General features: G+C 35.6%; 2 protein-coding genes across 2 annotated transcripts; one reads left to right on the top strand and one right to left on the bottom strand.

Moving 5' to 3' along the window:
- The first annotated feature begins 47,918 nt into the window (after positions 1-47,918).
- On the top strand, positions 47,919-50,849 carry LOC127075650 (WAT1-related protein At5g07050). The gene is made up of 7 exons (XM_051017103.1): positions 47,919-48,207; positions 48,308-48,370; positions 48,478-48,594; positions 48,932-49,184; positions 49,276-49,437; positions 49,944-50,095; positions 50,275-50,849. Exons 1-7 carry the CDS (start codon positions 48,011-48,013, stop codon positions 50,537-50,539), a joined length of 1,209 nt encoding a protein of 402 aa, XP_050873060.1. The 5' UTR covers positions 47,919-48,010; the 3' UTR covers positions 50,540-50,849.
- A 540-nt stretch (positions 50,850-51,389) lies between these two features.
- On the bottom strand, positions 51,390-64,894 carry LOC127075649 (65-kDa microtubule-associated protein 5). The gene is made up of 11 exons (XM_051017102.1): positions 64,615-64,894; positions 63,080-63,283; positions 62,117-62,362; positions 61,799-62,014; positions 60,889-61,044; positions 60,648-60,807; positions 60,297-60,448; positions 58,987-59,074; positions 57,794-57,867; positions 57,641-57,715; positions 51,390-52,119 (listed from the first exon to the last, which is right to left on the bottom strand). The coding sequence occupies exons 1-11, from the start codon at positions 64,681-64,683 to the stop codon at positions 51,856-51,858; spliced, it is 1,704 nt and encodes a 567-aa protein (XP_050873059.1). The 5' UTR covers positions 64,684-64,894; the 3' UTR covers positions 51,390-51,855.
- Positions 64,895-72,089: the final 7,195 nt, after the last annotated feature.

The raw sequence follows: 72,089 nt of genomic DNA, 5'->3' as shown, positions 1-72,089 counted from the left end.
ATTGCACAATACGCAGCGGATAGAGATCAAATCAATCATGTAAACCATGTAATCACATTACATGTAAAACTGTTCAACAACCACAATGAGAACAAAGTAAAACATCCCGTCCCGATGTTACATCTACCAGAGCATGACCCACTAAGGAACTACACTAGACTCCAAGCACTAGCTTCTACTCAATCACTTCTCGTTACCTGAAACATAGTTGTAAGGGTGAGTTCCTCAATCGATATAATAAGCATTATAAAATATCATGTAATGCTAAGTAATTTAACACATTTCATCACCCAAATCAGATCACACATTCAGTAACGGCAACATCAACTCAAAATCATAATCATACTCAACCCAACACAAAACACACGTATAATATTGGAATACATCCATTCATATTATACGCCATACATACATTATGCAATGAGACTCCATGCATGCGGTACCGACTATTCGTGAACACATAGTTCAACCTCACCGATCAAATCCAGATACGGCTACCAAGCTCACTAGTCCCACTCATTTGAGACCTAGTGACTCACTCACTAATTCCTCACCATGGGAATTAGCTACCACCCCAAGGGCTATGCTATGCACGCTAAATCACCTAGCATGCAAACATCAACAACAATCCACAATAACTCACTCACTAATTCCTCACCATGGGAATTAGCTACCACCATAAAGGCCATACTATACACGCTAAATCACCTAGCATGCAACCATCAACAACAATCCACAATGGACATATGCTCACACTCTAAGCCATAAACAGTCCATTCACAATTGCATACATAACAGATACATTCACAGTATTATGCATACCATCATACATCATCAGCATATTTATCACAGAATCATATTCATATCATGCCAAATAATAAATCACAGTATTAGCACACTCTACTAATACCCATACTGCTCAAAACAACGGGAAATGATCCCTACTATATCATACACCAATATAGGCCAATCATCAAATGTGTCCACAACATTTAAATATCAATTTTTCACTTTTCCAACAGTGTTAACCGGTTAACGCCCTGGGTTAACCGGTTAACGCAACACAGAACACGCTTCCTGGCACATTTTAACAGTGTTAACCGGTTAACGCCCTGGGTTAACCGGTTAACGCAAGACAGACAGCAATTTCTCATAATTCATAACAGTGTTAACCGGTTAACACCCTGGGTTAACCGGTTAACGCAAGACAGAAAGTTGTTCCTGCGCTAACACGAACAGAATGCAGAATTACCCGCATTTTTCGCCGTCGGAGGACTTCCGGACCTCCGATTTCGATTTCGTAAACGGCTACACGTCCAGAAAATCACAACACATCCAATTATAGATTTAATCACAGTTTTTAACGTAATTTGGTCATCACAATTTGCAACATTCATCATCCAAATTAGGGTCAATTCAATGGCTTATTACTACCCATTACATGTTAACCCATAATACCCATTAAACGACATAAACCCCCCTTACCTGAGTTAATCCGGCAAATCCTTTAGCTTCAAGCTTTTCCCTTGTTCAACCCTTGTTCTCTTGCTCTTCCTCCTTTCCCTTTTCTCACTTTCTGTCGCTTCTCTGGTTTTCACGTGAAAAACCCTTTTTACCAAATGGAACTCTTTATATATATTCCAACTTATTATTCCAATGATAATAATTCCAAATAATATTCCAATTATTTAATTAAATTAATAAATATACTATTAACTTAATTTAAATAATTATCATATTTTATCGGGGTGTTACAATGCTCACTACAGATCTGGTCGTAGGCAATGGAGCCTCTTGACCATCTTTCAACATCGTCGCATTGTACTGATACGGAACAGCCTTATCGGATGAATACAGGACTGGACCCGCTAACCGTATGACCAACGGCAATATCGATCTTTAACTATTTCTGTTACTATTACTGTTGTCATACTGAATGGCTACTCTTTCCAGATTCTTGAAAATGGGCGCTATGACATTCACATCGTCATCTACATGACGGGATTGAACAATTTGGATCATGCCTTCATCCATCAACCGTTGGATGTCCCTTTTCACTACCACACAACCCCTCGGGTTGACACTGCAGATAACACAATCGTCATGGTCATGCTCACAATCACTCACCATAAAAATGTCCTTATGCATTGCCACTAAGGACCTCCGGATGAAACGAACATAAAAAACTTTAAACTCTCCGGGACAACCATCCACCATGTTAACAGAAGAATTCCCATGAGCAGGCAGTGGATTTGCTTTCACATTTGGCGCGCGGTCTTCAAAGGACACCATTCCACTCTTTATCAGCTTCTGAACTTCGTACTTTAGCGGATAGCAGTTCTCAATGTCATGTCCGGGTGCCCCTTGATGAAAAGCACAACGGAGTTCAGGTTTGTACCACCATGGAAATGGTTCTGGAATTTGTGGCAGGTTTCTCGGTTGGAGTAGGTTCTTGAGAACCAAAGATGGATAGAGTTCTGCATAAGTCATAGGAATCGGGTCAAAAGAGACCTTCTTCCTCTCGAAATTTTGCTGATGATGATTGTTGGTATTGTTGTTATTGTAGGTGTTTGTTTGTTGTTGTGGTTGTTGTTGTTGACGTTGTTGTTGTTGTTGAATTGGTGTTGATTGACTGTTCGAAAATACTGGAATTACTGAGGATACTTGATGATGGTGTTGACGAGATGGTTGACTCTTTCTGATCTGAGGCCTCCTCTGCCTCCCACTGGAGATTGCATTAGCTTCGCTGTCTTTCTTCTTCCCAAAACTGTTGCCATATCTCTTACTTGATGATGTTTCCTCTCTTGACAATCGTCCTTCACGGACACCTTCGTCAAGCCTCATCCCCATGTTTACCATTTCGGTAAAGTCATTGGGGGCACTGGCAATCATGCGTTCATAGTAAAATGAACTTAGGGTCTTCAAAAAGATCTTGGTCATCTCCTTCTCCTCTAAAGGAGGGGTGATCTGAGCAACTAATTCTCTCCACCTCTGCGCATACTCTTTGAACGTCTCCTTATCCTTCTGAGACATAGACCTCAATTGGTCTCTATCAGGCGCCATATCCATATTATACTTACACTGCTTGACAAAAGCTTCTCCCAAATCGTTGAAAGTGCGGATGCTTGCACTGTCCAACCCCATATACCATCTGAGCGCAGCACCGCTCAGACTGTCTTAGAAGTAGTGGATTAACATCTGGTCGTTATGTGTTTGGGTAGACATCTTGCGGGCATACATCACTAAATGACTGAGCGGACATGTGTTCCCTCTGTATTTTTCAAAGTCAGGCACTTTGAATTTCACCTGGATCTTCACATTTGGCACCAGACATAACTCAGCAGCACTTTTCCCAAACAGGTCCTTACCTCTCAACATCTTCAATTCCTTGCGCAGCTCAAGAAATTGATCCTTTATTTCGTCCATTTTCTCATAGACATACGGGCCCTCAGATGGCTCGGAATGGTAAATGGTGCCCTCCACACGAGGTAAGGTGTGCACAACGGGAGGTGGCACAGACATGATCGGGCTAGATGTTGGCATGGAAGCAAAAGTAGGCGCAAAGCCTTCAGGCATGAAGTTTGGCGGCATTCCCCACAAGAATTCAGAGGGCATGGTAGGCGCAAAATAAGCGGTAGCAGCAGGCATGGTAGAGGTAGCCACCTCTGAAATAACAGTCCTTTGAGGAGGAGGAGTTGCGGGTGTTGGAGACGACTGGCTCTGAGTAGCTAACAATGACTCCATCATGGCAGTCAGGCGGGTGATCTCGTCCTTCAGCTCTCTATTCTCTTGCTCGAGATGTTCCATGATTCTCAGATGATTGGCGCGAGTGTTGTACCGATGATTCAGCTTGGCTGAAGCACAGAAGAAACACCAATGAGACATCTTGTGAAAGAGAAACCTGCTTATGTAAATGATACATGGAATGCAATGCTTGTTTATTTATTTTTATTTTTTCAAGGAACTTACTATATTATTTGCAAATATATACATATTTAACAACAATTGCAACAATTTGATATGACCAAAAATCTCTTTTTATTTATATAATTTGAAGGATTACACTGAGTACAATTTCAGAAACCAAATAAAAATACAAGAGAAAAGGAGACTAGTCATCCTAAGGATCCCTAACAACAATATCAGAAGGTCTGGCTGTAGGCGTGTACTTCCTTTGAATACGTCGAATCTCGGTCTCAAAAGAAGCCTTCATCTGAGTCTTCTCGAGGACAAGTTGATCAACAATCTTCTTCCAAGCAACGGAAGGCTGAGGCATGCTAGAGGAAGATGAAACCTCCGGCTCTCTCTGTCTCTTTGTCACTCGGTCGTCAAGTAGCTCGATAAGTGCATCTTTGTCCTTAGATTCCAACTGCAACTCTTCATGCTTCTTGCTCAAAGCACAGAAACGCTCTTCCCACATATCTTTCTCTTGCTTCATCTTGGCGAGTGCGTCTTCCAACTCCTCTACATCTTGGTTAGGGAGAGTTAATGGATATACCACAACCATAGATATAGGTCTCTCACAAGCATAAGGCATCTTCAACTCCAAAGCTCTCTTCTTCACCAAGAGTGTAAGCTTCCAAACCTACACAATTGCACGGACCAAGCTCGGATCTTCCTTTCCTATGCATATTATGCCAAGCATGCACAATCTTTTACTTCAAATGTTGGGGATCTTTACCCTCTTGATAGAAAAGACCTTCTAACAAAGTGTTATTAGATTTGTCTCTCAAGGGGAACCCAAGTTGACGACGAGCCAAAGCAGGGTTGTAGTTAATTCCTCCTTGTGTACCAATGAGAGGCACATTATAGAATTCACCACAATAATCGATAATCTCCAAACTGCTCAAAGAAGGATCATACCAAACTATATCATCATTAGTGAGATACATAAGTCTCTGAGACCACCGTAGACATTGTTTGTTCTCCACAAAAGTAGGTGTCTGAGGTAAGTGCGAAATAAACCACTTGTACAGAAGAGGAATGCAACAGACAATAGTTCCACCACCCTTAGAATTCCTTAAATGCAGAGAGAAGTACATGTCTCCTAACAGAGTAGGCACAAGATTCTCAATCAAGAAAATTCTAATGGCGTTAACATCAACAAAACCGCCAATGTTAGGGAACAAGGCTACTACATAAATGAGAAACACAAAGATAGCTTCAAAAGCATCCACACTACCGGCTTGAGCAAAGGCAGTAGCTTCCTTGACGAGGAAATCAGATGGCAACTCAAACAATCCTCCTTTCTTTGCCCAATGAGCCTTTATCTCAGATTTCTTCAAATGAAGAGCTTCAGCAATAAGATGAGATCTGGGAATCTCCTCCAATCCACTAAAAGGCGCTCTACTATAAACGGGTATCCCTAAGAGATGGGCATACTCCTCCAATGTAGGAACAAGCTGATAATCTGGGAAAGTGAAGCAACGGTAGAGAGGATCATAGAACTGCACTAGCACACTCAGGAGTCCTTCAACCACATCAGCATACAAGATAGATAGAATCTTCCCATGGCGTTGTTTGAAGTCCAAGGGATCTAATACAAAAGATGTTAGCTTCCTTAACTCTTTCAAGTCGGGACATCTGACACTGTACTTCTTAGTGTTCCTTCGTCCATAATCCATGGTCTGAAAATATTTGCAAATAATACCTCAGTTCCTTGATATAATCTTGATCTGATTATATCCAAAAAATCCATCAATAAATGAAAAGACTTTGAATTTAGCAGTATTGTCTACCAAAATATCAATGTGTGGCAGAGGGAAATCATCTTTCAGACTGGCTTTATTCAAATATCTATAATCGACACACATGCATACTTTTCCGTCTTTCTTCGGCACAGGCACAATATTGGCCATCCATCACGGATATTCAGCGGTCACAAGGAAACCGGCGACGATCTGCTTCTGCACTTCCTCTTTAATCTTCACAGCCATATCAGGATGTGTTCTTCTCAACTTCTACTTGATTGGCGGGCTTTCTGGCTTTAACGGCAATCTATGTTCCACAATCTCATAATCCAAACTAGGCATGTCTTGATAGGACCAAGCAAACACATCTAAATACTCTCGAAGAAGATCAACCAACCCCTTCTTCGCATCTGAACACAGTCGAGACCCAATCTTCACTTCCTTCACATCATCCTCGGAACCCAAGTTGACTAACTCAATCTGCTCTTCGAAAGGCTGAATGGCCTTTTCATCATGCTCGAGAAGACGAGACAATTCATCACTCACTTCTTTATCACTTTCCTCCTTAGCCTCAAACACAGGGAATTCAAAATTTGGAGAAGGAGAATGATCAATGTATTCAATGGGGTTAGAAACTAACCTGCATAATGATTTGATATTTTGATTTTAGAGAAGTGAATTTGTGACCAAATATTATGCAGATGGACAATTATATTGTTTATTTATGTTTTTTGTGATTACCATTTTCAGAATAAAGCAAAAAGTAAAAATAAAATATCATAGATGTGGATGAATAGAATTAATTTTATTGATGATCAAATTTGAAATGCCTAACAATGTTCACTTCCCCCTTACGCATAGGAGAAGGATTTTTAAAACATATAAAAGCAATTACTTAGACCAATGTAAAATAATAGGAATGTCAACAGCAGTCCAATTGTTGCAAGCCTTCCATGCGTCACAAAATTGGTGCAGTCTTCCTCTTCGTCATCTTCTAGCACAGCAACTAAGTGTTGTTCATTGCCATGAACAAACCCTCCGCTACGGAAGCTAAGTTGTATATCCTATGATCTAGCAGTAGACAATCCTTGCTGAAAACCCAGACCGGTTCTACCTTTGTTGTCGGAGACCTCTACCATGCGCCCCCACTGATCAACATTGCCTTCTTCAACAATCTTCCTGGCATCCTTCAATGAGGACATAGGTGCCCCAACCCTCTTTTCAGCAGCGATAGATAAGGCTTGGAATGGAGTTCCAACCTCATCCTCAGCTTCAACATAAGAGAAAGATGGCAGGTGGCTAACCAACAACGCCTTTTCCCCGCCAACGATAACAAGCTTCCCATTATTCACAAATTTGAGCTTCTGATGCAATATGGAGGTAATAGCTCCCGTCTCGTGGATCCATGGCCTTCCCAACAGACAACTGTAGGCCGGGTGGATATCCATTACTTGAAAAATAATCTGAAAATCACACGGACCTATCTTCACTGGAAGGTCCACTTCACCTATCACTGTTTTGTGTGAACCATCAAAATCTTTGACGATTACACCACTATACCTCATAGGCGCTCCTTGATATGACAGCTTTGAAAGAGTTGACTTCGGCAGTACATTCAATGAAGACCCGGTGTCAACTAATACATTGGATAAAGCGTCATCTTTGTAATTCATGGAAATATGCAAAGCCAGATTATGATTCCTACCCTCCTCAGGGAGTTCCTCATCACAAAAACTAAGGTTATTACAAGAAGTGATGTTAGCTACTATATGATCAAACTGATCCACTGTAACATCATGTTCCACAAACTCTTGCTCTAGAACTCTTTGTAGTGCCTCTCTGTGCGCTTCTGAATTCATTAGCAGAGACAACACTGAAATCTTTGAGGGGGTTTGGAGCAGCTGCTCCACCACATTAAACTCACTCTTCTTTATTAGATGAAGTACCTCATTATCAGCATTAGCCTTCAAATTGCTGGATTCACCAGACTGACATTTTGAAGCACTAACCAGATCTACAGCAGGCACTTCCACCTTCTTATTGACAATTGATTCTTCCTTATCTTTTGGGAACACCGACCCAAACACTCGACCGCTGCGGGTCACCTTAGTAATATCAGCAATGCTCACTACAGTTCTGGTCGTAGGCAATGGAGCCTCTTGACCATCTTTCAACATCGTCGCATTGTACTGATACGGAACAGCCTTATCGGATGAATACAGGACTGGACCCGCTAACCGTATGACCAACGGTAATATCGATCTTTAACTATTTCTGTTACTATTACTGTTGTCATACTGAATGGCTACTCTTTCCAGATTCTTGAAAATGGGCGCTATGACATTCACATCGTCATCTACATGACGGGATTGAACAATTTGGATCATGCCTTCATCCATCAACCGTTGGATGTCCCTTTTCACTACCACACAACCCCTCGGGTTGACACTGCAGATAACACAATCGTCATGGTCATGCTCACAATCACTCACCATAAAAATGTCCTTATGCATTGCCACTAAGGACCTCCGGATGAAACGAACATAAAAAACTTTAAACTCTCCGGGACAACCATCCACCATGTTAACAGAAGAATTCCCATGAGCAGGCAGTGGATTTGCTTTCACATTTGGCGCGCGGTCTTCAAAGGACACCATTCCACTCTTTATCAGCTTCTGAACTTCGTACTTTAGCGGATAGCAGTTCTCAATGTCATGTCCGGGTGCCCCTTGATGAAAAGCACAACGGAGTTCAGGTTTGTACCACCATGGAAATGGTTCTGGAATTTGTGGCAGGTTTCTCGGTTGGAGTAGGTTCTTGAGAACCAAAGATGGATAGAGTTCTGCATAAGTCATAGGAATCGGGTCAAAAGAGACCTTCTTCCTCTCGAAATTTTGCTGATGATGATTGTTGGTATTGTTGTTATTGTAGGTGTTTGTTTGTTGTTGTGGTTGTTGTTGTTGACGTTGTTGTTGTTGTTGAATTGGTGTTGATTGACTGTTCGAAAATATTGGAATTACTGAGGATACTTGATGATGGTGTTGACGAGATGGTTGACTCTTTCTGATCTGAGGCCTCCTCTGCCTCCCACTGGAGATTGCATTAGCTTCGCTGTCTTTCTTCTTCCCAAAACTGTTGCCATATCTCTTACTTGATGATGTTTCCTCTCTTGACAATCGTCCTTCACGGACACCTTCGTCAAGCCTCATCCCCATGTTTACCATTTCGGTAAAGTCATTGGGGGCACTGGCAATCATGCGTTCATAGTAAAATGAACTTAGGGTCTTCAAAAAGATCTTGGTCATCTCCTTCTCCTCTAAAGGAGGGGTGATCTGAGCAACTAATTCTCTCCACCTCTGCGCATACTCTTTGAACGTCTCCTTATCCTTCTGAGACATAGACCTCAATTGGTCTCTATCAGGCGCCATATCCATATTATACTTACACTGCTTGACAAAAGCTTCTCCCAAATCGTTGAAAGTGCGGATGCTTGCACTGTCCAACCCCATATACCATCTGAGCGCAGCACCGCTCAGACTGTCTTAGAAGTAGTGGATTAACATCTGGTCGTTATGTGTTTGGGTAGACATCTTGCGGGCATACATCACTAAATGACTGAGCGGACATGTGTTCCCTCTGTATTTTTCAAAGTCAGGCACTTTGAATTTCACCTGGATCTTCACATTTGGCACCAGACATAACTCAGCAGCACTTTTCCCAAACAGGTCCTTACCTCTCAACATCTTCAATTCCTTGCGCAGCTCAAGAAATTGATCCTTTATTTCGTCCATTTTCTCATAGACATACGGGCCCTCAGATGGCTCGGAATGGTAAATGGTGCCCTCCACACGAGGTAAGGTGTGCACAACGGGAGGTGGCACAGACATGATCGGGCTAGATGTTGGCATGGAAGCAAAAGTAGGCGCAAAGCCTTCAGGCATGAAGTTTGGCGGCATTCCCCACAAGAATTCAGAGGGCATGGTAGGCGCAAAATAAGCGGTAGCAGCAGGCATGGTAGAGGTAGCCACCTCTGAAATAACAGTCCTTTGAGGAGGAGGAGTTGCGGGTGTTGGAGACGACTGGCTCTGAGTAGCTAACAATGACTCCATCATGGCAGTCAGGCGGGTGATCTCGTCCTTCAGCTCTCTATTCTCTTGCTCGAGATGTTCCATGATTCTCAGATGATTGGCGCGAGTGTTGTACCGATGATTCAGCTTGGCTGAAGCACAGAAGAAACACCAATGAGACATCTTGTGAAAGAGAAACCTGCTTATGTAAATGATACATGGAATGCAATGCTTGTTTATTTATTTTTATTTTTTCAAGGAACTTACTATATTATTTGCAAATATATACATATTTAACAACAATTGCAACAATTTGATATGACCAAAAATCTCTTTTTATTTATATAATTTGAAGGATTACACTGAGTACAATTTCAGAAACCAAATAAAAATACAAGAGAAAAGGAGACTAGTCATCCTAAGGATCCCTAACAACAATATCAGAAGGTCTGGCTGTAGGCGTGTACTTCCTTTGAGTACGTCGAATCTCGGTCTCAAAAGAAGCCTTCATCTGAGTCTTCTCGAGGACAAGTTGATCAACAATCTTCTTCCAAGCAACGGAAGGCTCAGGCATGCTAGAGGAAGATGAAACCTCCGGCTCTCTCTGTCTCTTTGTCACTCGGTCATCAAGTAGCTCGATAAGTGCATCTTTGTCCTTAGATTCCAACTGCAACTCTTCATGCTTCTTGCTCAAAGCACAGAAAGGCTCTTCCCACATATCTTTCTCTTGCTTCATCTTGGCGAGTGCGTCTTCCAACTCCTCTACATCTTGGTTAGGGAGAGTTAATGGATATACCACAACCATAGATATAGGTCTCTCACAAGCATAAGGCATCTTCAACTCCAAAGCTCTCTTCTTCACCAAGAGTGTAAGCTTCCAAACCTACACAATTGCACGGACCAAGCTCGGATCTTCCTTTCCTATGCATATTATGCCAAGCATGCACAATCTTTTACTTCAAATGTTGGGGATCTTTACCCTCTTGATAGACCTTCTAACAAAGTGTTATTAGATTTGTCTCTCAAGGGGAACCTAAGTTGACGACGAGCCAAAGCAGGGTTGTAGTTAATTCCTCCTTGTGTACCAATGAGAGGCACATTATAGAATTCACCACAATAATCGATAATCTCCAAACTGCTCAAAGAAGGATCATACCAAACTATATCATCATTAGTGAGAGACATAAGTCTCTGAGACCATCGTAGACATTGTTTGTTCTCCACAAAAGTAGGTGTCTGAGGCAAGTGCGAAATAAACCACTTGTACAGAAGAGGAATGCAACAGACAATAGTTCCACCACCCTTAGAATTCCTTAAATGCAGAGAGAAGTACATGTCTCCTAACAGAGTAGGCACAAGATTCTCAATCAAGAAAATTCTAATGGCGTTAACATCAACAAAACCGTCAATGTTAGGGAACAAGGCTACTACATAAATGAGAAACACAAAGATAGCTTCAAAAGCATCCACACTACCGGCTTGAGCAAAGGCAGTAGCTTCCTTGACGAGGAAATCAGATGGCAACTCAAACAATCCTCCTTTCTTTGCCCAATGAGCCTTTATCTCAGATTTCTTCAAATGAAGAGCTTTAGCAATAAGATGAGATCTGGGAATCTCCTCCAATCCACTAAAAGGCGCTCTACTATAAACGGGTATCCCTAAGAGATGGGCATACTCCTCCAATGTAGGAACAGGCTGATAATCTGGGAAAGTGAAGCAACGGTAGAGAGGATCATAGAACTGCACTAGCACACTCAGGAGTCCTTCAACCACATCAGCATACAAGATAGATAGAATCTTCCCATGGCGTTGTTTGAAGTCCAAGGGATCTAATACAAAAGATGTTAGCTTCCTTAACTCTTTCAAGTCGGGACATCTGACACTGTACTTCTTAGTGTTCCTTCGTCCATAATCCATGGTCTGAAAATATTTGCAAATAATACCTCAGTTCCTTGAAATTTTCGTGTGATGAATGTTATGATGCTCATGAATGCATGAATGCAACAATCACAAATAAGGGATCACACACAAGGCAAGTAAACAAAGGTCAATGGATGAATCAAGTCATTGTCAAGATCAATCATCCATTTTTGTGGATTATGGTTTACACCTTCTCAACACCCAAGTTCTATTGATATTGACAAGACTTGATTGGATCAACCAAGAATCAAGGGTTTGTTGTGAGTCACGAGCATGGAGTTTGGGTAAGAACCATCCCAAAGGAATGAAATAAGGATGAAACCTATAGATCATATTCTAGAAAGTTCCTAGAGTTTTAATTCCATCTATCGGATATTACAGGTTAAGATGACTGACTCATCGACCCATAATATTCTTAAGAGAAACTCGTCTGAGTGTAGTATCGCGTAACAACTGTTATCAAGTCTACACCTGAACAGTCTCCATACTACGTCATAAATAGGCCAAGAGGGGTTAAATGTTCTATGGTCCTCAGTTTCTCGGACCCAAATTAGAGATAGTAATGCCTAACCACAAATACTTGTGTGACATTTCCAAATCCAAAAGGGTCTCCACTAAGCAGATGGATCTCAAGCCAACTTGTTAAGGACTACTCCACACAAGTCGAACATGACTATACAATCCTCCTATCTTAATTGCACTCAAGTTCGGGTTAGAACTTATTTCACCACTCAGAGATCACCAAGCACAACAAGCAGGTTATATCATACAAATATACATACATCACATATATACAATTATATACACACAAAAAAGTAGGCTAAACCCACCGGAGACTACTCCCCAGCAGAGTCGCCACTTAATTTCAGTAGTGGTAAATTCATGATCATCAAGCTATGGATAAGCAAGACATCAAATAACAAGAGTCGCCATCGCGCTTTTATTGTTTCCAAGGGAAAAGGGAAAAGTACGAACAAAACCCAAAAGTCAGAAGTTTTCAAATCAAAACTAATAAAATGTCAGAGATTACATGTAAGAGGGTTGGTTACACAGAGGGAAGGTGTTAGCATCCAAAGTGTCCTAGGTACTCCTAGGGAGCCCTTTTGTGTGTGCATAAGTATTTTTGTATAAAATGATGTTTACAAACAAATAGAATGGGGGGATGAGGAAAGAATTCATTAATTATATTTTGTGTGTTTGACAAGACCTTCGGACTTGTGCCTAGTACCAACATAAAAATGAGGGATCAAAACCTCGTAGTTCGTGGTAATAAATTTCAAAGTGGAGGTATTGCTTTTAACAAAAGTTAAGTTTGAAAGGCACAAAGGCCTAAAATGGTTTGAATGAGTTAGTTATTTTTGGCTTTTTGAAAGTTTAAGTCAAGTATAATTAAGTCTATTTACAAGTTTGACTAAGAAAAGGAGTTTGAAAATGCAATGGCATAAGGCCAAAGTTTCTAGTTTGCAAAGGGTCTAAGTTTTTTAAAAAAGACAAGCACAAACAAAGAAGTTTTTAAAAGGAGTGAGAGATTTTGAAATTAAAGAGATGGGGAGGATATGAAGAGACTAATCCTAAGCACAAAATTTAAAAGTTAAGAGTTGAAAAGATCTGACTGATGGGTAGCAATCCAATAGACAAGAATGTCATATAGAAACCCCAAATTCTCTTGGATATTAGAATCAGGCAACAAACAATGCATACAATATTATCTTGAAGAGCAAGGCATCAAATAAAGATATCCCCATCCAAGATTTAGCCACTCCATGATCTTATTCAAATTTGCCCATGTAGCAGATGAATTCCACAAGTCACAGGTTCAAAATAACAGCTACACAATGATCATGTTGCAGATGAACTCAAAGGGATCTTCAATGATGTATTTGATGAAGTTTCAAATTGCAAGCACTTGGTTACATGAAAGTTGGCATTGGCCAAGTCCTTTTGCATAGGGATGTTGCCTAAATTCTAAGTCCAATTGTCCAAGATCAAACCAACAGTCCACACAAGATGTTTTTTAGGGTTTTTGTTCTTATTATGTACATTAATGGCCAAAGACGACACAAACAAACACAATATACACAAGCAAAATATATCACAAAATATGGTCCAAATGGACAAAGTGAAAATGACATTAATATAAACAATTAGAATGGTATGAATAATGGCAAATGAATAAGGCTTAAAAATAAAGTGCATTAGAGTAAATAACTTGAAAGTAAATGTTAGTTGTTAATGAGTTAGAAGTTAGTATTGTTTTTGCTTTTGCTTCTTAAGTCATTCTTTGGAGAACACTCAACCCACTTATCACAAGCATAGATCCTTGAACCAAGACATCTTCCAAAGGAAGGAAAAAAGGCCAAGTTTCCACACAATACCATGAAAGAGGGGAGACTTACAATCTCACTAACTAGAATGTTATGCCTTTTGTATCAAAAATTTAGCGCTATGTTAAGCAATCGTAATTGGACTTATGTAGAAGTCACAACTATTTGAGGTCGGGCAATAGAATTTTGGTGTTAATGCATGTTAGAGACATAGTATAATGGACTATGCTCATGAAACATACCACACACAAAAAGAATATGCAAAAGAGGTGGCCTAATCTCATCCATACTTATGTTAATTTTTCAATCAACTAGCCTTAGGATTTAGAGACATCATAGACCAAATGAAATGGATGCATAAAAAAGGGGAATTAGATGAAGAGGGGGGGAATGGATCAAAACTCAAATTGGTCAAAGGAGGATTTTTACCAAATTAAGATCATTCATTCATTTTAGGAGATGGAATGTGCATTCCATCAATCTCCTAAATCCAATAATCTTAACATAGCAAAGTCAAATCAACCTTGACCAAGGCCCAACAACACAAGTCAAACTTATACAAACCATCAAAATAGCTCAACACAATTATTTCGTATTTATTCAATTTAAAATACTAAAAATAAAGAATTAAATTAAATATGGTTTGTCAAATTCCTAAAACCTCATCAAAACACCAAAGAAATGGCCATGAGATTTGTCATAGGTTAAACAAGGTCAAAGGACCTTGGAGAAAATAATTCAGAATTATTAGACACTTAAAAGTATTTTTAAATAATTAAAAATATTCACAAAATCAATTAAATCATGAAAAATATTAATAATTATCCAAAAAAATAATTTTAATTCAAAATATGAAAGACGAATTTATTTTAAAAAAATTGGGGAGACTCTCATATTTTTTGGATCAATATTAAAATTAATATGATTTAATGAAAATCAAATGAAATAAAATGAAAATCAAAAAATCAAAAAAAATGTGGACCACTTGATCTCCCTCATTAATTGAGGTGGCAGATCAAGTGGATGGAAATGCGCGTTCCATGGTGGAACTTAGTTAGCGCGCCACACGCGTGGTAATCACAACCAACGCCCAAGATTAAAACATTTTAAATGAGATCAATGGCTCAGAACCTGTTCAGCACACCATCGACGCTGGACCTTCAGTCACCTTCTCAGGCGAGGTCCACCGGACTGGTTCACTCATCACCATCAAGAAAATGAAAAAAGAGGACATGATCTGAAAGAAAAAAGGGCATAGAGCAGGAATCTAACCTCAATTTTAACTAACTCCACACATATAGAAAGATATGAGGAGTTGAATTTTGAGGTGTGTCAACTGAGTTGCTTCGATTTAACCTCAAAGCAACTCAATCTTCTTGCCTACATTGGTGGGACTTCAGACAACTAAAGATCCAAGAGAATTGATGAGAATTGAGTGAGAATCGAAGAGAAAAAGTTTTCTGAAAATTACCTCAAATGTTGTGCAGAAATGGATCTTGCTTGCTTCAAACTTGATTTGATCACACTCGAGGAGCTTGCAGAAGTGGTTTGACAATGGTACAAAGCTTTGGATCCTGGAGTTTTTGAATCTCCAAACAGTGAGATTCAAACTCAATTTTCAAGTTGAAAATTCTTAGGTTTTCCTTTGAATTGTGAGGGTTTCAATTGGGGGGGCAAAGATGACGCGCAAGGTGTGTTTGAAATGAGCTCCAAGGCATTGTATTTATAGCATTTGAGAGTGTTATTTGCACACTTTTGAAAAATTGCTAAAATTGGCAAGGTGATACACAAGCTTGCATGGGCGTGTACAGGCCCATGAAGCAATCCAATTTGATCCAATTACATATGTAGTGAAGTTGAAATGATGCCTGAATGGCAAGGCAATGATATGTGGAGTTTTTGGCATTTGATTTTCTCCAAAGACACAACCCTGTTAAGACCATGCGCAACTCTAGCAAATCTCATCCAAAATGCTTGAAATTGGGTTCTTTGGAAATCTTAGATCAAGGGGAACAACTTTGATGTTGGACACTTTTTTATTTGGAACTTGGATCATGGTAAATTTTGATGTGGAAGTTTGGAAATTTCAACATGTTGAAATTTTTTCTAAGTGTCAAGCCATATATCTCAATATTCCACCTTTCTTAACTTTTTATGTGAGCTTCAAATGAGAAAAGTGTCTTCCTCGAAGTTGTAGCTCTTTCAAAGACGTTAAAAATGGTCATTAATTTCATGTAATTTGGATTTATAATGATAGAGTTATGCACTTCTGAAGTTGAGGAAAATCACTTGTTCAATGGTATAGCTCAAAAATGACCTATAATGTATCCTCATATCACATGCTCATAAAAGTTGAATTAGCTCCCACTCTAAACATAAAATTTTAAGTAGACATCTTTAATTTAATTGTTCAACTTGGAAATCTTTCATCTCATAAAAATTGAGCAAGTTATGGCCTTGGGAAGTTGACTTTCAAATTAGGGTTTAGACAAAATGACCTATAATGTTTCAACATAGAAAATGATTTTCCAAGAAAAACTAGAGCTAGGTCTCAACATTAAAGTTGTTTGTAATGTCCTTTATAGTAACTTTTCTCTTGGAATCATTTTCATATGGTGAAAATTGTAGGAGATAGGGTCTAGGGAGACCCAGTTTTGATCAGATGAATTCATCTGGCCAACCACCATCAACCAACTTGCTAACCTTTAATTCTCTTGACTTTATAGGCTCATGGTAGATCATATATGCATAATATGATGTAAATTTGAAGTGTCCCTTGATAAAATGGATCAAATGGTGAGATAGCTTGTTGGAGAAGTTACTTAAGATACCCAGCCAAACTAGGGTTTCCAAGGTAAATCACCTCCAAATTCTTGAAGAATACTTGATAAATATGACATGTGGAGATCATTGGGACTCATATTGATACTTTGAGACATTGTGGATTAATCTTTGGTTGTGCTCTTAGCCATGAGGGTCTTAAACCCTAGATGTGAACTTGATAGATCAATGGTGATCATGCCCTACCTACAAAAGAGTTAGGAAAATGCAAAGACATATTTTTGGTATTTTGGTTTGTAAAATGACAATATACAAGTATGATACAATCACATGGTGTTTGGTGATTTATCCCAAAACAAACCCAATGAAGGAGGGGTAAGGAGGATGCCAAGGTGTGATCCCAATGCTAATGCATATGATGAGATAGCATGAGGGATCTTAGGGTCAAAATTGGGGTCTTACAATACTCTTTGAGCATTTGTTTCATCAATAATAGTTTAGTGAAACTACTTCCAACAACAATATATTCTACTTTTGTAGTTGAAAGGGAAACACAATTTTTCTTTTTACTAAACCAACAGAGTAAATTTTTTTCCTAGAAAGAAACATCCATCATATGTTTTTTCATATCTCTAGAAATCAATGCACAATCGATATCACAATACCTAACCAACGAGGATTTTGTATCGAAGGGGTATGAAATTACATAGTTAGATGTTTCACTTATGTATTTAATGATATGTTTGACCTAAGTGAGATGGATAACTTTAGGATTTCCTTGATACCGAGCACAAATTCCTATTGAAAAAGTAATGTCAAGGTAATTGGGAGTGAGATACAAAAGGCTACCAATAATACTCTTGTAAAATCTTTGACCAATAGAGACTCCTTGTTCATCTTTTGATATCTTGACGTGAGTGGCTACAGGTGTGAGCATGTGTCATGCATTCTGTAAGCCAAATTTCTTCACAATGTTCTTAGCATATTTACTTTGGTAAATAACTATACCATTTTCCATTTGTTTTACTTGGAAGCCAAAAAAATATGTAAGCTCACCAACCGTGCTCATCTCAAATTCATCATGCATTTTTAGAACAAAATGATGCACAATCTCGCTTGACATCTCTCCAAACACAATATCATCAACATATATGTGAGCTATCATAAGATTCCAATTTCCCTTCTTCACAAACAATGTCTTGTCAATTCCTCTCTAAACATAACCATTCATACTAATAAATTTTGGGCAAAATTGCACCATACGTCCTTTAAGTTATATTTTTAACAAGTTGGCCCTTTAAGTTTTTCTGTAACAATTTAGTCTTTTAAGTTATTAAACATGTGCACCATTACCCTTTTTTAACAAAGTGAATGTGCTAATTATGGATACAATTATTTAGAGTGGTATTAAAATTATGAGGTGCAACCAGAAATACAACAGTCATACATTTCTAAATATTCAAAATATGGAAAAAAAATGATGCAGAAATCACCCTAAAGGACCAAGTTGTTACAAAAAAAACTTAAAGGACCAACCTGTTATAAAAAAATAAATTAAAGGGCCTATGATGTAATTTTGCCTAAATTTTATGAGTATCTCATACCAAGCCCTTGGAGCTTGGTTGAGGACATAAAGAACCTTTATGAGTTTTTAGACATGCTTAGGAATGCATGCATTAAGAAATCCCTTTGGATAATCAACGTAGACTTCCTCATTCAAGTACTTATCGAAGAAGACACTTTTCACGTCCATCTGATAAAGTTTACACCTAAGGAGACATGATAAGCTAAGTTATAGTATGCTAGCTTTGAAACGAGCAACTAGAGCAAAGGTTTCATCGAAGTTAACCCCTTCAATTTAAGTTTATCCCTGGGCTACAAGACGGGCTTTATTTCTAGTAAAATACCCATTATCATCTACTACTACAAAAGACACCTTCGGTAAAATTCTCTTACCACAATCACATATCCAACCGAGGTAATATATGTTTATTAGGTACCTTTATTTTTTTTTAATTTTTAAATTATATATAACCACAGTCACAATTAACAACCGTTGTGATATGTAAAAGTGACATGCTTCGAAATCCAACACCTACAACTTTTGTGTTTTTTTGTTAATGAAAGGGTGTGTTCCCTTTATTTCTAATTTTAAACAAAAATTAAAAAATTGTCATCACAATCCAAATTAATAACCGTGGTGAAATATCAGGACAAATCATAACGATTGATTTTATCAACCATTGTGAAATAGCTTACCTATATAAGCTAACTTAATTCACTTCAGAACATATTGTGTTGTAAGTGTGGAATCCTAATTTCTCTCGCCTAGTCCTAACCTCTCAAAACTTCATCCTAACTTCACAAAACTCCAACATAACTTCTTAAACTAGTATGAATCAAGGGAAGGTGTCATGAAACAAGCAAGCTTATTTCTTTGTTTTCGTTTTCCATGAATCTTTTCAAATAAATTATGTATGTAAACTATTTCTTTTCAAAACTCCATTCTTTTATTGTTGTAAGATGAGGCGTGTAAAAATTTTAAGTTAATGTTGACGTATGTTGTTGTTTAGTTATGTTTGATAAATGTGTTGTGTTTATGTTTAGGTTAGTTTATGATTTTGTAGATAAATGATGTTGTTTGTGTTGTTTGTTGAAAAACTATTTTGTTTTGTTCATAAGTTTATGATTTTGTTTACATATTTTTTTTTAAGTATGTTGATGTTTTTGTAAGGTATGTTGATAAATGTTGTTGTTGAGGTATGTTTGATAAACGTGTTGTGTTTATGTTAAAGTTAGTTTTTGATTTTGAATATAAATGACGTTGTTTCTGTTGTTTGTTGATAAATGATTTTGTTTTGTTCATAAGTTTATTATTTTGTTCATAATTATATGATTTTGTTTACATTTTTTGTTGAAGTATGTTGATGTTTTAGTTAGGTATGTTGATAAATGTTGTTGTTGAGGTATGTTTGATAAATTTATGTTAAGGTTAGTTTATAATCTTGTAGACAAAAGTTGTTGTTTGTGTTATTTGTTCATAAATTATTTTGTTTTTTTCATAAGCTTATGATTTGATAAAAATTGATACAAGTTTATGATTTGCATATATTGATGTTTTAGTTAGGTATGTTGATAAAATTTATTGTTATTGTATGACGTGTTTGTATAGGTATCTTAATGTTTATGTTATTGTTTATGATATCGATAATGTTATTACTTGGACATTGCAGCTATCATGTTGTTCCTTCAACATGTCCTAGAAGATGAGTTTATTATATCGTATGTGCTTTGAGTGTTTTTCCAATCTCTCGTTGAATATATAATCTTTTAAATTGAATTAGAAAATAATAATATGAAAAGTTATGTTATGTTAGAAAACAACAACTTACATTGATCAATGTTTTACGAGCTTTCTGTAGTCAATTATCTGCATCTCGCTCTTTGACTGTTAGAATTTGGTTTAATACTTCTAACTCTTCAATCAACACTTTCTTTTTTTACTAGTTTATTTTGCAAAGTCATTAATACTTTGCATAATGAACTAGTAGTGAAGGAAGTGTTGGTTTAAGATTTAGAAGCATTGAACAAAATTCTAATGGTTAAAGAGAGAGTTGTGAATAATGGGTTGTAAAAAGCTCGAAAAAACACTCATTAGTGTAACTTGTTCTTCTAAGATAACTCAATTTTTCATATTATCAATTTCTAGACATATTGAAAGGTTATATGTTTATTAAGTAGTTTGTGAAATAAGCATTCCACATACGTTATAATAAACTGAAGTATACATATCACAACGATCGCTAGTTATAATTATGGTGAAATATTGTACGCTAAGTCTTTCACTATGGTTGTAACTTTCAACAGTGGTGAAAAGTTAAAATTTATCAAATTCTGGCACTGGATATTGAATCAATGACCTCCACATTTTACCATGGTTGATCTTCACAACTGTAATGATGTGTAACGTTCTAATGGGTTTTTACTACGGTTTCCAGCCCATGGAGATAAAGCTACACATACTACCACACCTTATGTTACCACAGTTGATCAACCATGATGATATCCCTTTACGAGTCATGGCGAAAGGTCATTTCTGTAGTAGTGATCACTCTTATTCTTAGAAATCCATTTTTTCCAATAATATTTGCATAATTAGGTCTATGAACAAGTTTCCATAGTTCATTTCTCTCAAACTGAACAAGCACTTCCTGTAGAGTATTCATCCAGAATTTTCATTGTGGGCTTATTTCATATTATTGAGTTCGACTTTTGAAATAAAGCATATATTAGATATCATTTATCTATAACTAACTGGTTCTTTTCTTCGTGTAGTGACTATTTCCTCTAGATTTATTAGAATATTTTCAATAAGATGATTCTTCTTGATCCTTTATGACAGTTCTTTTCTTTCAGAATCAATATTCTCATCATCATTTGACTCTCCATCTTCCTCAGTTAATTATAAATTATTCTCCATATGGTCTTCTAGCTCATCATTTTGACTAGTGAAACCAGGATCTTTGTCTTCATCAGGGATCACTTCATTTTAATCATAATTAATAATAACATTTATGGATACCATCATAGATTTTATGAGCTCGTTAAACACCCAATACGCTCTTCTTTTAATAGAATATCCTAGAAAAATGCATTCATCACTCTTTGGATCAAATTTACTTCTTTGTTCACGGTCATAAAGAGTATAACATGTACTTTCAAACACATGAAAGTATTTAATTTTGGGCTTCCTTCCCCCTCCATAGATCATACTGAGTAACCTTGGTACTTGGCCAAATTGTTACTCGATTTTGAATATGAGAAGTAGTATCCATTCCTTATTCCTAAAAGTGATATAGAGTATGTTTGGAATGGATCATAACTCTAGCCATTTCTCACAAGGTACAATTCTTCATTTTTATAATTTCTTTTTGATGAGGTGTGTTGGAGGCAGAGAACTAATGGGTAATCCCTTCAGTATTATAGAAATAAGAGAAGCTAGAGTTCTCAAATTATCTACCATGATTGCTTTGATTGCAAATGATCTTGTCAATCTCTTCTCTCTTTTCATGTTGTAGACGATGTCAAAGAGTTTCAAAAACATAAAAGGTTTTGAGCTTTTCACGAATAAACTCCATCTAGGTTTATTTGGATTAGTCATCAAGATACACACAAAAATATATTTACCTCTAAGACTCTGAACTTGCATAGGCCCCGTAAGATCCATATGAATACATTCAAGAACATGAGTAATTGTAAGATGTTGAACCTTCATATATGACATCTTCTTTTCTTCCCAACTTGATTGTCTCCACATATTTTACCTTCTTTGATCTTCAGATTGGGCATGCTCGTAATATATTTTTCTACAATAATCTTCCTTATGCTTCTGAGATTCATGTGCCCAAGCTTCCTATGCCACAACTTAGTTTCTTTAACTTTAGGTATGAGACAGTATTAAGATTGATTCCCATCACTGGGTGACCACATGTAGCATTTTTTAGTAAATTTAGAATCTTCACTATTAAAATTAACGCTTAAATCATGATCATATAGTAAAACAAAGAATGTCTCGAATTTATCTTCACAAGTGTCATACTCTAACTTTACCCCTAAGATTCCATCTATCATATCATTTGCATTTCAACCAAGATCACAAGCACGGCATCCTCCTATCCTTCACCTCCTTAGATTTTCCTTTGTGGGAGATCATCAAGCACCCTTTGTTTTTTCTTTTTACCTTTTTGTTTACTTGCATTTTAACTTTGCTAACCTTATTCAAAATACAAAAATATGTGTTGTTTCCTTTTTCTTATTGTACAAGGTAGGGACTTGCAATCAAAGGATCAAGCTCGGTTTATAAATTAGGGTTTTGATTCCCAAGGTTAAAGTTTGGTCAACAAGTGGTCCACAAGATCTTCTACTTCAAGGAATGACCTATACTCTTATGTCAAATTCATGGCAAGCTTCATTCAACATCATTTGATCAAGAGAAGGCCAAGTTTGGTTCCTAATTTCAAAGGTGATTCAAGTATGGTTCATGTGTTTATTTCCATACCATCTCCACCAATTTTCAACCATTTTTCAAGATTTTTCAAAGGCCAATCAAGATTCTTCCATTTGGTATTCAAGTGTTCATCATTAGACCATTGGGTGCAATAAAAGGGCAAGAAATCACAAGTTGGTACATGTTTGGTTGACCGAAAATCAAGTATGGCATGTCACTTGGTCCAAACACCATAACTCTCTCATTTCTCAACATTTTTGGAATCTACTTCGAGCCAAATGTCACATTTGAACTCCTATACAAATTTTATTCAAGGTTCAAACATCAATTTTACCTCTTAGTCCATCAATTTTGGAATGTTCCAAGATTCCCATGTGTGCACAAAAGTAGGTCAAAGACCTGGTCGACCTAATGTCTGGCCTAGAATTTCAGGTCACGACCTCAACTTTCCATCCATGCCATTTTACAGTCAAGCATTATTTTGATTTGATTCTTTTTGCATCTGATTCTTCACCATGAGAAGATCATTTGGCACAAAGAATATCTCAAAATTCACGAGTGAAACTCATTTGGCCTAAGCTCCAACATGGTATCATGAAATCTATTCTCGCGCAAGTTTCAGGTCATGAAATTCATGCCAATATCAAAATGGGACCACCTGCACACGTGAAACCTCTTTGACAAAGAAAAACTCATATGAACAAGTGAAAAACGACTTGGTTTCATCATCAATTCATGCATTTCATGTTTCATTTCACACTGATTGCAAATAATCAAAGTTCTGACCTAATTCACACGAATTTACCTCCATTTCACTTGTATGATGATCTCATTTCATTCCCTATAAATACAGGAAGCTTTTTTCCTTCATTTTCAAGCTTTTATAGTCAATAAAACTCTGAAACCATTTAAACCTGATACCTCAAAAAACCAGTTAACCATTTCTTTGATTCAAGCTCTTTTAGCTTCGAATCTTCACCCAGAATCACTCATCGGCACCTTCTAAAGATAACTGAAGCATTGCCTTAACTTGAAACTCCTTGAAACCAGACTCAAAAATCCACCATTGTTGACCTCTGAAGCTTCAACGAGAAAGGTATATATGAGTTACATTTCTGAGTAAATAAGTTACTAGTGTGTTCGTCGTGATTCACTGATCAAAAGCCCTCAACTACCTTGAATTTATATTGTGTATTCATCATTTAATTTTACTTTGAATAACTAGAGTTCTTCGTGTTCTTAAGCAAATTCTCCTTGGTCAGGGCCAATCAATGGCTCTGAAGCAAAGAGACATGGACGATGATGGATGGTGATACTTAAACATGTGTTGTTTGAGCTGGAAACTCTGAGTTCATAAAGTTTGCAAAATCAAAAGGAGCTTGAAGATAAAGTTCAGATACGCGCGCTTTGGTGCCAAAATTTGAATACCTCCAATCATTGCCTAACATGCGTGTTAGTCGTTGGCATTTGATTTCTTTTTCTTTTTTATTTTCTTTTTCTTTTTCTTTTTTGATTTAATTTTTAATGATACCTAATTCATTTTTTCTCAAACTTTTTAAAGAAAATTCATAAAAATGTTTTGCATCACATATACTTTTTGCATAGTTTTTAAAATCATTTTTGCATTTAATTGATATTTTCCTTTATTTTTCATTTAATTGATATTTTTCATTTTTTTTCTTTTTTCATTTTTTTTTCATTTTTCATTTTATTTTTTATTATTTTTAAATATTTTTGCATCCATCTTTTGAGGTCCTTTCATTTGTAATGTTTCTAACCTCTCATAATTTTCTCAACCATTTATTTCATTCTTTTGGTACTTCATTTGAATTTTATCTTTAATTTTCCCTTTTTTGAGGAGTATTTTGGACTTTGGACCTTAGGCTTGAGGAGTATTTTGGACTTTGGACCTTAGGCTTAGTGCTTTCCCCTTACTTGGAGTATATCTGACACTTTGTTATTCATCTTAGACCTTGTGATCCCTTTGGAACCTTTTTATCGTCAACTTGAGACTTGGATATTGCTTTGTGGCTTTGTTGTTCATCTAGATATTTTGATATTCATCTGCTTATATGCTTTTCTTTTTCATCTTGTGGCTCAATCCAAAGTTAAAGGAATGCTTATTTTGACCAATGTTAAATGCTTGCTCCATCTGGTGGTTAGTACACTTGCACACACAAAGGCTTTCTCTTGGGATACCTTACAATGAGGCCTTTTATTTTATGTCATTTACTTTATGATTTAGGGTAGTCTCTTCTTATCCTTTCCATTTCTTCAATTTTTAAAACTTCTCCCTATTTCAAAAACTTCTTGTTTTCAAATTGCACAGATTTTCTTAATAAACCTTGACTTTGTCAAGTGATCTAGAAAATCTTTTTCTCAATAAATGCTAAAACATCTAGGCATACTTAGACCCCTTTTTTAAACTCCTAAAAATGACAAACCCCATCAAACTTCTATTTATGAGTTTGTGCATTTTTCTTTTAAGAGCCTTTTTTATGAAAATATTGGATATTAGTCTATTCTTATAGTGATGCAAACCACTATACTTCTATAATATGTTGAGAAATGATTAACATTTTTCCCTTGAATGTTGAGGTGTACTTTTGAGAAAGTCCAAGTAAAATTCCTATATATCAAGATGATGCAAATGCTCATTTCCTCATACTTGTGGGTAATAAGCTGAGTTTTCCACTCGAATACGACAAAATATCTTTCCACATTAAAATCAATCAACAAACAACCCAACTTTTCCATAAACACGGATTTGCAAGTGGTTCCTATGGAGTACTATATATGCGAGGGGTGTTAACACCTTCCCCTTGCATAACCAACCCTTGTATCCATATTTCTCTTTTGTTTTACCTTTTCGCGGGTTTTGTTCGACCTTTTTCCCATTCCCTTTGGAAACAATAAAGTTCAGTGGCGACTCTTGCTTTTCTGAGTTAAGTTAATCAATAGCTTAATCTCAAAAAAAATCCTCCGCAACAACAAGCAGCAGAGATTTTAAATGGAACTAAGCTAAATGGCTTAAATCCTAAACAATTATCATCTTTTAACAAAGGAACCCTTCCTATCACCTTCACGTCTTTCTAGCCAGGAGTGCTCAAGTTCTCATCCTCGATAGCTTCCTCTAGTGGCTTGGCCCCCAACTTTATGCCTATATCATTCACGTCCACTGTCCTAATCTTTTTCAGCTACAAGCTATCTACAAAGCATTTCCTGTTAATATTATAATCTCACTAAATGACCCTGACTCGCGCTTCTGAGAGTGTGTACTTCATGCACATATATAATTTAGATAGGTTGGCTCCTGGTTGGTTCAAGTTGGGTCTCCATATAATCATGTTATTGAGGAAGGTATGTATATGACAAGACATCCCACCTTAAGTTGCAAGACGCTTTCCTCTGCTTCAAATGTGGTCTTTAGTACTATATAACATTTCACCTGAACTTTCTCACCTGAAAATCTCACCAATGATCCTTAGAAAGCTTTGAGATAATCTGATTTAATGTGAATCCTTTCGAAATCATCCCAATAAAGCATGTTCAGAAAGCTTCCTTGATCAACTATTACCCTTTTAATCTCCCAATCGTAACACCTTATAGTGATGACCATGAGATCATCGTTATATGGGTGAATGTCTGCAACGTCCTTCTTAGAAAAGGCAATCTCGGATTATGTGGCTTCCAGCTCACCTAAATTAGAGCTGGTAGGAAAGCTTTCGATGGTTAGGATTTGGTATGCGTATCTTCTACGGGCATAACTGGTATCTCCACCCCTAGTATTGAGGGTAAGGCGTACGACTTCACTGTCACCCCTTCCACTCAGTTCTTTTCCCTTTCTTGATCTAGAGCTCCTAGAAACATCTCTCTCCTAAGAGCTAGATCTACCTAGTATTCAAGTAGAGAATCCTTTCACATAAATCTTCAACTGACCTTCTTGGACCAGACGTTGAAAAGGCTGGTGGCGGACATCTTTTTGTGCTTACTTATTACGAACTGGTGGACTAGTTTATTCACCAAGTTCTAATAGTTGGTGAATAAGAGTTATGGTAGGCATGTGTACCACCTTAAGTCCACATCTCTAAAGGTTCTATAAACGAGCTTACACTTCAAGGAATCAGTAGCCCTGATAATCGTCATATGCATGTTAATAGAGGCAACATGCTCATATGGGTCGATGTTGTTGGTGTAAGCCCTAGAGGCCAATACTTTTGGTACTTGTATCAAATTATTCATTAATAATAAAAGGCTTTTTCTTTATTATGTTTGTTTAATAAAGTCCCAAGAATATCTAGTTCGTTTAATGTATCAAGTGTGACTTAATCATGAGATCCCATTAAACATAAGGACAATATCCTTAAAGTAGCTGTAGTCGAGCTTTATTGTGAAGTGGGATAACATTAAAGCATTAAGACTATTATGTATATAGACTGATGATCACATCTCATGGATCATGGATAAGGAGTTATCAAGTCTTAAACATAGGTATGAATATTAGGAGTAATATTTATACTGGATTGACCCGCTATGAGAATACTACATGCAAAGTGTCATAAGTTATTCTCATGGTGATAGTGGTGTATACCACCATTCGACCTGAAACCACTATGGACCCTAGATGTAGAGTCGAGTGTTTTATTACTGATCAAACACTGTCCATAACTGGATGACCATAAAGACAGTTGATGGGTACTCCACGAAGCATGTTGAGGGACATGAGTGACCTATATGGAATTTGCCTATCCTGCGTAATAGGATAAATGTCTAAGGGCTCAATATTGAACTGGACAAGGATGACACGATCTATGCCTTGTGTTCAATATAGACATAAGGGAAAAAGGGTAATTGTACATACAAGTATTATCACAAAAAGGGATTTGTCAGATCACATGACATTTTCGTGTCTTTGGTAGCAGTGATGTGTTGCTAGATACCGCTCATTATTTATTATGTTAAATACGCGATTTAATATAATTGCCAATATCGCAAAAACCTACAGGGTCACACACAAAAGGACAAATTGATGAGAGACAGAGTAAATAAGGAACACTGTAAGGTACGGTGCACTTAAGTGAATTATAGAACATCGTAAGGTACGGCGCACTTAAGTAGAATACAAAATATTGTAAGGTACCACGCGCTTAAGTGATTTTCGATATACCATAAGATATGGGCCACATACACTTAAGTGGGCTTTTTAGCTTTCAGCCCACACAAATGGTTCTGTAAATAGAACTCTTGTGCAGAAGCATTTCACTTGATGAAATTATGTTTCTCTCTCTCTCTCTCTATCACTCAAAGCCTTCATTTGTAGCAGCTAGCACTGAGAATGAAGGAATCCGTTTGTGTGGACTGAGTAGAGGTGTTGTCACCATTCAACGCTCGTGATCACTCCTTAGATTTGCATCAAAGGTTTCAATTTCCACAAGAGGTAACGGTTTCTATCACTGGTCATGCCCATTTGTAAGGATCACTAAAGGAAAAAATTTAATTTCCGCTGCGTTTTGGATCGCAATTTTTCCTTTAGTGGTATCAGAGCCACTTACGAAACCATACATCTGATAGTTGTTTATTTTCTGTATTTTCTATATTAATATGATTAAAATACAGAATGAATTAAATAATAAACGAGTAATTAAATTTGGCATCATGTGTGTATAATTTGGATGATTGATATTGACTATGCTTCGGAATCCGACGTTAGTATGGTAAAGCAACGATACATCAGTCGCCCATAGGTTACACAAATGAGATCGATCAATTTATATATATGATATAAGTAATTCTAATACAAAATATACTATATATGATATATTGTTTCTATTTTGTTCATTCAAACACTTAATGATTGTTATTTCTTTGAGTGATAAATGGTCATTTGCTTCGGATTCCGACATTGGTATGGCGAAGCAATAGCGTGTTGATCAATCATACTGAATTATCAATTGATGTATGTATGAAGGTATGAAATTGTTGCATTAAGGTTCACGATGGTACAAGGGTTATGTAGTTAAAGAATTATGCGATTAGGGTTGTGACTGCATAATAGTTGTGCTTTAAAGTATCAAGTGTTGATGCGAAAAACAATGTCGGCTAACTCTGTGTAGTGTGATCAATCGCCAAAATTTAATTTGGTTTATTTAATTAACAGAATTTAAATTAATAATAATAATTTGTTTATTATTATTGTCTTATGGTGATCAGTTATGGCCTTAGTTTTCCTTTATTTTGTTTTGGATTTTAAAATACGGCTTGCGTGTCGTGCCTCTTTTTTTAATCTCTTAATGTAACTTCTTTTCTCGTCTCACTCCCTCATATGTAAAACGAGTTTATTTTATGTAATTTAATGTAATGAAGAAAGAGAAGAATACAATATCAAAGGAGGACAACCTTGAAGATCTTGCTTAGAGAAGCTTGGATCGCTATTAGGTTAGCTTAGGTTCTCTCATTGACTTGGGAGGACAATTGCGTTAGGGGCCATAACCATTTTATTTTGTATGTATGTTGATGCATGTGAGAGAATATTTATATGATAAATAAGTCGGTGAGATCAGAATAATTACAAATTCCCTCAAATTAAATATTAAGTTTATGCTTTCCAAGTTTTAGCACCGATCAATTTCGCCTACGCGAGGTGCATGTTCTATATTAGTAAGGTGCGATGGGATAATTGTAATATCCAATTGCTAAAACAATGGGTCAAACTTAACTGAACAAATTATAATAAGGAGTTATTCACCCAACTAAAATATTCGAGAGTTGTATTATATACAATTGGAAGGAGTTCCTACCTAAATAACCTAGTTTTGTGTAATCTGTCTATGCGGACTTAAAACAAAGTGAAATGTGGATCTCAACCCACTAGAAAATCTTCCAACGGGATTTTCCGAATCAAATGGTGAGGGTCATTTGTTTTGAGTAAAATAGTGGGAGCATATTTAATTAAAGGCCTAATTAAATATGTTATTTTAATGATACTTATATTTTCATATTTTTCATGTATATTACCATGACAACAAACATCTCTAACAACATTTTACAAGAAATCCTTGATAAGGAAAAATTGTTTGGGATAAATTTTCTGGATTGGCACCGAAATCTGAGGATTATCCTCAAGCATGATAAAAAGTTCTATGTCTTGGAGGAACCTGTTCCTGAAGAGGAACCTCCTAGTTTTGCACCTAAGGCAAAAAGATATGCTTATAAGAAGCATGTTGAGGATGCTAATGAAGTTGATTGCCTCATGCTAGCTACCATGAACTCGGAGTTGCAAAAGCAACATGAGAACATGGCAGCGTTCGATATGATCGGACACCTGAAGATGCTCTATCAAGAGTAGGCAAGATATGAAAGGTTTGAAGTTTCAAAAGCCCTTTTTCAAGGCAAGTTATTTGAGGGAGCCTCTGTAGGTCCCCATCTGCTCAAGATGATTGGGTATGTGGAGAACCTTGAGAGGTTGGGTTTTCCCCTCGAAAAGGAACTTGCGACTGATTTGATCTTGCAATCGTTGCCATAGAGTTTCATTCAATCTGTCCTTAATTTCAACATGAATGATATGGACAAAAAATTTCCTGAACTGCTAGAAAGAAACGGAACAAAAGGTCCACCAAGCAGGGTGGTACAGGGAAAGGCAAGGAAGTTGCCAAACCCAAACCCACTACTACTGCTTTGAAGCTAGTGGAGGCATAGCAAGGGATTAAACTTGCTTCCATTGAGGTAAGACCGGACACTAGAAGAGAAACTGCCCAAAGTACCTAGAAGATAAGAAGAATGAGTAGAGACTTCAACTTTAGGTATTTTTGTTATTGAAATTAATCTATCTACTTATGTATAATGGGTATTAGATACTGGATGCGGTTTTCACATTTGTACCAATGTGCAAGGGCTAAAAAGGAGTAGAGATTTGGCAAAAGGTGAAGTTGACCTACGAGTTGGCAATGGAGCAAAGGTTGTTGCTTTAGCGTGGGAACTTACGTATTGACTTTACCTAGTGGTTTAATAATTCAGTTAGAGAACTGTTAGTATGTACCTGCAATTAGCAGGAATATTATTTTCGTTTCTTGTTTGGACAAGTTTGGTTTTTCATTCATAATAAAGAACAATTGTTGCTTCATTTATTTGAATGATATATTATATGCTACTACACAAATGAACAATGGACTATATGTCCTTGATCTTGAAATGCCTATTTATAACATTAATACTAAAAGGATGAAACCTAATGAGTTAAATCCAACTTACCTTTGGCATCGTCGATTAGGCCACATAAATGAGAAACGCATTTCTAAACTCCATAAAGATGGACTTTTGGACTCTTTTGATTATGAATCATATGAGACATGCTGATCTTGTTTAATTGGAAAGATGACAAAGTCTTCATTCATAGGAAAAGGTGAAAGAGCTAATGATCTTTTGGCCCTCATACATACTGATGTATGTGGACCACTAAACATACCAGCCATAGGAGGTTTTCAGTACTTCATCACATTTACTAATGATTTCAGTAAATATGGTTATGTGTATTTAATGAAACATAAATCAGAGTCCTTTAAAAAGTTCAAGGAATTCAAGAGTGAAGTACAAAACCAACTAGGTAAGAATATTAAAACTCTTCGATCAGATCGAGGTGGTGAATATTTAAGCCTAGAGTTTGATGACCATCTGAAAGAGTGTGGGACTCTATCCCAACGTACTCCTCCCGGAACACCCAAATGGAACGATGTATCTGAGAGAAGAGATCGAACCTTGTTAGACATGGTCCGATCCATGACGAGTCACGCCGGTCTTCCAAACTCCTTTTGGAGACATGCACTATTGACAAAAGCTTACACACTTAACTGTATTCCATCCAAAAAGGTTTAGAAGACACCATATGAGATATGGAGTGGTAAGAAACCACATATGTCTTACATGAAGATTTGAGGTTGCGAATTTTATGTGAAACAACAAATTTCAACTAAGTTTGAGCCCAAATATGAAAAATGCTTATTTGTGGGGTATCCTAAAGAAACAAGAGGGTATTACTTCTACAATAATTCTAAGGGCAAAGTGTTTGTCGCTCGAACTGGAGTTTTCCTATAAACGGATTTTATTTCCAAAGGAATCAATGGGAGGAAAGTAGAGCTTGAAGAAATTAAAGAATTACAAAGCATTGATACACCTATGGAGGAATTAGAGCAGGAAACACAAGTAGTTGTGGAAGAGCAACCTGCTCAAGTAGAACAAGACCAATGTAGGTCAAGCAGGATACGTCACCTACCTGAGAGATATGGATATCTCATAACTGATCAAGATGATGTATTACTTATGGATCAAAGTGATGAGACGCTTTAAGTTAGAGTACATACATAGACAAAGTTCTGAGACGCTTTAATATGCATGTACCTATCAAAAACACAATCCCCTTCAACTAAGGAAGAAAGCGATCGAATGAATAAGATTTCATATGCATCTGCAATAGGATTTATCATGTACGCCATGTTATGTACTCGACCAGATGTCTCGAATGCTTTAAGTGAAACGAGTAGGTACCAATCTGATCCAAGTGATGCTTATTGGATAGCTGTCAAGAAAGTATTTGAGAAGGACTAAGGACTCATTCTTCATATATGGAGGTCAGGAAGAGCTTGCTGTAATTGGATACACCGGTGCTAGCTTCCAGATAGATAAGGATGACTTTAGATTGCAATCTGGTTATGTGTTCTGCTTAAACAGTGGCACTGTAAGCTGGAAAAGTTCAAAGCAAGATACAGTTGTTGATTCTACAACCGAGGCCAAGTATATTGCTGCCTCAAGTGCAGCAAAGGAAGTTGTTTGGATTAAAAAGTTCATTAGTAAACTTGGAATAGTTCCTAGAATTATGGATCTCATTTATCTCTATAGTGATAACAATGGTGCTATCACACAAGCTAAGGAGCCTAGATCTCACAAACGATTCAAACACATACTTAGGCATTATCACCTCATCGAGAGATAATAGATAGAGGAGATGTGAAAATATGTAGAGTACCTAAACTTGACAATATTATTGACCCATTGACAAAGCCTGTTGTGTAGAAGAAGCATGATGGTCATACTAGATCTATGGGTATTAGGGGTATGTCTGATTGACTCTAGTGCTAGTGGGAGATTGTTGGTGTAAGCCCTAGAGACCAATACGTTTGGTAGTTGTATCAAATTATTTATTAATAATAAAAGGCTTTTTCTTTATTATATTTGTTTAATAAAGTCCCTAGAATAGCTAGTCCATTTAATGTATCAAGTGTGACTTAATCATGAGATCCCATTAAACATAAGGACATTGTTCTTAAACTATTCGTAGTCGAGCTTTGTTGTGAAGTGGGATAATATTAAAGCATTAAGATTATTATGTATATAGACTGATGATCACATCTCATGGATAATGGATAAGGAGTTATCAAGTCTTAAACATAGGTATGAATATTATGACTAATATTTATACTGGATTGACCCGCTATGAGAATACTACATGCAAAGTGCCATAAGTTATTCTCATGGTGATAGTGGTGTATACCACCATTCGACATGAAACCACTATGGACCCAAGATGTAGAGTCGAGTGCTTTATTGCTGATCAAACATTGTTTGTAACTGGATGACCATAAAGATAGTTGATAGGTACCCCACGAAGCATGTTGAGGGACATGAGTGACCAAAATGGAATTTGTCCATCCTGCATAACAGGATAAATGTATAAGGGCCTAATATTGAACTGGACAAGGATGACATGGTTTATATCTTGTGTTCAATATAGACATAAGGACAAAAGGATAATTGTACACACAAGTATTATCACAAAAAGGGATTTGTCAGATCACATGAAATTTTCGTGTCTTTGGTAGCAGTGATGTGTTGCTAGATACCACTCACTATATATTATATTAAATACATGATTTAATATAATTGTCAATATCGCGAAAACCTACAGGGTCACACACAAAAGGACGTATTGATGCGAGACAGGGTAAATAAGGAACACCGTAAGGTACGGTGCACTTAAGTGAATTGTAGAACATCGTAAGGTACGGTGAACTTAAGTAGAATATGAAATGTGGTAAGGTACCATGCACTTAAGTGATTTTTGGTATACCATAAGATATGGGCCACATACACTTAAGTGGGCTTTTTAGCTTGTAACTCACACAAGTGGTTCTATAAATAGAACCCTTGTGCAGAAGCATTTCACTTGATGAAATTTTCTTTCTCTCTCTCTCTCACTCAAAGTCTTCATTCGTTGCAGCTAGCGTTGAGACTGAAGGAATTTGTTCTTGTGGACTGAGTAGAGGCATCGTCACCATTCAACGCTCGTGATTACTCCTTAGATCTGCATCAAAGATTTAAATCGCCAAAACAGGTAACGGTTTCTATCACTGATCATGTCCATTCGTAAGGATCACTAAAGGAAAAAATTTAATTTTCGCTGCATTTTGGATCGCAATTTTCCTTCAGATGCACTCATAGCTAACAATGGCAGCCTGAAATTATATGGTATCGGAGTCTCTTATATTACATTATGCTAGTGTTACTGGATGTGGAGGACTTTATCATCCAAGATTTGATTATGTATCATTTGTTCATTTTCCTTCTTAATTATCTCATGCATGAACTTAGTGAATGTATTGGTAACATTCCATGCAAAAATGGATCCAAAAGCACCCTCCTAAAAAAACTTATTTGATGACCTCGCCCAATTGTTTGGGTCTAAAATTTTAGTATAAGGGAAATATGTCATTCCAAATTTGTCATAAAATAGGTAAGGTTCCCTAGGAACACAATGCACCTTAAAGAAATGGTGATTCTAATGTTTATTGGATGAGAAAATCCCAATATGGTGGTCCACTTTAAGAGCATGAACCAATCTTACCCCTAACTTTGAGGTATAGAAGAATAAAAATATAGTGGTTGGTCAAGGCATCTTTTAAGTGTTGTCATACCTATTTGAAAAACCTAATATATGCCCAGTTATTATGTTTAAGTTAAGAAGAGGAGAGGTTTATTCAATGCATGATATCACACTTGAATTTGGAAAACAAAATACAACGATCAATATTTGTGAACTTGGCCTTATGAATGTAGAAGAAGTATAACTGTCTCATATAATTCTTAAAACAAACTCAGTCACATTCTACCCAATCTAAAGGATGTAGTAACTTATATGTGTCTCTTAGAATTGATTCATTTGATTTAAAAGGCCGCACTAGCATGTCCTTCAAACTTGCGTTAACATGTCTTCCTTACATTATCCTCTACCCAATCATATATATAGAGATCCACATAATAGACATTTTATTAGGTTTATAAAATAAATCACGGATATCTAAACCTACGTCATAAGTGTTAAAAATAAAAATTTCATCATATCCAAGTGAGTCGACGCAAACATGTGTCGTGTCACAAATCACGAGCACATGTAAGCTTGTCACGTGACATTCAAACACATATCTCTTAAACTTCCAACACCTATAGGACTGCAAATCTATAGGGCCATAAATACCACATTGATAAATTACCTCAACTCGAACATTTTCATCTCGAAAAAAATTTAAAACTTTTTACACTTTAATGTTTCTTAGATTCATTAACTATTAAAATAGTTAACCAGCTATAACTATAAGATTTGTGTTATTATATAGAACTAAGCAATTTATTAAAATACATTTTTATTTGCCTTAATCATTTTATGTTTTTTATAAATAAAAATTATTAATTTATAAATATTAATAATTTATTTACATTAATGTATTATAAAAAGTGTTTTTGACAAAAACATTGAATATTGGATCCAAATCACGGTTTTTTTACCGAGATAACCCAGTTTTTCAAAAAAAAATCCAAAATACCCCTGGTTTCAGAAAAATTCCCAAAGTACCCCACTTTTAGGAGGAGTCTCCAATTGAATTGGCGACTCCTCTTAAAACTTGAATGGAGGCGCCAATTGGATTGGCTAGGGCAGGTGCCCTAGCCAATCCAATTGGCGCCTATGTGTAAGTTTTAAGAGGAGTCGCCAATTCAATTGGCGACTCCCTCAAAAATGTCTCAAATGACAAAACCTCCAACATGAAAGTTGTAGATCTTTTCAAGAAAATGAATTTGGATATAAATTTTGCATCATTTGGATTTTTTATGAGAAAGTTATGGGCACTTGAAGTTGGACTTCTGATTTTTTCAACTGTTATCTGACCTATAATGTTTTATATTATCACATGTGTTTCTTTTAGAATTATGAAATTTTGTCCAACATAACAATTGAAGTAGACATCTCAAACTTTCCAATGCACTTGGTCCCACCTTAAAATAAAAAAAATGAAGGAGTTAGGTCCTTGGGAAGTTGACCCAAAATTAGGGTTTCTATCAAAATGACCTATAATGTTTTGAAATGAATGATGAGCTTCCAAGTTTCAAATGGATTTTTGACGAACATGAAAGTTGTTCATATGGCGACTCTTCTTAAAAATTGAATGGAGGCGCCAATTGGATTGGCTAGGGCAGGTGCCCTAGCCAATCCAATTGGCGCCTATGTGTAGGTTTTAAGAGGAGTCGCCAATTGAATTGGCGACTCCCTCATAAAATGCCTTTTTTGTCTTATAAATAGATGCGTTGTGTGACCAATTCTTCCACAGCTCATATAATCATTTGGCTATCATGTTTGGTGTTCGTCGCCGATACGGTAAGGTGATTTATGCAAGAGACAAACCTCAAATGTTGATGCTGTTTTGGAACATCACCACGTTCGATCAACTGAAGAGGGAGCTGGTTCGATGGTTAGATGGGAAAATACCAGAAGGGGAAAAATCAGAAGTATTGAGAGACTTGACAGTATCTTTGGTTGGGTGCGAATGAAGACTGATAAGGATGCTAGGGAAATGATGTTCGGTCGAGACGACATTAATTTGATTGTTGTAATCAGTTAGAATTATTTATGTTTTCAGATGTTTTGTACTGATGTTTGTTGTGAAACTCGTTATAACCAAGTGCCATCAATTTGAATAATAGGTTTGCAGAATGTGAAACCTTTGATGCATGGGTCAAATGCCCAAAAGAGACGGTGAAATATCGTATTACCTGTAGCACAGGTTCCGTCTGGCATCATTACTGGCATTGTCTCCATAATTGCCACAGTTCCTGGGACATATGTTTTTAGTGCCCATAAAAACCGTGGCAATTCCTTGAATGAATCCTCTCAGTTGCCGAAAACCTGTTCAACAGCCTTTGTCCTTGCAATCCATGCTTTCTTGTAAGATGGAGTATAATTATATGTTGTTCTGATATGGGATATAATTATACTCACCTTCACTGATGGGTCTTTATTTACCAATGGCAGAATGTCTTGACATATCAAAGTTGTGCTCAGTTTACGGTGATCTTGTTCAACGTTACTTGCAACGCAACTGTGCGGTGGGTCTATTGAAGCGATCTCCCAAGAGTTATTATTCTACCTCTACGACCCACGCCAGGCAAGTTACACACAAGAAGGATCAACATCTAACCCCCAACAATATTCTCAGCCCGGTTACTCACAACCCCCTATCCGTCAAACGTTCTGTTCCACAAACACACAAACATACAACCAAAACATGTCATTCACCCAACCCCAATACCAAGAACATACCCCATACCACCACCAACAAATTTACCATCAACCTGAGACCCAACATCGCTTCGCACCCATACCATCACCCTACCAAAGTCGCCTTAGCCAAAACACCAACCGCCCCTCCTCCTACCGTAGCCAAGAAGCCCAAACATCACAAAACCAAAACATCCCACAACCCTATCTCTACCAAACACCCCAACAACCTTTCCTAGACGCATCATTCACACCCGTGTCTCCCTTCAACCATCCCGGTCGCCCATCCATGAGTCAACCACATCCCAACTTCTCTGGCATGGGTCATGAGCTCAGCTACGGCGGTACACCATCATTGCATACTGAAGACTATGTTGAGTTGGCTGAATACCTCAACGGACCTTCTCCTGTAGTTGGTAGTGACGCTCCTGGCCCCTCAGATGAACAAACACCGGTGATGAATCGTCAACGTGGGTTAGGGCCAAGGGTTAGGGTAGCTAGGGGATGTGGGACCGGAGGTCGGTTAGGTGATCCCGGTCATCACCATTAGGTTTCTTTGTGTAAACTCCAAACTTTATTAATATCAAGGCGTATTATATCAAATTTATCTTTGTGTAAACTCCAAACATTAGGTTTCTTTGTGTAAACTCCATTTTGGCAAAATTCACATACACATGTTTTGACTAAAACCCTAATTTTGGGTCAACTTCCCAAGGACCTAACTCACTCATTTTTTATGATTTTGAGGTGGGACCAAGTGAATTGGAAAGTTTGAGATGTCTACTTCAATTGTTATGTTGGACAAAATTTCATAATTCTAAAAGAAACACATGTGATACAAAAAAACATTATAGGTCAGATAACAGTTGAAATGTGAAAAAGTCCAACTTCGAGTGCCCATAACTTTTTCATAAAAAATCCAAATGATGCAAAATTTTATTCCAAATTCATTTTCTTGAAAAGATATACAACATTTATGTTGAAGGTTTTGTCATTTGAGGCTTTTATCATTCAAACAGAAGGGCTTGAAGTTGGTCCCTTTTGGCAAAATTCACATACACATGTTTTGACTAAAACCCTAATTTTGGGTCAACTTCCCAAGGACCTAACTCCTTCATTTTTTATTATTTTGAGGTGGGACCAAGTGAATTGGAAACTTTGAGATGTCTACTTCAATTTTTATGTTGGACAAAATTTCATAATTCTAAAAGAAACACATGTGATAATATAAAACATTATAGGTCAGATAACAGTTGAAAAAATCAGAAGTCCAACTTCAAGTGCCATAACTTTCTCATAAAAAATCCAAATGATGCAAAATTTATATCCAAATTCATTGTCTTGAAAAGATCTACAACTTTCATGTTAGAGGTTTTATCATTTGAGGATTTTTTGAGGGAGTCGCCAATTGAATTGGCGACTCCTCTTAAAACTTACACATAGGCGCCAATTGGATTGGCGCCTCCATTCAAGTTTTAAGAGGAGTCGCCAATTCAATTGGAGACTCCTCCTAAAAGTGGGGTACTTTGGGAATTTTTCTGAAACCAGGGGTATTTTGGGAATTTTTTGAAAAACTGGGTTATCTCGGTAAAAAAACCCCAAATCACATCATCTAGTTCAAGTAACAAATACTAGTTAAAGAATTATTTGTATATTTGAATCAGCTATTAATTGATTTAGGTAAAATTATATATATATATATATATATATATATATATATATATATATATATATATATATATATATATATATATATATATATATATATATGTGTGTGAATAGAAAAAACAGTCCGAAAATCTAGTAATAAATCAAAATTTGAATAGCTATGTGTCGACATTAGCTCTCTCTCCAATATGATTACTTTAATGATATACGTAAACATAGGAAGAATTAGTGAGTTACTAAAATTGATTCTTATTAATTGGCTAGTGCTTGCTTGCACACAATTAACTCACACATCAAACACCTGATCATAATTATAAAAGCAAAATGGAAAAAGGAAGAATAATATTTTTACACGCAATGCCATGAAGAGACCAAAATATGAAAATCCCTCAAAAGTCACTTTATAAAGATTAAAAGAAAAATAGTAGTAATTTCACATGCAATGAACAATAGTAACAACTAGTTGTAGTAGTAGGTTTTGTTAGTCATTTTGGGTTCGAACTCCTACGATTGTGAGAAGAGACACTTTTTTTTGTTCAAAATAAACTCTTTAAAGTGACACAAAATCAAAACCTTACGTCAACTATATTATGTAGTAGACGCCACTAAACTTCCATTATCATCAAATATTTGTCGTCGTTACAAATTGAACAACTGTAAACAACATAAAAATTGTGAGTTTTTCGTTAAAATTTGTAACTAGTATATGCAATAAAGAAAGGTGTGTATAGTTTGTTAATTTTTTTATAGAAAAGTTTAACGAAAAACTCACAAAATTTGTTAATATTTTATTGACTTAAATAGTAAATTGATCTATCTAAATTGAGGTATTTTTGTTTTTGTAATATTGAATTTTATTTAGTTTTAGTTTTTGAAATTGTTACACAAAAGATGAGGTAACTAACTTTGTTGGCGGACAAATTTTTAATTATTTTTTTCATTTTTTATAAAATTTATATTGGTATTTTTTTTGTTTGTTTGTTTGATTGTTAAATTCTTAAAAGGAAAAAATTTAAAGTTGACCTCAAAAAATGTTTAAACCATGACCTTAGCATTAAGGGGATTCTGTTAACTATTTCATTTTAGGAAAACATAGTAAGAATGACAAAATTATACCAAAATTTTTTTAATTATTTATTTTAATAGTTTGATTTTTTAGGCTAATGTACTTCGTTTTTCACATATTTTGAACATTTAAAAATATGTGACTGGCGTACTTCTAATTACATTTCATCATTTTTATATCATTCAAAATAATTATATCCACAATTAGCACCTTCACTCTGTTAAAAAAAATAAGAATACACACATTTGATATTTTAAAGGACCAAGTTGTTAAAAAAAAACTTAAAAGATCAATCTATTATAAAAACAATAACTGAAATGACATCTTGTGTAATTTTTCCAGCGAAATCATCGACGCGAGAAGTTATGTTGGGGCATGGTGGTCAGCATGTCTCTGACATTGATCGCACCTTTTGACAAAGGTGATGATATCTTTCGTAAGGGTAGGCCAATAATACCCCGCCCTTAACAAATTGTGTGCGAGAGATTTTCCTCCATTGGGACTGCTGCAGGCGCCCTTATGTACCTCTGCAAGAACCATAGAAGTTTCATGCTCACCTAAACATCACAGCATGAGAAAAGCTCTCCTTATTTTGTACAGTTTCCCAGAGATCATGGTGTACTTAGCAGCCTCTTTTCGGATCTTTCTTGCATTTCCCTCGTCTAGTGGAAGTCCTTCACACTATAGATGACGTAGTATGGGCAACAACAAGCTATATTCTTGGACAACTTCTAGGGAGAACATCTTGTTTGCCTCAATGCTGGGGAAGGCGAGAGTCTCCTAGATAAATATTTTGTTGAACGTCGTTATCTTCGATATGGCTAGCTTGAACAGGAGGCATGCTCTGAAGTTTTGTTCACGGGGGACGTGCTTTATTTCAAAGAAGGAGAAACAAGAGGATAAATTTCGTAACTTTTGCAGATATCTTAGGAGTTGAGGCTCATATGCTTGGTATTGCCTAGAGATATGGTTTACAACCAGCTGGGAGTCAATTTTGGCCTTCAATTTGGAGGCTACCATCACTAGAGCAAGGATCATTCTGGCAATGAGAGCCTCGTACTCTGCCTAACTGTTGTTGGCGGTAACTCGAAATTTAAGGCTTGGTTGATGAGTTTGTCGCCAGGTCCTTCTAGGATTATCTCGGCAGCACTCCATTTTACATTGGAGGTGGCATCCATAGATAGCGCCCAATCTGGAGGTGTTTCCTCACTTACAGGTGAGCTTGTGATTTGATGTTTCCCCTTAGGATGAACTGGACATCGTACTCCGAGAGTTCAACTACCCAAGATACCATCCTTCTAGGTAAATCGGTTTTCTTCAACACTTGACGAACAAAATAATTAGTTTTTACCAGGATCTTATGATCCTGAAAGTATGGTCATAATTTCCTCGCTGCAACGACGAAGGGTAGCGTTAGTTTCTCAATCTTATGATAGTGTGCTTCGGTGCCTTTGAACACCTTTCTTACAAAATACATAGGTTTTTTTTCCCTGTCTATTTCATGGACCAGGACTGAGCTCATCACTTTATATGTGGTTGCAAGGTAGAGAAGTAATAGTGACTCATCTCTCAGCGATTCAAGATGGATGCGATGTAGGAAAATTCTTGACCTTGGTGAAAGTCTCCTCACTCTCGGGGGTTCACTCAAACTTATCCTTCTTCTTTAAGGGTGCAAAGAGGAAGGTTTTGTCTCCTATGCAGGAAAGGAAGCGAGATATGATGGAGAGAGACATGTGAGTTATTTTACTTCCTTTATGTTAGTGGGGTTCCTCATGGTGATAACTGCCTAAAATTTATTTGGGTTAGCCTCGATGCATCTTCATGTGAGCGTGAAACCTAGGAAATTACCCGCCAGGACCCCGAAAGAACACTTAGAGGGGTTTAGGCGCATATCATATATCTTGACTAACTGTAGAACATCCTCCAACTCTTCTACATGGCTCCATCCTTCGATAGTCTTAAATATCATGTCGTCAATATAAAATTCCAGGTTTCCCCCTATCTGGTAGGAAAAGATGGCATCCATGAGCCGCTAGTAGGTGGCTTCAGTGTTCTTAAGGCTGAAAGGCCTGACATTGCAGTAATATTTTCCATGATTCGACATGAAGGCTATTTTGGTAGCGTCTAAAAGGTTCATGCTAATCTAGTTTTACCCTGAGTACGCGTCTATAAAGCTCAACATGTGGTAGCATGATGATCCATATATGGGGTGATCGATGTCTGGTAGTGGGTAAGGATCTTTAGGGCATGTGGCGTTCAGATCGGTGAAATACACACACATGCACCACTTGTTGTTGGCTTTTTGTACTAGAACCAGATTGGCCAACCAGGTGGGATATTTTGTTTCTATAAAGAATGTGGCATCGAATAGATTTCCCACCTATTCATTAATGGCGGCCCTTTTCTCCTCGTACACTTTTTGCCTACTTTGTGCCACTGGCCTAGTGGAAGGGTGGACAGTGAGGCGATGGCTCACCGCTTTAGTGTCTATTCTTGGCATGTCAAAGGGAGCCCAAGAAAATAGTTCGGTATTCTTAATTAGTTGGTCAACTAGTTATCGTTCCTCCTTTGTGGACAACGAAGTACCTTCCTTCGTCACCTGATGGGCCTGAGCCTTTCTACTTCCGCACCCAAACTAGAGTCCCAATAATCAAAGCCATTATTTGGAACTTCTGAAAGGGGACATCAACAAGGGCGAGCTCTTTTATGGTTGTCTCCAGGCTACTTTGATAGTACTCCCGAGCTACTTTTTGGTCTCCTCAGATTGTACCAACTCGTCCATCGGGGAGCGAGTATTTTAAGGTTAGGTACCATATGGACATGCTTGCTCCCAAGGCGTTGATAGTCGGTCTCCCCAGAATGATGATGTATGGTGATATGATGTCCATAATGAGGTAGTTGACATCAATCGGCTTGGCGTCTGCTCCCTCGCCGCGTGTGGTTTCTAGGGTTATGTGGCCTATTATTTGTACTTGATCGCCTGATAACCCCGTCAAAGAACCACTAAACATTTTATGTCGTTCGGATCAAGTTGTAGTTTCTGGAAGGTGTCTCAAATAGGACATCAATATTGCTTGATGTCCCAATTTCCCTGTTTCATAGTGATGACCAAAGGATAATCATCGTGAGGGTTGATGTCGAGGGCCTCCTCCTCGGAGAAGATGATATTAACCCATGCTTTCTCTTGGAAGCTTCTAGGGAAGCTAGTGGATATCACATTTGCTACAAACACATGCCTTACGTATTTCCTTCGGGAAGATTTAGAGTTACCTCCACCAAAAAAACCTTCGGCGATGGTGTTTATGTTGTAGGTTATGATTTTATCGGCCATCTTTGGGGGAAGATGGAGGGAGTTATAGTAGGAGTGTGGCATGTGTTAGTTTTACCAGGGTCCCACAAATGATGCCACTGTACTGCTCAAAAGGAATAGGTGTGTGTGTGTGTGTTCCTCATGAAAGGGTAAGGGAACTCAAATTCCTTAGTAGGTTTATAACAATTGTAAGGTGGTTAGGGCTACCCACGATGGTGAGAAGCCTTGTGTGGTGATGTTTTACTATGGTTTTTAGGGGTCTTGCTCACGTGAGGTGAGAGGCCTTATTGACAAACGATGTTCTTAGGTATAAGCTTATGAGGGGTGTGATCATATAAGTGATGATCTTGCTAAGCGCTATGCTTTATGGTGTAACAAATTGTAGGACATAATACTTGTCTTTCTTCTTACACTGGGAGGAGTATTTATAGAGGCCATTTGGGCCTAGGGTTTTTCTTGGTAAGAGTCATCACCCATTCAGTCAAATAGTTGACCGTTGAATCTCTATTTTCCAAGGAGGTCATGAGGAAATTAATGACCATGACTTCTCTATGCCTTAAAAACGTATTTTCCATGTTTCCCATGACTGGGCTATAAAAACACCTTGGTGGCGAGGCAATACCTCCCCTTAAACGATATGTTATCCTCGTCTCTTCTTAGGCATCCTCTAGACATTGTCCTAGGAGAGCCCTATAAATAATATATATATATATATATATATATATATATATATATATATATATATATATATATATATATATATATATATATATATATATCATTGGCCTAATGGATAAGCATTACCTTGTTAAACTGAAGTCATCGGTCAAAAAAAAATTAATTTTGTCTTTTAAGATTTATCACCCAAACAACTATGTCAGAAACGGTATTTGTTTACCAGTGTTTTTGGTTAAAAAAATTAGGAGTTTAAAAGTCTGTGAGATTAACTCAAAAAATATCCAAAGCAATTTGTGCAAATGATATGTATTAACACATGTGCGTGCGAATCGAATGCAGTCGTCGCGTGAAAGATAATAATATAGAAAAAGACTTTAAATGAAGTCAGTTTGTGATAAATGATAAGGTAGGATGCAATAAATGACATTAAACAAAGCAAAATTAAAATTACATGTTCCATTTAAGGAAACAAAAAGACTAATGAAAAAAATGGACCCAGACGCATAAATGTTTCTCGCACAAGTGTTTCTCTCTTTGAATCGGATACTCCAGTGGTATGAAGAGTATGTATGAAATTTTGTGACCTCTCATCACATGTATGAGTCTCATATTTATTCTATTTACAAAGTAACTGTCGACGACGGTTATGACCACTAAGGGACTAACGTAATCACTCCACGTTCAATCCTCGAGTTCCCACTAGCGTGTTTACATGTCACCCATGGCAATATATGTTTGAACCCCACGTTGAGTTGTAACTGCTCCCAACTTCCTCCTGAACCCTTGATGGTAACTGCTTCAATGTGTTATCAACACTAACTACCAAGGACTTTGATCTTGTAAAATTTACTAAGTCTTTCACCTTACGTGGTTCAGTCGATTGGTCTTCTCGATGAAATAAAGGTTTTTGTCGACTTCCCTTTTTGAGATTCTGGACATGTTTTCCAGCAATCTAGGTCTCAGGGATTCATCCTTGAGATTCCTCCAAACCATATTTCCCTATGTTGACGGCTCGTTCGATCCCTCATTATTAGTCCGTCGATGCTCTATCGTCAATACTCTTTAAAACACTTCATTAATGCTTTCTCACATCAAATATCTTTTATTGATATTTTTGTTGACTTTCTAATAGATGAAAAATTCAAGTGTAACAGATACATGTTGTATAGGAATTGGCTGGACTTGGAAATGACCTACTATTTCATTGATCGGTTGGCTTTTAGTAACAACAATTTCATGATGTTGATTCTCTTGAACTCCTTGTATGATAGACGTGACAAAATTGTCATCAGAATTGACTCGTTATGTCTAAAAATCTACAACTTCCTAACATGTTGGACCTTATGATGATAGCAAGTTGTTGAAGATTGGATACATGATATCCAGGGCCAGCCTTGAGCAAGGGCAAGACGGCCCTTAGCCCAAGACCTCTAAATTAAGGGGCCTCGGTTTATTTTTAAAAAAATAAAATATATATTTAATATTATATTAAATAAATTATAAAAAATGGAACACAAACATGTATTTGTCATTGGCCAAGCGATAGCAAATTGATTTTTAAACATGGTGGTAAAGGTTGTGGGTTTAATCCTCCTTTTTATTTACTGTTAATGATTTAAATTATTTAAGGTTTTTTTATTATTCTGATAAATGTTAATGATTTAAACTATTTAAAGATGAATAGAAAACATAAAAGGTAAAATGAAATTAAAGATTTTATGATTTTTCTTTCATTTTTAATCATTAATTCTTTTTATTTTGTAATTGTTAATTTCTCTTCTTATTTTTAATTTTATTTAATAATTATTTAATGATCTTTTGGAAACACTAAAATATAAAGATTTAGTTGATGAATTTACTTCAAAAAAATATTTAGAGAAAGAACCTTTTTTATTTATTAGAAATTTTAGGATGTATGAAATGTTTTTTTATAGTTTAAATAAGAATTTGAGTTTTTTTTTTTGCTTCACTTGGTTAATATATAATTTTATTTATTTTCAATTTAGGCATATCTTTTAAATTAGAACATCGTCTTCAGATTGATTGAGTTGGTCCTGGATAGTGACACGTGTGATTATATTTAATTTATTTAATTTTTTAAATTATTATCATTAGTATAAAATATATTTTAAACTTTATTTTGTTATCTAAGACTTCTATTATATCTAGCTTCTAATCTCAATTTGATAATTTTCACTTATGACTATATCAACATTGATCCTAATACTGTTTATATTATTTATTTTGACTTATAAAAAGATTTTCTAAAATTCAAGTTGGAGGGGAAAGTAGTTATAATTAATGTCGATGTTGACCAATATAAAGATTTGATAGAGAAATTAATACAATAACATCTTTTTATTTGACGAATATAAAATTATTCTTTTTTAAAAAAAAATATATAATTTTTTATTATTTATCATGAACCTCTAAAAAGTCAAAACCGACTCCGATAATATCATCTCCAATTGTTGTCTAATAATAGACATCATCATTACCAATGGTGTCTTATGTGGTAAATGAATGCACCTCCATAGAAGAGAGGCACAATTGTTGGCATTCCCACTATATGTATAGTTTCATCAAGTTGTTCTTGATGATGATAATGGCCATTCCATGTTACAAAGGTTCTTTGTAGAACCACGTGCATATGTCGTAACATAGTCAATGGAATTTCTCAAAGGTATTGGGAGAGTTTCTCGTTGGGCGTGTCAAGTTTATTGTCAACAACATGTGAAGGTTAGTTGGAGATCAGCTTTTGACTCTCAACATAAATTCTCTTTATCTAAGTGATTGTAGTGAAGAAAGAAATTTGTCTCAAGTTAAAGGTTCCTTAACTACTCTAGAATAAATGAATATGGACAAACTCATCACTTGAATATGGACAACATTTTTCGATCCATTAAATTCTTAAGTGGGATATTTTAAAAAATGGATTTATTGATTCAAAGTTAGAACATGACAATAAAATAAACTTGTTCGATTCCATTAAAATTATGGAAAGCAATGTTCTCCCGTAAAGAAGATACATTCTTGCAAATGAAACAATATGCGTTCTTTTTTTATAAAAAAAAATATTCTTTACAAATTCACTTTATATTAATATCTATTAAAAAAATACATTGTCAATCAACCAAATATTATCGATTCATTCAAAATAAATCTTGTTTAATCATAATTATATACATCAATTTTCTTAATCAATTTTTACTTATATTTAAGATTTGGGAATATCTCTATAACTTATTAGACAAACACTAACTATCACTACTCTACTAACTATTTTTCTGTACAAATTATGTTAATCTTTTTTCATTTCATTATATTTTAAATTTTTTAAGGGATCTAGATCGTCTGCAATTCTCACGAAAAAGATCAAATAACAAACATTAAAGAGAAAGATGCATGGAATAGATGAATCGTCATTTCTGTCAAAGATATACGATTCGTTCTTCATCACATCTTTCACTGTTAAAATCTAATCAAACAATAATATGCACGAAACGCGTTAAAATCTAATCAAACAATAATATGCACGAAACGCAGAATGACATGCGAGCGGTTTTTACCGCCCATTTTATAAAAGGACGCCATATGAAAAGCTTGCTCCACCTCTTCACTAATTCAATGTACATTTCTAATAACCACAATTAAATATATGCATTGTCGAGTTGCCCCATATATATTCCAATAATCCACCAAAATATTGCCAAACCCACTATAGGAGCCAAATTTAATGCAAATTATACGTGTACATTCATATGACGTAACCAACCAAATTCCATGTTGGTATAAATAATTGAACCCTCCCCATGCAACTTCTTAGGAAGAAACACAAAACCTTCTTTCAAGTGTTCTTCCTCTTTTCTCAACACTTTCCCCTCACAGGAAAAAAAAAACCAAAAAATGGCCACTGAAAAATCAAATTCCTATGAGAATTTTAAACACTACATTGCTATGATATGCTTACAATTTGGTTATGCTGGTATGAATATTATCACTAAGGTTTCCCTTAACCAAGGCATGAGTCACTACGTCCTCGTCGTTTATCGCCACGCTTTCGCAACCGCTTCTATAGCTCCATTTGCACTTATGTTTGAAAGGTTCATATACTTGATATCATAAATCAATAAACATATTAAAACACAAAGTCACATTTTTAATGTAAATTAATGCTAACTCTCATAGTTTTTCATTTTCCAGGAAAGGTCAACCTAAGATAACATTCAGAATTTTCATCCAAATTTTCATCCTAGCTCTTCTTGGGTTAGTCTCCTCTAGCTAAAACTGCGAAGCTACTATGCATTTTTCTTGTTATGAAAGCTACATATATATACTAAAAATGTGATTATTGTATTTGATTAACAAAACAGGCCAGTGATTGATCAAAATTTCTATTATGCTGGGTTGAAACTCACATCTCCAACTTTCTCTTGCGCAATGAGCAACGTGCTTCCAGCCATGACCTTTGTCATGGCAGTTTTATGCAGGTAAATTTACTCACTAAATTAAGAATTTTTTTAAGCCAATATTATATAACATAATTAAGAATCACATATTCGAACTCAAATCACCACGTTTAACGGTTCAAATATACCATATTCCCCGTTGTTACCGTTTGACGGTTAAAATATTGAATATATAATCTCATATTCAAACTCAGGTCACCAGCTAAAATATTAATGATCTTTCTCGTGCGGATGTGAGTTTTTAACTAGTTTTAGTCAAGAAAACACCTGGTTTAGCAGTTAATTTATCTATACTAGGGTTTATTTTTTATTCTCTTCTCTTTGAGATTTTCTGATTTTTGTTATGAAATATGAAAAGGATGGAGAAGATAAACATAAAGCAAGTTCGATGCCAAGCAAAGATATTCGGAACGATAATGACAGTGGCAGGTGCAATGCTAATGACATTATACAAAGGACCAATAGTGGAGATGATATGGGCCAAACATAAACATCCTCAAAATGAAACACATGAAACAACCACCACAGGTTCTTCAGAAAGAGATTGGATATTAGGTTGCACTTTCCTTATCATTGCCACTTTTGCTTGGGCTTGTCTCTTTGTTTTGCAAGTAAGTCATTATAATTTAATAAAGCATAGGTGCACTAATTAATTAACTTTCTCACATGATTAATAAACTTATGGTACAAATAATTGGGCAGGCAAAAGTTATTGAAACGTATAAGCATCATCAACTGAGTCTCACTTCACTTATGTGTTTCATTGGTACTCTTCAAGCTATTGCTGTTACCTTTGTGGCTGAGCATAATCTTTCTGTATGGAGGATTGGTTGGGATATGAGTTTACTTGCTGCTGCCTATGCTGTAAGAATCTACCATATATTTCAATTTTATTTTAACACAATTTCAATGTCAACAAAAGCTTTACACCGGGAACATGCTAGGTCGAGCCGAGGTTTGCTTAAATAAATCAAACCTATTTTAAAAAATTAATGTCCGGTGGTCTGACTTATTACTTGTCAAAAGCTTTATTCTATCGTATGATCCGACCTACTAGACGATTCTAAGTTTATTTAAGCAGGGAGTCATCTAAAGTTTTTGAAGGTTCTATGTATGTTAGCAACGATTCAATCATGATAAAATCTTCAGAGACTCTATTTAACCATAGTCGGTGACAAAAAAATTATGAGGCCCTATTAGTTACGATTTAACCGTGATTAATTTTGGGTCATGTGCAGTAGTCTGTTTTGCACGTCTTCAAAGACGGCTCTAACTAAAGTAGAAATATGAGAAATTAAAAAGTAATTTAAACCTTGTAATTCTCGGTAATAATTATTTTTTTTCTTATAATTTATTTTATTTTTTGTTAGGGAATTGTGACCTCAAGCTTAGCATACTTTGTGCAAGGGCTGGTGATTAGGAAGAAAGGGCCTGTATTTGCAACTGCCTTTAGTCCACTTATGATGATCATTGTTGCAGTCATGGGATCCTTTATCCTTGCAGAACAGATATATTTTGGAGGGTAATTTTTAGTGTCCACTTATCATTTTCTTAATTATATAACTGATTATGAACTTTTTTAATCAGAGTAAAAGTATACTCTTCAATATTATTCTAATTTGTATTGATGTTGTCATCATTCATATGGATAAAGCTAAGTGACTAACTAAATAATTTTTGTTTTGGCCTTTGTGGGTGCAGTGTGATTGGGGCCATCTTGATTGTTATAGGTTTATACTCTGTTCTATGGGGAAAGCATAAGGAAGAAACAGAAAGAAAAATAGAAAATGATATTCCTTTGCCTATAAAAGGTGTTCAAATTGGTGGAACTTCGGGGCCAGTGATTGCTGACATAGATCAAGTGAAAAATGGTCAAGTTGGAGATACTAACAACATGCTTTCGTCACTTGCAATAACCATGCCTACTAAAGTGCCTGCTACTAATAATAATGTTAACCAACAATAAATTGCTTGAGAAATATGGATTATGATTAGGAATGTCATTAACTTCGCACAAATTTGGAATCACGGTATGTTTGACGGAGTCATGATAACCTGTGTTCTTGTTGAAACTCTTATGTATGGTTTTTACAAAATTATGATGATTCACTGATACTCGCTATGAATCCAGACATGCACTTCATCCCCCATTTTGTCCCTTTTAGCAAATTTTCCTTCCCCGTCCCGTTGTATTTGAGCAAATATATAATTTTGTAACAAAATTCCAACTAATCCATGTAGAAAAGGGAATCATAAAACTTTTCTATCTCTATCTATTTTCTTTCTCTATCTTTTTTTTTCTTCATTCTTATTGGTATAGATGTTGTGGAATTTGTTGTCAAAAATAAGTTTTGGGATTTCTTTTTTTCATTCTATTTTATATTGTTAATGAAACCTGATTCAGATTCCACTAAGCTAATAATGACTTGTGTTTTCTACTATTGATGTGTGTAAAACCATGTTACTTTGTTTGAGAATCTTGCATCAAGTGTGTGCTTCATTCTATTATTGATCTTATATTTAACAATTCTAAAGTCAAGTGGAGTAATTGTTCTAAACTTTAATTGTATTGTTTGTATTTGCAGTCACAGTCGTACTTTATTCCAATTGCATGAATTTATCTCCAAATAATGCAACATTAACAAAAACAAAAAACCAGCAATATTTTTTTATTGATATCTTTATAACATACTTTGTTATGCAATATATTGTGCAATACGTTAAGAAGATGTCTTTATACAATGTATCTAACATTTCCATATACTTCTTGAAGATATATTAGTTGCTCAAAACAAAAGAATCCAAAACAAAATAAATATCATACTAAAACAATATTAACCCTAATAGCTCAACAAATTACAATGATTCATCATCCAAATAGCATATAGTTCATCAAATTATCATCCAAAACCTAATAGAATTATTAATTAAATTGAAAAAATCTCTTTATCAAATGTTTTACTCAGTAGCAAACTTCCGCTCCAATTCTAGAAAAGTTTAAAACTACATACCTATTCAAACCACTACAGTGGAAGAGTGAGGATGAGTTTTCTCAAATTTATTTCTATTAGCCCACAGTTTATATGACATTTCTGTGTCGAGCCTACAACAAGTATTGTCATCTGTCATGTAAGAATTCACAATCAACCCCCCATGTTAAAATCAATCTCTATTTGTAGAGAGCAAAGCTTTCGTATAAAGCTCCAAAAGGAAACACAGCTTCTAGAATAAGCACATTTACATAGAAAACTGATTTACATGTCTCTAACTTGAGAGGCAGCTTTAACTGTCCCTTGAAGCAGAATCGTCTTTCGGAAGAGCAACATAGTTAACTGGAATTATGTTATTCATTCTGCCACTTTCTCTACGATCCTTTGCGCCCGAGGTTCCATAACGGCTTGAAGGTGTTTGCACTCGGCGCCCAGTTGGTGTCCCAGCTATGGTGTTGGCATGAGTACTCTGGCTTAGAGGCTTCTTTGTTGCAGATTTTGAACCAAACATTGCTTCTTGCTCTACAGAAAGTTGTTCAGTAAGCCGCTTCTGCTCCTGTTAAAAAATCAGAATAAATAGTTGGGCAATCGAAAGTTTTAAGCTTACAAAAACAATCAATTAATCATCCAAATTAAATCATGTGACAAAAATACTATAAAGATTTGATTTATTTGAAAAGTGGTATATGACATTTTTCAACTGTTTCTTTCATGTAAGTTACAAATTATATTTTAAAATTTCAATTCACTCCTAGTTTCTGTTTCCATTTTAAAATAACAATCATTTCAATATCCTCAATCAACTCAATTGAACTGGCCTCATTGGCACAAATGATTTTTCATTCTGCGAGATACATCATTATTTAACTGGACGGTGTTAGGTTGAGGAGTTATAAGTGGTGTATTTCAAAAACTATGGATCAAAAGGATGATACAATTTTATAAAGGAGGAATCAAATGCAAAGATTGTCAATATTTATAAGGAGTAAAGCTATATTTAACCTTCAAAACATATTTCTGTGTCATTTTGTTCATTTCATAATATTAGTAATGCATAACATGAAATGGAAATAATCATCAATTGGCTGGAAATTATTCTGTCTCTGCATAACATGAGCATTAAAGAAAATGCACTTGATTATAGACAATGTTCAAATAAATTTGCCAATTGTTGGTGCAAAGGTAGAATGAAAGATGAATATTCTATTAAGAGAATGACGGCTACAAAACATGATAAAAGTTACAATGATTGTCACCCTATTTATAAGCTAAAACTAGGGTTACTAGAATAGGATAAAATACTAAAATACCCTCTAACAAACTTAGGGGCTAAGAAAATAATATAATTAATAAATATGAATTACTTCTAATACCATCCCTTAATTCATATTCCATCAAAGCTTGTAACACCAATTTCATCCCTTAATCTGAGGAATTGATCAGTCTTGATAGCTTTCGTCAGAACATCTGCCAACTGTTTCTGAGTGCTGCAGTGTACAACTTCTAACACTCCCCTCTGAACTTGATGTCTCAGAAAATGATACTTGGTCTCAATGTGCTTGCTTCTCCCATGCAACACTGGGTTTCTGGCAAGATTGATTGCAGACTTGTTGTCAATCATCAGCTTCAGAGGTTTGTTTACTTTAATCTTCAGATCCTGCAATAGATTCAGAATCCACACAGCTTGGCATGCAGTAACAGCACCTGCAATGTATTCAGCTTCACAAGTTGACAATGCCACAACAGGTTGCTTCTTGGAACACCAAGAAATGGGACCTCCCAGAAATTTGAATAAGTACCCAGACGTACTTCTTCTGTCAACTCTGTCTCCACACCAATCAGAATCTGAATAACTCAGAAGTTCTGACTCATCCTTTCTTCCAGAAGGAAATAATACTCCATACTTTAGAGTTCCCTTGATATACCTCAGAATCCTGACAGCAGCTTGGTAATGGGACCACTTAGGTTTACTCATGAACCTACTAACCATTCCAACTGAATAGCAAATATCAGGTCTGGTATTGCACAAATACCTCAGAGAACCAACCAGCTGTTTGAAGGTTGTAGCATCCACATCCTTTCCATCAGAGTCAGAGTCCAGTTTCTGATTTGTATCAAAAGGTGTGACAGCAATCTTACAATTCTTCAGTTCAAATCTTTTCAGAAGTTCTAATTCATACTTGAGCTGATGCAAAATAATACCTTTCTCAGAGTATCTGAATTCCATCCCTAGAAAGTATGTCATTTTGCCTAGATCAGTCATTTCGAATTCATTCATCAGAACTTTCTTGAACTTGGCTATCTCCTGTTCAGAACTTCCAGTCAGCAGTATATCATCAACATATAAACATACCAGAGTCATATTTCCTTCAGAAGTATGCTGAACATAGACACCGTACTCCATCTCACATTTCTGAAAGCCTTGCTTCTTGAAAAATGAATCAATCTTCTGATTCCAAGCTCTAGGCGCTTGTTTCAATCCATATAGAGCTTTGTATAATCTGTACACCATCCCTTCCTGATTCTTTTTCACAAATCCAGGAGGTTGTGACACGTAAACTTCTTCTTCTAATGGACCGTTCAGAAATGCAGATTTTACATCTAAATGCATCAGAGGCCAATTCCTGTTAGCAGCTATTGCAATCACCATTCTGATTGTTTCATGTCTTGCTACAGGTGCAAACACTTCAGAGTAATCCAACCCAGGTTTCTGTAGAAATCCTCTAGCTACCAACCTTGCTTTATGTTTGCCAATTGAACCATCTGGCTTTAACTTCTGCTTGAAAATCCATCTGACGCTGATGGCTTTTTTGTCTTTTGGAAGTTCTGTCAGCTTCCAAGTCTTGTTTCTCTCTATAGCATCAAGTTCTTCTTTCATGGCCTTCAGCCAGAGCTTCTGCTTAAGAGCCTCTTCTGTACTTATGGGTTCAGAGTCTACTAACATGGCACACTGAATAACTTCTCCTTCAGAGTCTACTTCAGTGTCTTGCAGCATGTCAAACTCTGCATATCTTCTGGGGATGTTTCTGATTCTTTGTGGTCTCTGAAATTGTTCAGACTCTTGAGCTTCAGAGTTTCTAGCTTCAGATGGTTGACTTCCTCCAGAGCTTTGACCATCTTCAGGGGCTGGCATATTTCCAGAGTCTGAATTGCCACCAGAATCTGGATTACCATCAGAGTCTGGGTCATCAGAGTCTGGATCATCAGAGTCACCTTCATCTTCTGAGTCTTCTCCAGATTCAGAATCACTATCAGAATCAGAATCAATGTCAGAGTTTACTCCAACTTCAGAAATTCTTAACTCTGACTTTTCTTCAGAAGTTCTAACATCAGAATCAGATTGAGACTTATCCCAATTCCAAACTTCTGATTCCTTCACAATCACATCTCTGCTGAATTCAATTTTATTGGTTTCTGGACAATAGAGCTTGTATGCACCTGTACTGTGGTACCCTATCAGAATCATCACTTTGCTTCTATCATCCAGCTTCTGTCTTCTGGCTTCTGGAACATGTTTATAGCAAACAGAACCAAACACCTTCAGATGACTAACACTTTGCTTATCTCCAGTCCACTTCTGTATTGGAACTATTTTCTTCAACTTCTTCGTAGGACATCGGTTGAGTACATACGTTGCAGTGGCAACAGCTTCTCCCCAGAGCTTCTGAGGAAGCTTCTTCTCCTTTAGCATGCTTCTCACCATATCAAGCAAAGTGCGGTTTCTTTTTTCCGCAAGACCATTGTGTTGAGGGGTATAAGGAGCAGTAACCTCATGCTCAATTCCATTCTCCTCACAGAACTTCTGGAACTCTTTGGAGTTATACTCACCTCCACCGTCAGTTCTAAGAATCTTCAACTTCTGACCACTCTGATTCTCAGCCTTCATTCTGAACTTCTTGAATTCATCAAACACCTCGTGTTTAAATTTAATAAGGGATACCCATGTCATTCTTGTGAATTCATCAACAAATAACACAAAGTATTTATTCCCTCCAATCGATGCTACTGGAAATGGACCACACACATCAGAATGTACAACTCCCAAGGCATGTTTTGCTCTTGGAGCAATTTCTGACGCAAATGGCAATCGTGGTTGTTTTCCTTCCATGCAAACTTTGCATGACTTTTCAGGCTTCTTAATTGCAGGAATTCCATGTACCAACTTCTTTGAATTCAAATGTTTTAAGCTTCTGAAATTCAAATGACCAAATCTTCTGTGCCACAGCTCACTCTCCTTCTCAGCACTTGTTGCACTAAGACATTCTGAGTCTGCAGTTCTGACATTCACCTTGAATGTTCTATTCCTTCCCTGTTCTAACTCCATAATCAACTTCTGATTGCAGTCATACAGCTTCAGAAGATTGTCCTTCATGGTAACTGAAAAACTTTTCTCAATTAATTGTCCCACACTCATAAGATTGCTTCTGATGCCAGGTACATACCACACGTTCTGAATCAATGCTGTTTTCCCATTGTTCAGAATCACTCTGACATTTCCCATACCTTCTGCATTAAGATATTTGTCATCAGCACATCTGATCTTTGTCCTCTTTTCAGAGTCAAAGTCAACCAGCCATTTCTTGTTTCCAGTAAGATGATTTGAACAGCCAGTGTCCATATACCACCAGTCTATCAGATCCATATCATCAGATTCAGAGGCCATCAATAGCACAGATTCGTCATCAGAACTTCTGGCTATATTTGCTTCTTCTGATTTTCTCTCCTTGTTTGACCAACAGTCTCTAGCAAAATGACCAAACTTCTTACAGCAGTAACATTGGATTTTCTTCTTGTCATACTTCTCTTTTCCCTTCTGAGCATTCTTTTGTCTATCAGAGGTTGAGCTTTCTGACTTCTGACCACCATCAGATCTTCTCTTGGCTTCTGACTGCTTCTGATACCTCCTATCAGAAGTTGCTTTCAGAGCCTGCTGCTCTACTTCCCTTTCAGAAGTTCTCTCAGTTAAACGCAACTCTTGCGCTTCTAGACTGCTCTGCAGCTCTTCAATTCTCATGGTGCTCAGATCTTTGGAATGTTCTATTGCTACCACAATGTAATCAAATTGACAGGTAAGGGATCTCAATACCTTCTCCATGATTGTTTCTTCAGAAAGAGTTTCTCCACACGCTTTCATCTCATTAGTGATCAGAATCACTCTGGAGATGTATTCAGAAACTTTCTCATTATTCTTCATGTTGAGATTCTCATATTACTTTCTCAAGGACTGAAGCTTCACCTTCTTCACTGATGCGTCACCACCATAACATCTAATCAGTGTGTCCCACGCAGCCTTTGCTGTCGTTGAATCTGCAATCTTCTCAAACACATTTACATCAACACATTGATGAATGAAGAACAATGCTTTCTGATCCTTTTTCTTTACTTCCTTCTGCGCGTTTTTCTGTTCATCCGTCGCATCTGCTGCTACCGGAACATAACCATCAGTGACAAGATCTAGAACATCTTGAGCACCGAACAGTACACGCATTTGGATCATCCAACGATTCCAGTTTTTACCGTCAAATACTGGAAGTTTGGTGTTCATGTTGCCGTTTCCGTTCATCTTTCTACCTTGCACAGTACACTCAGATTTCTCACACAGTGTTTCCCAACCCACAGAATTAAAATTCTGATCAGATTTTGTTCAAGATTCAACACGAATCTAAGAATTAAAATCAAACACACAAGACCTCACGTTCACTCGTGTTTCCCAATGAATCTGAACCGGAGCTTTAGATACCAATTGTTGGTGCAAAGGTAGAATGAAAGATGAATATTCTATTAAGAGAATGACGGCTACAAAACATGATAAAAGTTACAATGATTGTCACCCTATTTATAAGCTAAAACTAGGGTTACTAGAATAGGATAAAATACTAAAATACCCTCTAACAAACTTAGGGGCTAAGAAAATAATATAATTAATAAATATGAATTACTTCTAATACCAATAAGCCAAAACAAGATCAACATGGATTAATTTTCATTCCCAATAGAGTTTTAGTTCAATGATATAGAAGTAAGATTTAAGAGAAGAACAAAAGAGGGAGTAAAGATACTATGACTGTGAGTCATACCCGAGATTTCCGCTTCTCTTCTTCTCTCAATTGCCGCTGTACATTGTATTCGTCCAAGCTTTGCAGCAATGGAACCTGAAATAAATGTGAGTTGGAACCTGACTAATCTTTCCTCATATTACAGACAATAATATAAAATATAGGCACCATCACCTTTTCATATAAGAAAGGAATTCCTTTTTCCGTCTCCCATGCCTTCACTTTTGCAGTCAAATTCTCTACCATAGCTTCTTAGTAAAATATTTGAAGGATGGTTAGTGTTAAACCAATGAGGAAACTAGCAGCAAGTTACAAGCTAGAGCTTTGTACTTAAATATGTTTTTTCTCAAAGAGCATAATTTTCAGGCTATGAGAAACAAGAGTGATTACTGAATCATGCTAATCTGCCAACTTTAGAACATAGACTAAAGTTTTGATTGAATTCACTTCTTTCAAAATTAGATAGTCCAACAACACCATTAAATTATAAATATTTTTACTACCAAGATCCCATATGAAAAGCTCTTTGTTAGTCAGTCAGTCACTGCTAGACACTTCTAAAGGCCTATTTATAGGTCACAGATTTAGTATCTACTCACAAACAGAAAACATTTGTGACCTCGCCTAGTTAAGATTTCTCAGAAAGATAAAGATAATAGCAGTAAAATAATATATTTTGACGTAGTTGTCTAGCATCCCAATTTTAAGCTATAGCTATGTTTTGCTAGTTAACCTAAGGTTTGTACTCCCAAGAGCTTTTCATTTATTAAACACCATCTCAAATACTCATTTGTCAGATATAAGTCGATATTCCTATGCCTTCTTTCGCAAAAAAAGTAAGGCGGTTAACAGAAATGTTTTAAAAATTGAACCAAATTGGAGGGCTCAACCTGCTGACCTAGAAATTGGCCAGTTTGCCAGTTGGACGTTGGTTCAATCGTGTTCAAATCGTAAATGTGGTGTCAACCAGTTTCTATTTTTGCAACTTGTATTTATTTATTTTACTTTACTAATACTTACTACAATTTTATAGTTAAACCATAACTTGGAGGTCTCACTGGTCCAATTTTGAAAATATTGAGTACCGATATCACAATCAAACTATATATGGTCATACTTAAATTACTTCTATAAAATTATGAAGAGTTGCTATTCACTCAAGCTTGTCCACAGCCTACTCTGGTCTACTATCTCGGTGTGTTCTAAATACCATTAACATCTTAATAGCGTTCTGATCCAAGCACATGCAGCAACTAGTTCAGAGGTTTCCCTTAACATGAAGTCGTAAATATCTACCGTAATCATCAAAATTCTAGATCAACAAAAACTTATACAAATGTGAAATTTAAAATAAAATAATGACTCACATTGAATCTTGCTGACAAGAATCCGTGCTTTCTCTGCACGCTTCAAATTTTTATGTGCTCCTCTTACTGCACTATATCGATTTTCATCCTGGTATGAGAGTGAAAATGACAAATTGTTTATATTTAGTTATGTTTCTGAATATAGATCTACTAGATATAATAAAAACAATAGCAAATTTATCAAACAATTTTAATTGATCAGCAGAACATAAAACATTTGTTTTTGCTTAAATGACAATTCATCAACCTGAAATTTGGTGACATTATTCCAAAATTCAACACTTTATGTTCAGGGGTGAAAGAAAGAAACAACAAGGAAAAAGTTTCATTCCACCCTACAACAACGTATTTTGTGCAAACAAGAGATTTGCATAATGCTTTCACCATCTTTAAGAATTGATGTACTTACTAAATAACATTTTTAGACTCTTATTCATATAAAATCCAAAAGTATATTTTATTTTATTAGTTAGAATTGATGTACTAACTTCTGATATTAATATCAAACTACACAAATAACTTGGTATAGCTGTCGGTAAGATTTATGATTTTTTATCAGTTAGAATTGATGTACTAACTTCTGATATTAATATCAAACTACACAAATAACTTGGTATAGCTGTCAGTAACATTTATGATTTCATTTTTAACATAATGCAAAATAACCAAAGTAGAGAATGTATAAACTCTAATACTCTTTTATGCACCAATCACCATGGACATGGTGAGATACCATTACCCCATTTACAAAGTACACAATCAAGATATATAAGCAAACTCAACTACATATTGTTCAGAATAATCAAATTGCTTAAATAGAGAACCCATATGATGTTATACTATCCGCATGCATATGTTACGTGCAAACTGTCGATGATCAATTGTCCTGAACACAAAATTTATGAGTGAATGCATGAAAATAAATGATTTTGTATCTCCGACACCCTACCCAATGCTAAAAATCAACTTTATTTAGACCAGGGGCCCACAACTTGTGAGTATCTAAGTGTAGATTATAATGTAAAGGCTCGTAAGTTGTGAATAATTAAATATTAAAAAGGAAAAGCAAATAAACTGAAATTGAATTACAACTAAGCTATTGTAACCTGTGTGGCATATGAAACTCATTAGTTTCCCTTATGACAACAACAAGCTAAATACATGAGTTGAAACAATCGTAAAAACATTTGAATGTATAAATATGATAAAATAACATCTAGTGTACTCTATGGTGATAAATTGCAATTGCATCAATTTATGGTTTATTTAAGAATAAAACTATTAGAAATAAACTTACTAATGGTATCTACCTTTTCATATTCATCTAACCACTTTTCCTCCTCGGATGCAAATTTCCACTTCTCCACCCTATCTAAGATATCTCTTCTGCTTAGAGCTTGCTCTTTGGCCATTTTGATTTGATCATCCATGCTTTGAAGCAATTCAGACATATCAATATTACCTGCAAAGCCATTAAAGCTTATTAAATGAAAATCAAAACTAAGAGAAGACATTATGGATCCACATATAAGTCTGTAACAACAGCTCCACATGGTATTTAAGAGGGGGGAAAAGGAAACTAAAGGTACATTTGTTGTAAGTAGCCATATTAGTATTTCAAGAAAACAAGTTTATTAATACTTTAGGCATAGTTTATATACCAGATTCTATGCGGCTGGTCAGAATCTGTCTAGCAGCTTCACTATCTACATCCATATGAACTCCTCTGTAAATTTCTTCAAGTTCATTCTGTCTTTTAAACACTAACTCCTTCATCTTACTGGCTTTCAAAACATTTAAGCGCTGAACTTCAACCTCAACCTACATTAATATAGATAATCAAGCCACTAAAATTCAAACTACGCAACTAAAACTGCAAGTTCAAATCATCGAAGGTTTCACCTGCTTAATGACATCAGCAGAAAGGCATCCTCGGATTGACACTTCATCAACCGATGCCGAAATTAATCTAGTAACATGGCTAAAGGCTTTTTGCTCATCAATTGGCATCTCCATGAGATCCCATAACTCTACCAAAAACTTGGTATGTTCTTGTACCTGCAAGAAAGTAAAATTATATTCATGAATCTTCAAGAACCTGTTGGAAAAGAGTGCTCCATCAATAAAAAAACTATACATGCAATCCATCCTCACGCCATATTAGAAAAAGAAGCAAACTCATCCCATTGACAAAAAGACTCGTTTCATGGGTAAAGAAAAGAACCTGTTGGTAAAGAAAAGAACCTGTTGGAAAAGAGTGCTCCATCAATAAAAATAAAAATAAAAACTATACATGCAAACCATCTTCACACCGTATTAGAAAATGAAGCAAATTCATCCCATTGACAAAAAGACTCGTTTCATGGGTAAAGAAAAGAAAATGCATGACCTACGTTTCACTAATTGCGCCTTAAACTTTTTTTAACAGAAATTTTAACCTTATATTTAATAAAAATTGAGTTTTACTGACCAATACGCTTTCTTTTTACTTCAGAATAACCTTATTCCAAATTCCAATAGCATACAGAGCAGGATATTAGAAAACAAAATAATTAGGAAAGCTGAAAGAAAATAAGAGACTTAGTATCAAAAGATGCTGCAACTCAATGCAAGAAATGAACGAGTTGACTAGTGTGCTTATAGCCATTTAACACTAAACTGCAACTCTTGGTAAAGCTTTTACAGCGATAATTTGCTGTATCGGATGACATGATATGTATTACTTGCAATGACAACAGTGAGACACATACATATACATGCAGCCGCAGGTATGACTTCATTCGCAGTATTTCACTAGATCAGAAAAGGTCACCTTTTGTAGCCTTTGTTGCTTTTCCTGCTTTAATGAATGAACAACCCCAGTTAATGTAGCAAGAGTGTCATTGCTAATGCTTAGCGGTGCACCATTTGATGAATCACTCAAGCTTGGGTGGACTTCATTTAAAGTCTTCTTAAAATCAACTGACATTACTGCTGAAAGCTCGCTAATAATACTGATGTGATTCCTCACTTTCAGCTGGCGCAATATCTAATTGGAGAAAAGGAAGCAACAATAAGCTAACAATTAAAAGGAACCAAAAACATATTGAAGTGCCAATTTTATGTGACTGTGTTGTGAATTTGGTAACACCTTTTCATTTTGAAGTTCATCGAGATGCAATTTGAGTTCCCCCAATTTCTTTGTTGTTAGATCACACTGATCAAGATCTTGATCCGTGACATCTTTGGACTGTCCAGAGCCTGCTATTTCAGCACATATCTGAGAAATTTGGGACTTTATTTTTAAAAATTCCTTGACTCTCTCATCCTTCTTTGACCTCAAGTCCTCTAAGACAGGTCTGATGTTAGCTAGTTGCTGCTTCAGAGTGCCCTTTCCCTGTCAAATGTAGCACAGAGTTAGTTGACATTTATCTACCAAATTCAATTAGCAAAGTTCTAATTGTGCAAAGGATCAAACATGAGATTTGGAAATCCTCAAACAGGTGTAGTTATTAACACACAGAAATAGAAGGAAAAATTAATTATAAAATTTGTTAATGATTACAGTTTTAAAAATTCATAGATTGAAACACAATATTAGAGAAGGATGAAAAAAAAATGCACCTGTAAAAATGCACCTGTAATTTTACATGTTAAAATCATGTTTTGATTTGCTAAAAAGATTTCAAGTGTTGGCAAAAAAATCCAACTTTGGAAAGTTTGAGGTTCCATTCCTAATGTTTTTATTTTGGGTGAATCACCATAATAGTTACTGAAATTGTCGATAATATTAGTAATCTTATGAAGTTGTGGTCAATTTAACCCTTGAAATGGTCACAAAATGCCTAATAGGGTCGAAGGTATTTAACTAATCTTTCAAAGTCAATCAATTTGGTCCTTGAACTTGACACAAAATGACTAATATGATCAAAGATATTCAATTTGAGAAACAATTTTGAAATATTGTTAATTTCAGTGATCAATGCAACAGGGATTCAGGGACTAGGTCAGGGATTCACTATATTTTTGTAGAAATCTAATGCAAAATGGTACTTAAAGATGACATGGTCATAGCAACAGCAACAGTACAAAACAGGATGTCAATGGAACATACCCGAGAGAACGACACGCAATCCCCAAAAGAAGAAGCAATATTGCTGACTTCAGATTCAGCATCAGCCAGTAACTTATTCAAGTCAGCTTTGTGCTTTCTGGTTTCCTCAACCTTTCTGTGATAAATGTCAAGGCACTCTTGCTCCAGTTGAAGCAGCATATTGTCTCTATCATTGTCACTCTCTCCAATCTCATCCCATATCATCTACAAAAAAATTTAGATCATTAACTCACCAAAGGTTTACACTCACATATCCATCAAAAACTGAGCATATTCACACCATCAAAAAAACTGAACATATCAATCACATCATGCTTGATTCTAATGTGTTTCTTTCTTTGAAAGGATACACCCTTGATCTCGTTACAGAGAGGAACCACCAAATTCTATAAAAAAACTTAAGATCAGTTTAAGAATAAAGACCAATAAGATTAATCTCTAGTACCATTCATTCAATTTAAGATAACAAATTAAAAGGGGATTATCCATGTACCCTTTTCAACTGTGTGCACAGTTTTTTAGATAAATCAAGGTACTTTAGCATGCAATTGCAAAGACTAACGAGATCCATATAAGAGATAGACATCTCCCAACAGATTCTTTTTCCAAAATGCATTGACCAAGGATTAAACTATCAACCAAATAGTTATGGGCTGTTGTTAATATCTGATAGCGTCGTGTAGCACCGATCTCCTATAATGCTATAGCAGAATAGAAGATAACGGGAAAGGCACTATTGCAAAGAATAAAAATCAGTGTGCAAAGTAAACACAAATACTCAAAAATAGAAAAATACACAATTAAAGACACCTTCGTACTTAATAATCAAAGAACCTGAAGCACATATAAATAAAACTTAAATAGAGAAGAAAAACATAACATAACTAAACTAGAAGTGGGAATAACATAACGATTGTCTGTGACTAAGAACATAATGGAATGAAAAACAGAATTCTACTGCTAAAAAGGCCCGAATTGCAATTACATCCTTAAAAAAACAAAAAATTTGAGGAATTTCGTCCCAAAACCCTAACAGCGGATGAGATACTGGTCTGGGTCACAAATGACGGCTGCTAAACTCGCTACTGTAGGCTGCAGCTCGCAGGCCAAAAGTGACGCGCCGAACCCAACAGCCACTATGTTATTCCCACTATAACACCGATATAGCGCATTATTAACAACTTAGGTTAAGGGACCTAAGTATATATCACTTGTGCACACCACATTGGCATTGTGATCGCCTTAGATTGAGTAATCATGGACATAAGAATAACTTTTGCAATGACAAAAAGAGAAAATTTATTAACACTTTACATAAACACATACATACATAATCCCCATTACTCCATTTTTCAGTACCTACAATTGGGAATTAATTACCACAAACAGTATCAAATTCATGACAGTTTAATAGAGATCCGACAAAGCATAACAATTTTTTTACAATTATTAGTCAAAAAAACAAATGAGCTGAAAAGGAAAACGCGATATAAAGAAATTGAAAAGGTTGAAGTGGATATGAATGGGCAAAGAACCTGCAATTGACGGAGGAGAGAAGCACAAGTAGTGCGAGAGGGAGAGAATGAAGGAGGTGAGGATGCCATTTTTGCGGAGAAAGAAGACGAAACGAAACCCTAGAAAAAAAGGAATCGGAAATGAAAAACGGTAACAGTTTGAAACGTTGGCGAAATTGATTGGTATTTAGTAGTATTGGTAATAATGATGAGTGAATGAAAATCCCTTGATTTGAGTTTTCTTTGAAATTGAATCATTCGAAAATTCAAAACACCGTAGAGTACTACTACTTCACATTTCACAGGCCTTTTACTCTTGGGTTTTGGCGCCAGACTCACTAACTTTAAATTATTAATTTATTAATAATTAATAATAACTTAATTAATTAATTAGTAGTTAATTTTATTATTATTATTATTTGATAAACTTACGACCTCTGCTTCTTAATGTTATTGTAAAGTTGCAGGGTGGGTAATTGAATGCACGGAAAAAATTATTATTATTTATTTATTTAGAATATGAAGAATTATATATTAAAGTTAATGTCTTTTTTGTAAGAAAACTTTTGCCTCTAAAAACTTTCACGTAATTAAAATTCTAATTTTATACTATATTTTGAAAAAAATCAACGTAGATTTTATTCAAGTTAGTCTCAACATCTCTAATTCAATAAATTACTTGCATAATTTCAAATGGTTTTTTATTTTATTTTTTTAAATTACTAATGATTCCAAGTAGTTACTACACCCCTTTTGGAGTTGTCTCCCATTTGAGAGACTAAGGATTGTTCTAATGAGTTTTAATTTTTAATTTTTAAAATCTAACTTTCTAAATAATCTTAACAAACTGTTTTTTCAAAAGAAAAAGAAAAGAAAAAAAGATTAATTGATATACATTAACGGTGTAAAGATTTTTTATACTGTTAGTTAATTACAATCATTGATTTATTTAATATGTTTGACTTTTATTTTAATCATTTAAAAAGTAATACAAACGGATGATTGTGATGCATTGACAGTATAAAACTTTTTACACTGACAGTGTATAACAATTAATCTCAAAGAAAAATTATTTGGAAAAATTTTTAAAAATGTTTTAAAGAATAGAAAATAGAAAAACATGTTTAGTAGGTTTATTTTTAAAAAGTCAAAAGATATGTAGTATTAAATTATAGGATTTTATCTGATTCTTAAAAAATTATCAATTTTTTCTATAAAAGTTATATTTTTTAGTCGTTACAAGATTATACAAAAATATTTTAGCCTCTCTTAAAATAAAATATATTTGGTTATTTTTCAAAATTTTAAATGTTTTTATGCAATCATCTTTAAATCATTATAAAAAGTTTATTTTTGAAATGAATTTGTTTCGACAAGGTTTAGAGATCCAAATTGGCAATGACTTAATTTAAATATAGAGCTTTCTAAAAACTTCAAAATGTCAAAAAGGTTGCAGACCGTCAGATCATATTCATCTATAATTATTGATAATGTCATTTGTGGGTCTATGTGCTTGCCAATATAAAGTTGATAATCCCTCAAAAGATCTATTATGAAGTTTTGATGACGACAACATCAATAGTTATGATGAAGTCGATGGTAATAGCTTTCAACCTTGATGGTGGTGATCTAACTAGAGAAATATCTCATACCTCATCAACAAAATGAGACTCAAGATTAAAGTGCTTATATGATCTAAAGTAATCTAGCAAAGAATCATGTACTCTCAAATAAAGTGTGAAAACTCGTCAAGTCGTGTATGTGTGTTTCTCTGAGTGATATGAGTTTTATAAACGTAAGGAAGTAACTTTGAAGTACTAAGACAGCTCAACCACACTATAAAATATCTTTTTCAAATGTTTTTATCTTGAAAATTATTTTCTAAGCCAAACTAAGTGATTAAGAAGTTGTTCAATCACTCTCCAAGTAATTTTTGGACTAACCAATCGATTGGTACCTTGTGTCAATGATTGGGAAAAAAAATTCTGAGTCAGCCAATCGATTGGAGCGTTAAGCCAATCAATTGGAGAATGGTCAAGCAATTAACCAAGCGATTAGGACAACGCCTTAATGACTTGCAACGACTCTATATCCAATATTAACCAAGCAATTAACTTTTACTCTCTTTATTTTCTGTTATTCAGTGTTTTATTTACGTTGCTACTTACTATTAGAATATACTAACACAACTTTAAGCTTAATCAAGAAAAATATAAAAGTAATCGCGAATTTTGAAATACCAGAACTCACCATCTCTTGTGCTTTAATAAACTTGTCCAACATCATCATCATGATATCAACTCGCAGACATCACTCATCCAACTGTAAACCATAAGAACGTTCTAAATTGTGAGACTTGCGATAGACTTTGCTAGAGGAACACATGATCATGACAAATGATGGAAGCATGAGTATCAAATTATATAACAAATAATCTTCTAATACTCATCTTACCTTAAAAGTTATATGCCTCTTAAACCCTCCTTACTATATATGGACGACTAAAGGATCATATTAAGGTACACATTTTTTTAATCCTAAATACCTCTCACCTTCAATAATTAGTAATTTGGGCGTCGAAGTATTTGCACATACCACCTCTCGACGGCGGACTAGAACTTCAAAATACAATTTGAATCCCTTAGTTTACTATCAACCCAAACTCACTCTCTCAAAGAATGGGCTTCATATATCTCATACCTAATTAGAATTGAATATTATTCTGTGTCGGCCAAAGGCCTAGGGACTCGCTGCTCCCCGTCGGTCAAATGTCCAATAACACGAGTTCCACTTATTCCACCTGCTTCATCAATCCATGGATAAATACATTCATAAAGAGTTTTCAGGTATATATTTTCTAATCTCAAATCTCCTTACGATTTTCTCAAACCCTAAAATGGTTTGGGCATTGGAGTGCTAACCATGTAGGCTAAACTGTCGTATCGGGCATTAGCAACGCCAATTCAATATCGACACCGATCAAAGACACTAACTCAAGATCAACACTTTTGGTTCAAGAAACAGTGTGATCACAACCTTCGATCCACATGACCATATTATAGATTAATTCGTGAAGCTTCGTTTCACTGTGATTTCTGCAATCTCGTCCATTTCTGATTCCGCAACGGAACAAATGTTAATATATTTTAAATGACAAAAATTCAAAGTAAAAATGATTAAAATATGAACTTTAAAATTATATGTTAAACTTATTTTTATGGAATTTTTTTATCATACTTTGAAAATATGTTCAAAATCATTTAAAAATATAGGTTGATTTAATAGTAAAGACTAAAAATATTTGCATGTAATTTTATAAGATTAAAAATATGATTTTTTTTATGATGATAATAAAAAATGAAACTTGATAATTTTAAAAGAAAAAATAATTATTTAACTTTAAATTATAATGTTCTATTATTTATTTATTTTTATAGAGATATTATAAAAATGTGATATAATAACTTGTCAGTAGAATGTAACAAATAGTCTATGAAATTTAGCACAAATTGATCGTAGTTTAGGAAAAGAAAAAAAATTACTTTTACAAAGATATGCAAGTGCATTATATTTCATTTTTTATTTGTATTACTTAGTTTTTTATTTACGTGACTCGATCGTAAAAAATAATAAAATTGGTTATAATTACATATTAATCATTAATCAAAACAAACACTTTTTTCAATGCCTTTCATCTATTATAACAATAAGAAAATTGCTACCTACCAATTTTACTTAATTATCCTAATTAAAACTAATATATGGAATTTTTCATGTTCTTCATTGTAATTTCTCACATCTAATCATAATTATTACTCATTTAATTAAAATTAGTATTAATAATGTAAATAGTTGGAATACTTGCATTTTCTAAATCATGATTTGTATGGATAAAAAAAACTTTTCCAAAAAGTGAACTGTATACATGTGTCTATCTAGAAGAATCGTTGATGAATGTAATAAAATATCTATTTTCCCCACGGGTTAACATGCCATTAAATCCGTACAAATCTGAATGTACAAGATTAAGTAGATTTGTATTTCTTTCAACACTTTTGAAAGGTTTCTTAATCATCTTTGATTTAACACATAATTCACATTTTTTGAAATAATTTATATTACATGAAATCAATCCAGATTTAATTATTCTCTTCATAGAACTGTGAAGGCAAGCTTCTCAAAGTGTTTTGATGAAGACATGCTCTACAAGAAAATGTGCATCGCAAAAAGAATGGTTCAATACTCAGGCATAAGTCAAGCTTCACTAATAAAAGAATTTCAAGTCTTGAAGATTTCTGTTGATTTGATTAAACTATTAAGGTATAAAGTTCTCAACCTCTCTATGTTCATTCAAGTGCTCAAGGTTTTCATACATACATATCATGTTTCATTTAGGCCTCTTAAATATTCTCATTTGGCCTTACATTTCATCTTTCACTACACTCTGTCTCTCTGCCCTGATGATAATTGGTTACCAGGTTTGAGGTAATCGATTACCAGCTGTGTGTGCTACCTCCTATGACAAGTTTTACAGCAGGTAATCGGTTATCATGATATGTGTAATCGATTACACAGTAAAAAATTTCAAATTTTTTAACGTTGGCTCAGGTGTAACCAATTACACCATATTGGATAATTGATTACCATCGAACCAGTGGCAGAAAGAAATGTATTCTTTCATGAAAAACCTTTTCTGAAATGTGTTCTTGAAGCATGGAATCCATTCATGAATTATGACCATTTAGAAAGGTGTCTAAGGGTTATATATAACACATTTTTTCAGAAGTTGAACACACGTCCTTCACACAAATATTTCAAACAATTTTTTCTTTTTGTCTTTTCAAATTCTCTTAAGTGTTCTTGATTAAATTTTCTGGAGAAACTTTCTACACGGAATTTACAATATACACTCATATAGTTTCATCTATATCATCCTTAGAGCACTTGTATGTCATAAAGAAAATTGATTAGTTAAAAGGAGAAGATCAATCAATAGATTGATATATTATTCCACCTGTCAAAAACTTGTAAAAACTCATATTGTCCTTATTATCCTTGTTGTCCAGGATTGTTGGAAACAAGATAGTCATTAAGAGAGGATTGTTTTCTTAGTGGACTTAGTGAAAAATCCAAGAGGATTGTTCTTAGTATTCTTGTTAGAGTCTGTATAGAAAGACTGGGTTGTCTTGTCCATAAGATCTAACTATAATAAAATCTCGTATTGTGGTAAGGGGACTGGAGTACTCTCGAATTATGAGGTGAACCAATATACGTCTTCGTGTTCTTTACTTTCTGCACTTTATTGTTTCATTGCATAACCAAACCAGAAAAGAAAGAACAAGTTTTCATAAAACCGGAAAAAGTTTTCAAAGAACCTAATTCACCCCCCTCTTAGGCGCATACTCAACTTACAAGAACTAATACCGGAATGTGCTAATCTATTGTGCCATAAATAAAATAATTAAAGCATGTAAGCAGAATTAGAAATTTCATTAATAATATCGACGGTAGTACATAGTTTAATCATTCCCTCAACGAAATATCCTTTTCCAACAAATACACCACTACGAGTCAATATAAGTTTACCCGATTCATAAGCAGATCTAATACCCGATTTTCCCAATAAATCCCCCCTAACAAGATTCTTATTCATGTCAGGGACATGAAGCACATTGACAAGATTGACTTTCTTTCCTGAAGTGAAGTTGAGTTCGACCGATCTGGTTCCAACAACTTTAGACTGTACTTCATTTCCCATTTGTACTTCTTGTCCATCATTTGTCTTAGAATAGGTTTTGAAAGCACCCTTGTCATAAGAGACATGCACCATAGCACATGTATCATACCACCAAACTTTAACTTTGCCTTTGATTTCCATAATACCGCTCACTGTAGCAATTATGTCATCATTTGCATGAACTGCATTGATATCGTTTTTTGACTTGTTGTGCCTGCAATCTCTAGCATAGTGTCCATGTTTTCCACAAGCAAAACATCCAATTTTCGGACCCTTATGACCGCCAGAATTTGTTGAACTTGTTATGCTCCTTTTTTGGTTCAAGATGACTCTTCATGCCATCATGTTTATTCTTTCCTTTGGTGGTCACAACATTGGCTTTAGAAAGACCTGCAGATTTTGATTTCTCCATCTCCTTCAATTCCTCCTTGATTCGAAGATGTTTATGGATTTTCTCCAAAGAGAAGTCCTCAGAACTTTGCAACAATTTCTTTCTGTAGCCTTTCCATTAAGGTGGCAATTTTGCAATGATTGCACCGACTTGAAAAGTCTCAGGGATGTCTATTTTCACCGCTTTTATTTTATTCACGAGGACTTGCAACTCATGCACTTGGGTAAGAATGGGTTTGCAGTCTATAAATTTAAAATCAAAATATTTAGAAATTAAAAACTTCTTTGTACCTTCCTCTTCGGCCTTGAATTTGGATTCGAGTGCTTTCCAGATTTCTGTTGCAGACGAATGATCCGTATAGAGGTCGTAGAGACGATCAGACAACATATTCAAAATATGTCCACGACATAGCAATTCGTCCTCCTTAGGTTTCTTACGCTCCTTCTTGACTTCTTCAGAGTCATTTTCTGTTGGTTCGGGAATGGGTGTTAAGTCAGGATCAAAGACATAGTGAACCTTCAGGAAAGTCGGTAGGAATGTCATCTTATCTAGCCATCTGGTATAGTTGGTTCCATCAAAGCGATCCAACTTGACAAGATCCTGATTCATAACTTTGATGCTTGAAACTGCAGCATCGGAAGCCATTGTGTAAATACTTTTAAGATTGTTATAAATTTCATAAAGATTGAATGGATTCAAGTCTGAATCGTGAATGAAGTCACCTTCCTTAAAAGTATTTTAAGCACTCTTTTTGTTGTCTTAGAGTTGGAAAGCAAGAATACACGGGATAATTCAGCCTCTTAATCGAGTCTACACAATACTGGTGAAGAACTCGAATGTAAGGAAGTAGGTCTGGAATATTAAGAGGATGTATAATTTTGAGTGAATGACTTTCGAATTCAGAATCATGTATTTATAGGCCATACATGTGTTGTTTCATAAGTTTGAAACTCTTGATGAAATAACACATTTTCACCATATGTTGCAATGATTCACCTATAATAATACAATGCACCACTTCATGAAGTATTGTATACTTTGAATTTGAAATTCAAACTGTAAGCAATGACCTAAATCCTAGAGCAATACTTAGAATTAGTTTGCAGCTTGTCGGCCGAAGGCCGGCCGCCGGAGCGCCGTCTTATTAACGCCGCGAATAACCTGGTTACTCTAATGTGTCGTTCCTAAGTGCTCAAGTGCCGCCTACAAGCCGCCACTAGCGCCTCTACGCCCAGACCCTCATACCCGGTCCCAGAGTCGGAGTCGGTGTCGCTGGTGGCTACACCGGTGAGGGGTTGTTTGGATGTGACATATGGTATAATGCTTGGGACCACCACATATATCCATGTGGCATCTTATCCTCTTTGG

The sequence above is a fragment of the Lathyrus oleraceus genome, chromosome 4, assembly GCF_024323335.1.
Source record: "Lathyrus oleraceus cultivar Zhongwan6 chromosome 4, CAAS_Psat_ZW6_1.0, whole genome shotgun sequence".
NCBI classification, from domain to species: Eukaryota; Viridiplantae; Streptophyta; class Magnoliopsida; order Fabales; family Fabaceae; genus Lathyrus; species Lathyrus oleraceus.
Note: the sequence above shows the minus strand (reverse complement) of the source record. Positions and strands in the feature narration are given on the sequence as shown.

Coding starts and splice junctions, on each gene's coding strand:
- LOC127075650 (XM_051017103.1), top strand. CDS start 48,011: ATGGCCACTGAAAAATCAAATTCCTATGAGAATTTTAAACACTACATT. Junction 49,185..49,275: donor CTTGTCTCTTTGTTTTGCAA/GTAAGTCATTAT, acceptor ATAATTGGGCAG/GCAAAAGTTATTGAAACGTA. Junction 50,096..50,274: donor GAACAGATATATTTTGGAGG/GTAATTTTTAGT, acceptor TTGTGGGTGCAG/TGTGATTGGGGCCATCTTGA.
- LOC127075649 (XM_051017102.1), bottom strand. CDS start 64,683: ATGGCATCCTCACCTCCTTCATTCTCTCCCTCTCGCACTACTTGTGCT. Junction 59,075..60,296: donor GGTTAGATGAATATGAAAAG/GTAGATACCATT, acceptor CTCTCATACCAG/GATGAAAATCGATATAGTGC. Junction 57,716..57,793: donor TTCCTTTCTTATATGAAAAG/GTGATGGTGCCT, acceptor CATTTATTTCAG/GTTCCATTGCTGCAAAGCTT.